The 72,089-nt window shown below is 36.2% G+C and overlaps 3 protein-coding genes and 2 long non-coding RNA genes across 5 annotated transcripts in view; 2 read left to right on the forward strand and 3 right to left on the reverse strand.

The window, feature by feature from the left end:
- Positions 1-9,895: 9,895 nt before the first annotated feature.
- On the reverse strand, positions 9,896-15,377 carry LOC112012313 (ribosomal lysine N-methyltransferase 3). The gene is made up of 4 exons (XM_024044708.2): positions 14,904-15,377; positions 13,972-14,171; positions 11,420-11,681; positions 9,896-10,862 (listed from the first exon to the last, which is right to left on the reverse strand). Exons 1-4 carry the CDS (start codon positions 15,288-15,290, stop codon positions 10,215-10,217), a joined length of 1,497 nt encoding a protein of 498 aa, XP_023900476.1. The 5' UTR covers positions 15,291-15,377; the 3' UTR covers positions 9,896-10,214.
- A 428-nt stretch (positions 15,378-15,805) lies between these two features.
- LOC112012318 (uncharacterized) lies at positions 15,806-18,073 on the forward strand. The gene is made up of 2 exons (XR_002882957.2): positions 15,806-16,629; positions 16,888-18,073. It is a non-coding gene; the product is annotated as an uncharacterized LOC112012318 (long non-coding RNA).
- Positions 18,074-18,745: 672 nt separating this feature from the next.
- Positions 18,746-21,594, reverse strand: LOC112012403 (uncharacterized). Its single transcript, XR_010629217.1, has 2 exons — positions 20,866-21,594; positions 18,746-18,981 (listed from the first exon to the last, which is right to left on the reverse strand). It is a non-coding gene; the product is annotated as an uncharacterized LOC112012403 (long non-coding RNA).
- A 24,938-nt stretch (positions 21,595-46,532) lies between these two features.
- LOC136067809 (protein ACCELERATED CELL DEATH 6-like) lies at positions 46,533-59,847 on the reverse strand. The gene is made up of 2 exons (XM_065774123.1): positions 59,181-59,847; positions 46,533-47,299 (listed from the first exon to the last, which is right to left on the reverse strand). Exons 1-2 carry the CDS (start codon positions 59,694-59,696, stop codon positions 46,673-46,675), a joined length of 1,143 nt encoding a protein of 380 aa, XP_065630195.1. The 5' UTR covers positions 59,697-59,847; the 3' UTR covers positions 46,533-46,672.
- Positions 59,848-71,682: 11,835 nt separating this feature from the next.
- LOC112008737 (cation/H(+) antiporter 15) overlaps positions 71,683-72,089 on the forward strand; it is a 4,748-nt gene continuing 4,341 nt past the window's right edge. The window contains exon 1 of the mRNA XM_024041066.2: positions 71,683-72,026. Within this exon, the coding sequence (XP_023896834.1) occupies positions 71,784-72,026 (243 nt within the window). The 5' untranslated portion in view covers positions 71,683-71,783. The remainder of the gene's footprint in view (positions 72,027-72,089) is intronic.

Below are 72,089 nucleotides of genomic sequence, written 5' to 3' on the forward strand. Positions count from 1 at the left end.
TTAATTGGGTCCAAATTCACTCTAATTAAAAGATAATTGCACAAATTAGTCATTGAATAATTAATGTTTAACTATCTAATTAATTAGGTGCATGCAACCTCACCATAAAATGTAGTCCTAACCAATCAAATTATGACATGTCATTGATCTCAAATTGATTACACTTATAACCAATTGAAATCAATTGCTCATAATCACATATAGTAGGACTAAATTTGTGATAGTGCATCTCAGCTATTAAAACTTGATTTGATGATAACTTTCAATCTGGTGGTTCGATTAAGGCTTATAACCAATCGATTTGATCATTACAAAATCAAGATCATTTTAGTGAAATGAGATTAAGGATCTAATGGCCAGAATCAAGATGCATATTTTCAATGCAAAATTACCCTTTTACCCTCCATGTGAGTTTAAATACGGGTTGCAAAATGGGGTGTCAACAAGGCTACTCCTTCACCACCTCCTCCAGCAACTTCTGATTCTAAGGATGATGATGATGGTGATGATGATGACGCTTCGGATGATGATGGAGATGCTAGCTCTACTGATAAGATGTCTACTTAACACTCTACCCTTTGTCACTTGTGACAAAAAGGGGAAGTATTTTTGGATATGATAGTAGTCATCTTAAGGGGAGAGTTAGTATAAGACATTTTTGTTAGGGGGAGAGTGTTGATTCTTGAGGGATGTAGTGAGGACATGATGTATTGTTTTTTTTTTTTTCTACTTTTTAGATATATTGTTCTTGTATATGAGGTCCTGTGACCAGTTTTTACATACATTATACTTATTTTCTCTATATGTGGATGTATGTTTCTTTCACTTGCCTCTACATATGTTGTTTCTTTTCTATCTTTATACACATGTTTCTTTTACTTGTATGCAATCTATTATTTCTGTTTCACATAAGATGCCTTGATGAGTTTTGTTTAAAGTATTTCAGAAATACAGGTTGTCAAAATTTACTTGCCATAAACTCTTTTCTTGTAAAGTTTTTCAAGGGTTTGTGATAGGGTAGATTTTATTGTATTTAACAAGTGAATATGAGTTGAGTGATTTATAACTTCTCTCATATGTTCATTTGTTTGTTGTTGTTTTGTCACGAATTGCCAAAGGGGGAGATTGTTAGGACATATGTATTTTCACTTATTAAGAACATATGTCATTTGTTTATGTAAATTGGCTAATCCTTTAACAAAACGCACTTTACTTGTAATTGGGTAGTTCTAGGTGTTTTTAATAATTCAAGAAATAAGATTTCAAGATCAAGTGTTGAAGTCATCAAGTCTATCCAAGAAAAACAAGCTGATTGTGCAAATTCATTAAAGCTCAACAGCTAGCTCGACAGCTGCATCTATCGAGTTTTAGAAAGTTGTTTCAAGCACATAAGCTCGACACCTGCTCGATAGCTTCTTGACAGCTTCTATCTGTTGAGATTTATAAAAATCATATTTCTGATCTGATTTCTTGGGATCCATGAATATGTCTTTGGACCTTCTTTTCTCCTAACCCTAAACATATAAAAGAATTATTTTTAGGGCCTTCAAAGTAGACACAAGTTGCACAAGTATTGAGCAAACTCTGTTCAAGCAATTTGTGATCAAAGATGAAGTTCTTGCCCTAGTTCATTTCTTCTAAAGAAGTTACTGTGTATTTGCACCAAAGGGTTTTGTGACCAAGCATCTTCTTGATCTTCATCGTGTAGGATGAACTGAAGAACTTTGCAACCAACCTCTCTTTCAAGTTGGTGTTGAAGTCGCGTATTGGGATCCGCGCATTGGTTAGTCACGTACTTGGGAGCCGTGCATCAAAGGTGGGAACTGTCACTATAGAACAAGTCCAATTGGGTATTAGGGTTCAACTGTAGGTTGGTAAGGTACTTAGGCTTCCTTTACTTGTAACCGCTTGTTGTGATAATAGTGGAGTTTCAAGAATGGTGAACTGAAAATCACCCAGTGGGGTTTTTGCCTCCAGGTTTTTCCCCATTCGTAAAAAAATCACCGTGTCATTTAATTTCCGCAGCATATTTAGGTATTTGGTGATTTGTTTGTGCTACCACGCGTTTACATGATAAATTGATTAATTAATAACTTGGCTAATTAATTAATTTGTTTAATCACAATGGGTCAATACGTTTATGGCCTATCATTTAACACTTAGAACATTTCATGTAAACTGATTATCTCAGGAAATACATCCACAATAAGACACAATTAATCAAGATGTGACTGGCAAAGGAATTCATAACATTAATAATAATAACATCGTAGATTGTTTACATTCTAAGGATGAGGAATTACATTTTCATCCAAATCTTCTAAGTAATAAGCCCCAATGCCAGCAATGGAAGTGATCCTATATGGTCATTCCCAGTTAGGGCCCAGTTTTCTCCATGCAGGGTTCTTTGTTGTCCCCACCACTTTCCTCAAGACCAGGTCTCCTAGAGTTAATGGCCTTGACTTCACCCCCTTATCATACCCTTGCTTAAGTTTCTATTGGTAATATGTCATCTTTACCATTGCCACCTTTCTCCTTTCCTTGGCCACATCCAGGTTATCTAGGAGTAAACGGTTGTTCTCTTCAACATTGAACTAATCAGTTCTCAAAGTTAGGAATCCAGACTCAAGGGGGATTATTGCCTCTGCCCATTAAGTCATTGAAAAATGAGTCTCCCCGTTGATCTACGGGGTGTGGTACGATAGGTCCATAATACATGGGGCAATTCATCCACCCATTTTTCTTTAGCGTCGTCCAACCTTTTCTTCAACCCAGATACTATAACCTTATTGGTGGCCTTGGCTTGTCCATTCCCTTAAGGATAGGCAGGCATAGAATACCTATTCCTAATCCCTAACTCCCCATAATATCTTCATAAGGCTTTACTATCAAATTGAAGACCATTATCCAAAATCAATGTGTGAAGAACTCCAAACCTTGTGACAATATTCCTCCAGATGAACCTTTTAACATCCACGTCCCAGATATTAGCAAGTGGCTCAGCTTCCACCCACTTGGTAGTAGTCTGTACCGACGAGGAGCCATCTTCGATTCCCTATAGCTCAGGGAAATGGTCCCACTATATCCAAGCTCCACTAAGCAAAGGGCCAAGGGCTAGATAATGGATTTAGGACTCCCTCTGGCTGATGAATATTTGGGGCATACCTCTGACATTAGTCACACTTCTTCACATAATCCAGGGAGGTTCTTTACATACTAGGCCACTAGTATCCCTGGTTAAGGGCTCTATGCGCCAAAGACCTACCCCCTGTGTGACTCCTACATATGCCTTCATGTAACTCTTCCAACAAAGGCTCCACTACTTCTGGATGTACGCACAATAAATATGGTCTTGAGTAAGAACACTTGTACAACTTCTGCTCTTCAAATAGCCAATAGCGAGGAGTACTTCTATGCACCTTCTTTGCCTCCCACTTGTCCTCGGGCAACAATCCTTGCTTCAGAAAGGTTACTATGGGGTCCATCCAGCTTGTCCCCACATGGAGGCTATACACTCCAACCAAGGATACCCTTGTAAGACTAGAGCTATCCATATCCTCAACAACAACAACCTGAGGAAGACTTGACACCAGAAAAGTGGGTAGCATTGCCAAAATATCTGCATGAGAGTTCTGCCCCCTAGGGATTTACTTCAAAACAAAACTCTTAAACTGAGCCCGAGCATGTTATACTTAACAAGATACCCCTACATCCTCTCATCTCGAGCTTCAAACTTTCCATTAACCTAGCCCACCACCAACCTAGAATTAGAATACAACTCCACCACATCTCCACCTAACTGTTTGACCATAACTACTCCTGCTAACAGAGCCTCATACTCGGCCTCGTTGTTGGTAGCTAAAAAGCCCAATCATAACGATTTCTCCATTATCAGCTTCTCGAGAGTGATTAACACAATCCCTATAAACCTTCCAATGGAAGACAACGATGGCTGACGTGACCATTACCCCCAATGCTTTTTCTTCCTTCTCTATTGTACCCTCGGTGAACTCTGCCACAAAGTCTGCTAGGATTTGCCCTTTTATGGCAATCCGAGGCATGTACTTAACATCATAGGCTCCAAGCATGGTTCCCCATTTAACAATTCTGCCTATATAGTCTGATTTCCTTAGAAGAGCTTGCAAAGGGAGCTGGGTGAGCACTACCATGGTGTGAGCCTAAAAGTAATGGGGAAGCTTCCTCGTGGCATGGACTATAGCCATCACTGCCTTCTCCAAGGGTAAATAGCGTGTCTCAGCCTCCTGTAAGGACTTACTAATATAGTAGACAAGCCTCTGGATCCCATCTCATTTCTGACCAAGACAAGACTAACAGCATAGTCCATGACTGCTAGGTATGCATACAACACTTCCTCCTTCTTGGGCCTGAAGAGAATTGGAGGACTTGATAAATACTACTTGAGATCCTCAAAAGCCATTACACATTCCTCGATCCACCAAAAGTCCTTCCACTTGTGAAGAAGCTGAAAAAAGGGACGAAACCTGTCCGCAGACCAAGAGATGAACCTATTTAAGGCTGTTACCAATCCAGTCAATTTCTGCACATCTTTAGGATTCTGAGAAGGATGAAAACTATTAATAGCCTTAATCTACTCAAGGTTGACCTCAATCCCACGGTGAGTAATCATGTAGCCCAAAAATTGCCCGAGCTCACCCCAAAAGAACACTTAGAAGCGTTCAGGAGTAACTTATGTTCTCTTAGAACCGAGAATATCTCCCCCAAATCGGCCAAATGCTCTCTTACCTGCCTACTCTTTACTACCATGTCATCAATGTATGCCTCCATATTCCTCCCAATCTGTGACTCAAACCTTCATGTCACCATTCTCTGATACGTGGATCCTACATTCTTGAGGCTAAAAGGCATCACCCGATAATGGTAGTTCCCATTAAGAGCACGAAAGGCCGTCTTCTCCTAATCAGGTAATGATAGGGATTCCTGATGGTAACCTTGGAAAGTGTTCAAGAAACTCATCCAAGGGTGTCCTACTGTGGCATCCACCAACTGGTCAATTCTAGGAATGGGGAAGGGGTCTTTTGGGCAAACTCTATTCAAATCGGTGAAGTCCATGCAGACTTGCCACTTCCCATTCTTTTTCTTAACCACCACCGTGTTGGCCAACCACTTGGGATAGAAGATCTCCTTAATGGCTCCAGCTTGTTTCAACTTGTTTACCTCTATCCTTACTACCTCGGTATGATCTTTAGATGATCGTCGAGGAGGCTATTTACGTGGCATAGCCTCGGGATTAACATTCAGTTGGTGACATATAAACCCAGGGTTAATCCCTGGAACATCATAAGTACTCCATGCAAAGAAATCAATGTTGGCCTCCGGAAACTTCACCAACTCTGCCTTTCCAAGGGTGGCAACTAGGATCCCACTTAGAAATATTGCTCTTAATCCTATCTTATTACCACTTTTTCCAGCTTCTCGGACAACTCTCTAAATGCCCCGATCTGCTGTCCCCCTATAGGGCCCTTTAGTTGTTATGGGACTAGATCTTTAATCACCGTAGCAGGATCTGAAGGCTGCTGTGTAATTGCTAACACCAAGCACTACCTAGCCTTGGCCTGGCTACCCACTAACTCTCCCACTCTCCCCTGAGTAGAATGTTTAACCTTTAGATGTAGGGTTGAGGACACGGCACCCATAACGTGAAGTCAAGGTCTGGCCAAGATAGTTGTGTAGGGGGAAAATGCTTCTTCTACAATGAAGTTAACTTGCACCTCCTCATCCCCAACTTGTATGGGTAACCTTATCATTCCTCAGGGGACCACCATCCTACTATCAAAGCCCATCAACGGTGAATCATACCTTTCTAGGTCCTCAAGTTTCAAGTTTAGCCCTTGTACAAATCAAGGTACATGATCTCTACTCCGCTTCCCTGATCAACTAGCAACCTCTTTACATCATAACCTCTAATCCTTATGGTAACCACTAGAGCGTCATCATATGGTTAGAAAGTTCCCTCATTATCCTCCTCAGAGAAACCCAAGGTTGGGGTGACCATCACCCTAGCTTTTTTTGGAGCCTGATCGCTGGCCTCCAAGTCACAACCTCCACCCACGGACATAACCCTAGTACCTAAGCCCCCACTATTCTCTAGCTTAGGAAAGATCACATTAATAGACCCAATGTTGGCCAAGGAGCGCTATCCCTGTGAAATTCAGTTCCCGAGTGACCAAATTGTTTTGTAGGCTGATGTAAAAACCGATTGAGCTTCCCTACCTTCACCAATTGGCTCAGGTGATCTCGCAAGGTTCTACAATCCTCCGTAGTATGTCCTCTATCCTGATGGTAGTGGCAATAGAGGCTTTGGTTTCTCCTGGATGAGTCCCCGCCTATCTTACTGGGCCACTTAAAATAAGGCTCACTCTCAATTTTCTCCAGTATCTGATACACTGACTCTTTAAGCAGTGAGTTAACCAACTGAACTCCCGCAGATGACGTTTGATTAGAAAACTCCCCTCGGGGGCAATTACCCTGATATCCTCCTCCCCGAGGATCCCTCTTCTTTGGGAACATTTATCCTTACATTTTCCCTGTAGCTAGTCCTTCTTTACCCGTTTATACTTATCTATGCAATCCATAAGTTAGTGCATGTTCAAGGCAGACTTCATCGTCAACAACTTCCTCATCTCGTGCTCAGCAGGGAGCCTAACCTTAAAAGTCTTCATGACCACATCCTCAAAGTTTACATCAATCTCAGTATATGTTTCTCAATATTTGTTTGAGTAAGTCTTAAGGGTCTCTCCTTCCCTCATCGCCATAGATAGCAAAGAGTCTACTAGCTTGGGGACCCTACTACATGCTATGAATCTAGCCCCGAATACCCTCGTTAGCTCCTCGAAAGACTCCACTGATCCTTCCTCCAAGGTGTCAAACCAACGCAAAGCCACATGTCCAAGACTAGAGGGGAACACTTTGAACATAAGGGCTTTATTGTTGGCATGGACCAGCATCTTCTGATTAAAGTGGTTGATGTGCTCCACGGGATCAGTCCTCCCATTGTAAATGGCAAACGTTGGCTAAGAAAACCAATGAGGAAGTTTGGCCTTGTTAATCCTCCTGATGAATGATGACTTAGAAATCTACTGTAAGGCCTTACTCATTGCATCATTCCCCATGCCATGGTGGGAAAAAATTTTCTCACACTTATTACTACTTTTCTCCCACTTGTCCTAGCGCAAAGAGGCTGAATAGGGCTCACTAGATGGAGTTCTAGACCTGCGACGATATGAATGGTCCTTACTTCTCTTGGAACCATCACTTGGTGGGGAGGATGGACTTCTTCTATCATGTTCCCTGCGCCTCAGCTTCCTGTGCAAGCGATCTATTTCTTGCTGCAACTTCCGTGTCTCCTGATCATTTGAGACATGACTCTTAGTCCTTGAGTGACTCCGCTCAGTACGCTTAGTGTGGTAAGACTCCTCCATAATTCTTGAGGTATGTTGCCTATCCCTCCTTCGCTCCAAGTTAACGAACTAGTTCTCCCTTTGCTAGCCAATCAATTCCTCCCTATCCTGGCCTATGTTAGCCATAAATACTCGATACGAATCCACAGCACCTTGTTGCTTCCCACAAACAACGCCAATTGTAGGGACCAAATAAACTATAGGCCCAGGCCCACTTAGAATAGTGGCTAGATCAATTCAACCGTGGCCCAAAACAATAAATTTGTAAGAGACGAAAACAAACAACAAGAGGGAGGTTCCACCCGAGGATGAAAATAAGGAAGAAAAAGAAGAAAATAGTTAAATGAATGAGCTCCTTTTTTTATACAAGCTGGCTTGAGGAGGCCACAGTTATACAAGAAATGCTACTATTCCTTCTCTTTTCTCTATGTTCTCCTTGTTTCTTTTCTATCTCTTAATACTTATGTCTGGCCCCTTTTTCTCTATAAACCCTCCTTTTCTTATATACTCCTCCCTCTCTCACATCTCAACCTTCCATCTTTACCTAACCAATCTCCCCTCATGACACCTGTCTCTTTTTACATCTAAAAAAGGTGGTAGAAGGAGTCTGCTTAGTTGTAACTTACACTATTCAGGTCACTTCCTCATCAATGCAGCTAATAAAGCTGTTGCCCATCATTTAATACGAAAGGCAACAGGTTACTCAAAACTGGAAACTTCCCTTGTAATCACTGATTCTCTTTCTTCAGATCCTTCTTCCCACTTAGAGCGTCTCAGAGTCCTTTGACTCACCCTTCCCTCTCCTTAAGCGGCCTTCCTCCTCGGGCCCGTGGCATCCCCACACCAATATTGCAACTCTTCAACTTCATCCTCGGTCCTCAGACACCCACAAGTATCGTTTCAAAATCATTTTTAATGTTGTTAAATTTTAGAAATAAATTGTCGTTTTTCTTACTATAGTTTTGATTAGTCAAAGCAATAAAAATGACATTTTATTTCTAAAGTTTAACAACATTAAAAATTATTTTAAAATAATACTAATGATATGCACAAAAAGAATCAATTAGTGATTAATAGGAAGATTGATGTAAAATATGCTTGTTTAACATATTTCCTCATAAATTCTTAAGGTTTTTTTTTTTTTTTTTTTTGAGATAGAAATCTTACTCTAGTCTAATTTAAGTGTATATGTGTGTGAAACTTACTCCTAGAGCCCCTGCCCACCCCACAAGAAAATTGTGTGAGCAAATTACACAAGTGTGGCATTTTATGGGAAGTGATGATATAAGGGATTTGACTTTATAAAGAAGGAACAACTAGTAATGGATTCTAGTTAACTCAACTAGTAAAGTCTTTTATGGTCGAACAAGAGATCTAGCATTCAATCTCTGCCTACACCAAAAACCAATTAATGTCTTGGTCTAATGACAAAACGCAATCATCAGAAATGGATACAAATGAAATCAAAATTCATGTTATAAATTATAATATGCACATTTAAGAATTTTCTTTTCTAGTTAACTAAACACATTGGCTCCACTCACTTTTTTTTTTTTAAATAATTTTAAAAATTCTAAAATAATATATATATATATATAATAAAAAACACCAACAACAACAAAACAGAAAAACAAACAAAAAACTTGTACAGGTTGGAGTCGGGTAATACCCATATCCATCCAACCAATTTCAGGTATGGGGAAAATTTCGCCCTAATTTTGCATCCCTTAACGGGGCAGGTAAAACTAGTCTCATTTAGGTCAGGTACCCGCCCCCTAATGAGTTCTGACTCACACCTCAATATGGCATCAAAATAACTGTTCTTTTTTTTTTTTTCAAAATATTGTGTTCATCAAAACTAACAGAGAAACAAGTACAACACGAATTCAAAATAATATAATCAACTTTGTTTTTTTCGAAGATAATTTGTTAGAAGTTGTGAAAGTTGCACAGTGTAGGCAGGGAGAAGAGCTTTGGCAGAATTTCAGATTATACTTTCAGGACATTAAATAGCTTTGAGCAAAATTTTGGTATGGACTTTGTTCATGTTCCTGGATTTTATAATTTTGAAAATCACAATTTAGTTTTGTGGGCAGATGTTTCTACTCCCTGAGTCCATCCCATTTCCTCTAAACCGGCTTTGTTGTTGCTTGGGAGAGAGATGGGCTGACGCCGTATTAACTCCTTGTGTGCCTCAGTTTACTTTGGTGCTATACTGAGAGTGGCCTCAAGATGCTGGCGATAATGGTTGACACATGGTGTAAGAGGAAGGTCTTAAAAGACTATCAGCAAGCAGAGGTGTTTCTAGCTTCTTCCCAAACTGGACTACTAAGTACTAACACTATCTTCCTCACTCCAAGCTTGAGACGGTATGACCTCTGGTACACATTTTGGCCATGTCTATATTGTCAGTGCCACTTGAGATATTTTCAATGGAAACATTTTCATCTTAACTCTAAAGCAAAATAAACAGACCAATAATATCAAAAATCCCAAAAAAGTGTTACTTGAAAGTTTCACCATTGGGTTTGAATAAAAAGTCAAGCCATCTACTTCACCAATAGTGAGATTGCCTGCTCACTACAAAAAGTTACATAATGGATTACATTGTCATTAAGTAAAAACCTTGGGGCAAAATGATGGTGGTGTGCCCTCTGTTCTTTGATTTGGCACAGAAATTGGAGCAACCGCAGATATAAGCAGCTAATAAGTAACGCTATGAAGGAGGTATAAAGAGAGTTCAAAGTTTCATGTCTTCTTCAACTTCTTTCTCACTCAGGATTGCTTAGCAGTTCTAAAAGCCTGAGCAACAGAAGCAGCGTAAGTTCTGAGCCTCTCCAGGATCCCCCTCTCACTGATACGCAATATCAGAGAATGGTACAACTTCCTCTCTCTTCTTATGCAACAATTCCCTAGTGCTTCAATATCATCTTTCATTGAATTAGAACCATAAAAACTATCGCGCATATCTGCCAGCAATCGGAGAGCATTACAAACATCCTTTGTCAGCAACAAATCCTTACTCACTTCTGAAGCTTTTTCCAACATGAAATTGCCTTTTTCGGACAAAATCATGCCTATGGATCCATTAGAGTTCCCTTTAGTTGACAATGTAAGATCCAACTTATGATATGTATCCTCTGGTAACAGCATTATGTATAACAATATCAGCAGCTCAATTTGGGGTTCCCCATCAGATGAGATCTCAAAATATTCAGTGTTCTCGCTTACACATCCAGAGTAACCCAATCTTCTCCAGAGAGACAGCTTTGCTCGACTATACCGGCCAGAAAACAAAGATAAACTCCATTGAGATACTAGTTCCAAGTCAATATTTACAATGTCAAATGGATTATCTGGCTCTGTAAATCCATATCTATGAAGCAATGCAGCATTACCTACCAACCCATATGTATTAAAGACCTGAGAGAAGATAGGGAAAAAAATGAAGAAACAGTTTGAGAAAAGCATCTTTTTAAAACTATGGGAAACTGGATTTTTACCACAAGAACTATTAGCAGAGTATTATAAAATAGTTAAGGCAAGCAAAATAAATGGTGCCCTACCTAAGGGAATCAATCTCAAGATTGGGGCTGTGATGGTCCTGTCCAAATTAATCTAGAAGGTCCATGCGTTGGGTCTTTAATGAAAAAGGTAAATCATCTGGATTTAGAGAAAGATTAACCATTGACAAGTCAACCCATTTCAACAGAACCCTTTTTTGCTGAAGATATTAAATTAATGTACCTTAAGATTCAAAGTTAACTCTAGCTCAAATTACATCGCTGCTCCTTTTAAGACCAAGGTAGAGGGTGAGGTCAGGGATTCAAAACTCACTAGGTGTGTGTGCAACTTAATAATAAAAAATGCACCTTAAGATTCAAAACCTACGTCATACCTGATACCACACATAATACTAAAATTGCTAAAAGGAAAAATTGATCGAAAAAGCTACTCTCTGAACAGAAGCAAATTCTAACCTCGTTTCCAACTTTGACATCTTTCACCATAATCATTTCCAATGCTGTGGTATGATCCCCCAAGACCGAAGAGTTGTCCAAGTCACTACCACCACTAGTATCTGATCCTCTACCAACCGAATAGGAATTTTCAGACGATGATTCATTATCACCAGTATTGGCTTGGAGATCATTTTTGCTGCAGTCAGTATCACTGTTGGAATCAGAATGAGAAGATACAGAGGTGAAGTGAACATCCTCAGCTCCTGTCTTGTGATTAAAACTGATTTCATGTAAAAGAGATTAGTAAATAATAAGGTAAAAAGCAAGATGTAGAAAGCATTATGGGATCTATCAATGAAAACTTTACCAACAATAAACGAGGCAAAACTAAATATAATTAATTAAATTAATACACATGATTGCATCTTCCAAACTGTGCATAAGGAAGTAACCATTCTATATGATAAGCATTAAGGTGTAAAATCTCACCTATCATAATGGTATTTGACTCTTTATATCCTTTATTTAAGACATAAACTTCACTAAATAAAGGGAAAAACACATCCAAAAACAGGCAGTGTTATTGATAAATGACTAGTACAGCTGAAATACATGTAAATGTCCACTGTTCAAGTGTTCATATGCACTACATTTTTTTTTCTCTCTTCTTTCTCTCAAAGTACATGTGTCATCAATATTTTATATAGCATGAACTTCCATGGTAGCATACCAATGACTTTATCAGGATTTAAGTTAGCCATTCCTTGACATAAAGATAAATCTTCCTTTAAAAATAATAGGTTTAAAAAATCCAGTCTTCACATCTTAAGTAAGAAAAAGTCAACTCAAAGCCCATGTTGCCAGTGCAACTCCAACAGAAAACTTGGAAAAGGCAAACGCATTTCATTTCGAGAGTCTAGAACTGACATAACGCAGAGACCAATCACAGACAATGGTAGGAGGTTACTCCCTTGTTATATTCCATAGTAATAGATTTGCCCTGGTTACACAGTTTCTACGAAGGGTTTTATAGATTGCAAAAGGCTAGGAGCATATTACGAGTTTATTTATCATATAATGATGTAGTGCCCGTTTGGTATACTTTGTTTTTCAGCTTTTTAAAAATGGGATTGTTTGAAAAAGTTATAACTAAAAACTAAAAATAAAAACAAAACTAGAGAGGTGAAGTGAATTTTTTAAATTTGAACAGTGCAGTTTAAAACTGAGTTACCAAGGGTGTATCAATGACTGGTTTTGAAGAAAATGCTATGAATTTGTTTTCTAGAATTGAGTGATATAATCGAACAAGCATGAAGGGTGCCAAGAAAAGTGTTCACGCAATCTGTCCAAGGGGGTCAGGGAGTTGCAGAATCTGGCTTGTTCCATCAATTATGAAACCAAAAAGATTGAGGGGAGTGATACAACCAAAAGAAGAGCCAGGGGGTTAACATTACCATGATCATGCAGCTAAAAATCGTTTCACGGAAGTTTGTGGGTTGAATGATGGGGAGAAGTGACTTGAAATTCAAAACTTGTTAAGGGGATGGATAGCAGATGTTATATGTCTTCAAGAAACTAAAATGGGGTCAATGCCTAAAAATGTTATAGCAAGCATATGGTGGCATTTTGTTGATATGGGATAAACATAGTAGAAAAGTTGAAGAAGCTGTTAGCATGCCATGTAATAGTAAATTTCGTCGAAGATGGCTTCTAATGGGCTTTTCAAGGGTCTACGGGCCTACCATAGACACCTCTCAAAGGGAGCTATGAGAGGAATTGGCAGGGATAATTAGTTGGTGGGGGAGGTGCCTAGGGGCGATTTCAACATGGTTAGATTTTTGGTTGAAAGGAGGTGGGCAACTAGACTAACTTCAGGAATGCGTGACTTTTCAAAGTTCATCTCAGAGAATGCTATGCTGAATCAAAAGTTACTCCAAAGACCACTGTCTGATCATTTTCCTATTTTGCTTGATTATAAGGGGATAAACAAAGGCAAAAGTTCCTCTAAATTCAAAGGGAACATTATGATCGGTGCTTCAAGGGAAAAGAACTAAGTATGGTGAAGCTGAAATATTTATTTATGAAGTACATATATGACTTGATTTTGCTGTCTCCTTCACTCTCAGTGGCACGACTCCTAGATTTTCTGGATTCCTTGTGCTTTCACTAGTGTTGTATCTTACTGTTTTTTGTATTTTTGCCTGCTTAGTTTTCTTTCTTTTATAATCGGTGTTTCACTCTATGTATATAGCCCTTGTACTTGAGTAGCACCATTACCAAATGGGTGTAGGATATAATCATTCATTTATCAAATGATGATATTGGGAAATATAAGTAGTTCAATGGCATTGTCTAGTCTCCTATATAAGTCAAACCAAGGTTTGAATCTCCCCTCTTTCACTTGTTGTAACAATTGAACCCCAATTATTTGTTATAGCCATAAATAACCAAGAATGCATAAATAAGAAGGGAGACAATGGTTTATGCTAAGTAGCTTCACATTCTAACTTAGAAACAATTAAAAGATGAATCATATTCAAATATACAAGAGAAATGAAGGCCTAACTTACAGATCAGCCAAAGGAACCATTCCAGATCCATGGAACTCGTCTATTGCAAAAGACCGAGAAGCAATGAGACTTCTTGCTGCCAAGTATTGTTCAACGCTAAAAAAATTTGGATTGAGATTAAAAGGCAATGGTGAATCCAATAGGGGCAGAATGTTCTCTTTCCAGTCCTCATAAATAATAGCTTTGTCTTCTTTCACAGTCTGCCTACAATTGTAAAACACAATATAAATAGGTCCAACAATCTTACAGACACACCCAATTTCACAATTTGCTTAAGTGGTTGATTGTTTGTGAATAGTAGGAAAGAGTAGTGAGCATACAGTGTCCATTACTACAGTCGACTACTTCACGGTGTCATGAAATTGGGTGTGTTCATTCAAAGGAAAATGCTAAATCTTAACAACTGGCGTGATTGATGGGTTTCAAACAAACTAATAAAATGAAAGTTTGGATACAACCTAATTGGTAGTAAAATTCATAATATACCTAAAATCACTATTATTCAAATCAATAATATTAGAGAAACCCAATTTCACAACATGTTAATATGGATAATTGTGAGTGATAGGCACTTCTACGCAAGATTACATGGGAAATGTCACTACAAAGTTTTACAATAAAAAGCTTATAAACTGACGTGACAACACGATTAGTGCCAACCCAATAAGATAATAATAAATAAAGTAATTCGACCTCGGAGAATGGTGCTCTCTCCTCTCGCGTTCAAGTGGCTATACTCTAGGTACCTAATTATGTATTTTCCTAATAAATGAGTGCTTGAGTTACTCATTGTGATTGAAGTTTTGGTTCAACCACTCACAGTCAATTAAATCGCGTAAGCAATTAGGTGTGTTAGTAGTAATTGGGTTGTATTCAAATAGAAAAGAGCATGTGATTAGAAGCAAGAATAATGGAGGGTGATGATGACCGACCCTGTGGAGTTCAGTGCCACATAGAAGAGAATCGACCTCGTGGAGAGACCAAAGCAAAGGCAAGGATTCATGAGGAGGCAAGAGATGAAGGTAAGAAGCCCAAGGAGAGCTTTGGCCTAAGCTCCTCTCGTACATGACAGCCACTGAGAGTCCTAAAGAACCACCCAAACCAGCAGATTCTATCAGGTCACGTGCACCACTCGTCTTGACGGTGAGGCACGTGGTTTTGGGTATTCTCGCCACCATGTCACCTACCTTGAGATCGCAAAGCGCTCTCACGGAAATGGCTTCGCCGTCGTCAGTGAATTGGAGGGCGTCGCTGAAGTCAATGCCTTGGGATCTCATCCACCGCTTGAACGCTCTCAGTCGCCTGCTACTGCTGCCCATTGTATTCTGTGGCGGCGGCGTTTGAGCTCTTTGTGATGTGAGTACTGAGTAATTCACTTTGCTCTGTTTTGGACGTTCTGTTGTGTAATGTTGGGGATATTTTAGGAAATAACTACAAAACGCAAACAATATTATTAGTTAGGCAACGTTTCAAACATATTGTATTTTTAACAATTCGACTTCAGAGGAGTCGATTTTACTGTTCATATTACCTATTTTTCAGCCACGTAGATAAAGAAATTAGGAGTCGATTTTACTGTTCATATTACCTATTTTTCAGCCACGTAGATAAAGAAATTGAGTCATTTGGACTCATTTCTTATACACAGAAACCGACTTCACTGGAATCGTTTTCTATACAAAGTGTAGAGACTATTTTTGCTGAGAGGACCAATAGCTTGCTTGTAATCCTTGGCTCAGAGTCCCACATCGATAAAAAACCCCCCCACTTTCCCACTTATAAGCATGAGCTGAAGTGGGGAGTGTACCATTAGCTTGTAAACTATTTATGTTACACATGACAATTAAGTTTTAGAAAGTTAATAGGAGGAAGAGTAAGGTTTTAATTACTTGTTGGCCTTGGAGACTTTTTTAGAAATTGAATATCCGAGCCCACCTTTGCGGATTCGGATCCTCTCCATTTTCCTTGGAAATGGAGAGGGTCCAGTTCACGGCTGAGATTAATTTAAAATCAATCTATGGCCTCAAATCAGCCACGCCATTTAAAATGTACTTAAACTTAACGTTAGTTTTCAACGTTTCTTCTGTCGTTCTCACTTTCTGTCTCTCTTGTCAAAAATCCATGGCTCCTCTCTCTCAGTTTCTCCCTCACTCTCCCTATCGCTCCACTCTCTCGACTCCAACTGCGCCTCCACCGGTCTTTCCACCTCCACGCTCTCCATTTCCAAGGGAAATCCCTCCCTTCTCTCTTTCTCTCAAATGGGTTTCTCTTTCTCTGTCCCCTAACGCTCCACTCTCTCAACATCCACGCTTGCTCGGTGCGTCTCCCTAAACCTCGTCGGTCACCGCTGCTAGCATACCAAACTCAGACCGATTAGCAAAAAAAAAATCTCATCATCTGAAACCAAACCCCCAAACACTCACGCCTACGAGCCCTTTTTAGACCAGATCAAGAGAGGGCAAGGGTTGGGGTTTGGAGAGAATCGGGTGTAGAGAGAAAGGTTGATACTTTTGGGTTTGATCTAGGGAGTGAAGTGAGATTGAGAGACAGAGAAAGAGATTTTGGTCAGAAGAAACCACCATCGGAGGTGGTGTTGGGTGGTGGTTGTGATGAGCCATGGTGAGGCTGACTTGGGCTTGTTTCAGAGACCACCGACAGGTAGTTTTCCCTTTTATCTCTCATTTTTTTCATTAATTTTTTTTTTAATAAACTCTGTTTGGTTGCTGAGTAAATAACGGTGTCACAATTTTGTTGATTGATTTATTGCTGCTGAATTTAATTCTATTTTCTTTTATTTTTAATGTTTTCGGTTTCTAGCTTTGGAATGGAAATCAAGTCTTATATTGCCTGCATTTTTTTCAATTGTTTAAAAATGCCTAAATCCTTGTAATTTGTATTCAATGGGCTTATTATTAGGCTTCTAATGATGAAAGCTTGAACCTTGAGCTATTTGACCAATCGGGTTCAAACAAGATCAAACACAAAACCATACTCCACATAGCACATAGCCCAAACATCAATCGTGCCAGAAAAATGGTGGGCTTCTATATTACTGGCTAGAGGTTGTCTTTGAAGGGGCCAATGTTTATTTATTATGATTGGTATGAAGAGGTGCTAATTAGGAAGCTTGAGTTTGAGATGGTCCAGACTTGTTGAATGGGGTTTGCATGATCTGAAGGGGAAAATTGAGAAGTTGTGTAAACTAGTATGGGGTTTGTTGTATATCATGTTTTGCGTCGAAGTAATGCTAGGATATTTGAGGCCGACTCAAGAATGAGGAAAGTGAAATACAAGCCGTTGAGGTCAAGTCTCAATTGGTAACCAAAGTGCCATGTTGTTATTCGAAGATGCCTCTATTTGTACTTTGCAAGTAAACTAAAATCTTTATTCATTAAGGAAGCGGTTTTTTCCTTTTTTACTTGGCAAGTAAACTGCAATCTTGACTGTTTCTGCGGAAGTTTTTACTGTGGCATGCCACTTTGTACTTACCACACATAGGATATGTACTCTCACTTTTGCTAATTGGTATAGCTTTGAGTGTTTTTTTTTTTGATAAGCTGCAATTGTATCAAATTAAGAAGGAAAAGCAGGACAATCTGCATTAGAAGCTAACTTTAGGGGAGGGGGCAGATTGTCATAACTGAAACAAAAAGAACCAGAAGAAGATAAAGCTAGCTTAGCAGCATTATGTGCTGGAACATTACAAAGTCTCTTAACCCAAACAAAGGAACAACTAGCAAAGGATGGTGCGAGATTCCGGATATCTCATGAAGCTGGTACAACACAGGAGCTGTGATCCAAGCTGATGCAACAATAGGAGCAGAGATGCTAGCTGCTGCAATTTAACAGGAGCATAGCTAATGTATGATCTGTTAGTGTAGGTCTGTTAGAGCAAGGTTGTTACTGGCAGTCACTGTTGAGTTTTGTTTAGCTCTTTAAGTAGTAGTTACTAAAGCAGGTTGTTCTTGGGGGAATGATACATTGTTGGAGTCACAATGTTATGTTGTATTGTAAATTAAATTCTGATTTTTTGTTTGTTATAAATTAGTGTGACACTTTGATAACTATAGATATGCATCTGATTTATTATCCATTACATTCACTTTTTCTTTGGTTAATTGTGGTTCTTATATTCATCATAAATTTGTAATTGAACTTTTGTTGTGCTGCTGTATAATTATAGAGAAATTGTGTTGAATCTACTTTAAAAAAAAATGCTCATCGCAATGAACCTGCCAAGATATTTCCCAATGGTTTAATCTGCATTAAGCACTTCATTCCTTCTACACATGGCTTGAGCCTCAAAGACAAGTTAATAATGTATGTATTTTTGAGAATGAGGGGAAAAGAAGCTTTTTTCCTTTGTAAATAAGATTTACATTGAGCATGTGGATGCTACTAGGCCTAATGGCTAATGGAAAGAGGTGATTATTAGGTGTATAGAGATCACTTCTATGAGTTAAGAGGTTGCGATTATTATGTTTATTGAGATCGCCTCTATGAGTTTTGGCCTTTGATGTGTACATAACAAGTCAAAATGATGCTTTCTTCTTGTATATCAATCTCAATCTCTTGACATTGCGTGGGAAATAATCTATTCATGCTAAATTCTAGCACATGCACAATGACATTAGAATATGTACTTTTTCTTGTGAGAATTTTTTGTTCTCATTGTGTATTAATCTCCTCGTAATAGTAGGGCCACCAGATTCCCTTATCACTTGTTGTAAACAACATAATTTCATTGTAATTGTTATCCACAACCAAATGAACAAAACCTAAAATAAAAAGGCTATATAACCAAGCTAAATTAGCTTCACAATATGAATATGCAATTTCAGTGTTTCAAGAAAGCCAAAATAACCACATCTTGATTATGATCCCAACCAAAATGCATATAGAGTCATGTTCTTTATATTTAAAATTACATGAACAGTTTTTCAAAAAAAAAAAAAAATCATGAACAAATCTAGCTTTACGGTAGTTTGAGTAGGCTTGGCTTCTATCATCCTGCAGTGTGGAAAAACAAATTAAAATTAGTACGCTAACCATAGAATTTTTATTTTTTTATTTTGGTTACAATCATTAAAGTCAATAATTTGAACTTTAATGATATCACATATCTACCACAGGTCCACAATAGTAAAGAACATTATTTTTTTAATTATATGAATCATTGATAAATTCATTACCATAGAAAAAAGAACATAAGTTGTCAACGATTCATTACCATAGTCAAAAGAAAACAAGTTCTACAACTCGTTGCAATTTGGCACCACATAAACACCAAACCATTTTTCTCTTTCAATTTAATTTAATTTACTCTTTCAGTTCTGCAACTTAAAGTTTTATTAAAAGAAAAATAAAATCACCAAATTTTGGAAGATGATTTTGAACCCAGAATATTTTGGGCATGCACTAACAAACATATAAAAATATGTAATTTATTACCTAAAATTTGGGCTGAACTTATAAAGTATGATTAGTAACAATTCAAGACAGCAAAAAAATTCCTCACAAGTTCATCTGTCAAGAGCCATAGTTTGTATGTATAAAATGAACTACAACAGGCCAAACATATTGTCCTACCAGAATAATACATCGCTGCATAGTGTATGGTAAATCCAAATTTAGGAAATAACACGTACTTAAGAAAAATTAGGACAAAAGAGAAAATTGTCATAAGGATTTTTAGAATACCTCATGACCAAGCAACAAAATTTCTAGTTAATGTCAAAGAAAAAAAAAATCCTAAAATTGCTAAAGAGGTACTAGTAAGGCGGTAACAAAAGACTCAAAGGCGACAACAACAACAAAGAAGCAAGGCAATAACAAAAATCAAAGCGAAGGGGAAAAAACAACGAGAAGATTAATACACATTACTTTAACCTTTATAGATCCAGATTTTTAGATTTGCACTCACCTACTGCATTTTTTTTACACTAATATAAGCACACTCATGAAACACAAATTTCACTCACACTCAACACCATGACATGTTTTTACACAATAAAGCACATAAATAGAAACCCATTTTGAAATCAATTTAAATCTAAAAACACCCACCCAACCACCATTCATTGGTTTCAAATCCAAATAAAAGCTATAACCACACAAGCTCACCATCAAACAAAAATTTAATCACAGCATATTCAATCATACCCAAAGCACAGTATTGAGCTGTGATGGTTTTCAGTTGAGTTGTGGAAGTGCTACAAGTTATTTAAAAAAAAAAAAAAATGTAACCAAAGTGACTACAAATTAAATCCAAAAGACTAAGATTAAAGAACCAATTTCATTATAGAAATTATAAATAACAAACTTCATGGCTATTGATATGCATCTGTTGCAGTTTCTAGGGATGCCAGGACAATCGAAAATCTGAAAAAGTAAATTTTGCATAATTACGAAATTTGATCACTTGTGCTACTCATTTAGTTTCTTCTATATCTAAGGAGTGACACTCAATATGGATCATTCAACACAATAAAAAGCATGCCTTTTTAACAACACGTCTACAAATGGGAATATATGCTGCCAAAATTTTTCTGTGAAAACCTTTCAGTGTATTGAACATTCATGCATTGGTCAGCTTTGGTCAAATAGCTCAAGGTTCAAGCTTTCATCATTAGAAGCCTAATAATAAGCCCATTGAATACAAATTACAAGGATTTAGGCATTTTTAAACAATTGAAAAAAATGCAAGCAATATAAGACTTGATTTCCATTCCAAAGCTAGAAACCGAAAACATTAAAAATAAAAGAAAATAGAATTAAATTCAGCAGCAATAAATCAATCAACAAAATTGTGACACCGTTATTTACTCAGCAACCAAACAGAGTTTATTAAAAAAAAAATTAATGAAAAAAATGAGAGATAAAAGGGAAAACTACCTGTCGGTGGTCTCTGACACAAGCCCAAGTCAGCCTCACCATGGCTCATCACAACCACCACCCAACACCACCTCCGATGGTGGTTTCTTCTGACCAAAATCTCTTTCTCTGTCTCTCAATCTCACTTCACTCCCTAGATCAAACCCAAAAGTATCAACCTTTCTCTCTACACCCGATTCTCTCCAAACCCCAACCCTTGCCCTCTATTGATCTGGTCTAAAAAGGGCTCGTAGGCGTGAGTGTTTGGGGGTTTGGTTTCAGATGGTGAGATTTTTTTTTTGCTAATCGGTCTGAGTTGGGTATGCTAGCAGCGGTGACCGACGAGGTTGAGGGAGACGCACCGAGCAAGCGTGGATGTTGAGAGAGTGGAGTGTTAGGGGACAGAGAAAGAGAAGCCCATTTGAGAGAAAGAGAGAAGGGAGGGGTTTCCCTTGGAAATGGAGAGCGTGGAGGTGGAAAGACCGGTGGAGGCGCAGTCGGAGTCGAGAGAGTGGAGCGCTAGGGAGAGTGAGGGAGAAACTGAGAGAGAGGAGCCATGGATTTTTGACAAGAGAGATAGAGAAAGTGAGAACGACAGAAGAAACGTTGAAAACTAACGTTAAGTTTGTCACATTGCTCTGTTAAGTACATTTTAAATGGCGTGGCTGATTTTAAGCCATAGATTGATTTTAAATTAATCTCAGCCGTGAACTGGACCCTCTCCATTTCCAAGGGAAATGGAGAGGATCCGGATCCCACCTTTGCAAGGACGTTAGAACATTCATGCTTAGCTCAGAACCACTTTGCGCACATGACAAGTGGCTTGGATGTGTGTATGGGACTTTTGGTATCCTTTTAAGTTGATTCCCTTTCAACGAGCTCTTATTTGTTGGGTTGATATTGGCTTCAAAGCTACTAGGGCTTGATTCGCCATTTGTGATGTCAAAGAAATTTTCACAATATTTGGTTGTATTCCCCTCTTCCACTTAAGACTTTTTGATCTCTTTCTTGACTGTTTCTTTTTGACAAGTTCTCATTCTAAAGCTTATGAACTTAAGAATATAGGTACAGTAAATAATCTAGTACTTTTACTATGCAAAGTGTTAGACTTGGAGCAGCATTTTCAAGTAAGAAATTCACAAATATTATTAACCACAAATGTATAAAATTCGTTGTGGCTTATGGGCGGTATATGTTGATGTGTCCATGATAGTATATAGCATAGTATCCCCTAGAATGCTTACGTCGTGCAATTATTTATATGTGTATAATATAAAGGAAATGTAATTTACAATCCGTGTGTATAATTCATGCTGAGCATTGAAATAATGGCTCAGTTTATGAAAGCATGATACTCAAACATATAGAGACCACTAAGTTTTCACGAAACCGTATGTGTAGGATTTATGCATCAATTGTAAAAGCGTGTTGGACAAGTATACAGGAGGAAAACTCAAAACCCCAAACGCATACGTAGCCAAAGATTCGGTATAACATTTAAAGAATTCATATGGATAAAATCTTATACTATTTTGAGAGTAAATTATATGATGCAATTCGAAACGTGTTCACTCTTAAAGCCAAAGCAGCATGTATATGCGTGAATTTAATAATCATTTATGCGCTTATAAGATTTCTCCTAAAAACAATTCTGTTGAGAATTGTTCCTTCCATAGTTCCACTACTTGCATTCACTAGTGTATAACATATGTGATATCGCTGATCAAAAAGAAAATAACTTCTCACACATGTAACTAATTTAGCTGTGCATGTGCATTTGCTAAAATTCAGAGAAATATTTTAGGCATGTCACGTACCAAATTTAAAGGGGGCAAGAATCTCTTGTTAAATGGATTTCAATGCTAATAAAATCTGGTTCCATGCTATTAAATGTCCAGATTGAGATTTTGATATTTGGCAAAGAAATTAAATTGACTTTACCATCTTTAATGCTCAAAATTATATTTTTGGTAAGGTAATAAATATTTTACGCCAATCTTAACAATGGGGATCCGAGGGAACTAAAGAAGGAAGGTTTATAAATGCCTATGAATTTACTATAATGTAATTTCATCATAATGTTACATTTAGGCGGCTAGAGCTTATATGGTCATATACAATCACCTTCACCAATCAAAGGGGGACTTAACAAAGTAACTTCTTTGTTTGTTTCCAACGATTAGCTTTATTTAAGCTCTCGACGAGACTATCACGTTCTAGACTCTTAGTCTTCTAGACCCCTTTATTTATTTTTTTTTTTTTGAAATAACAAAAATAAATATCTCATGCTGAAATGAACGGACACTAGAGCACTTTTGCAGATATATGAAGGGTAAAAGTGGATAAACCATTCAACGAGATGAGAGGCAAATCATCTTACCTTAAGACATAGGAGCTGGGCCATACCGTTAAGGTCTGTCGTGGTCTTTCAAAGGCTATGACTGTCTTATGTTCAATCTGTGCCATATAGCGAACCACCTTTGGGTGATTTTGTGTGGAAATTCTGAGGTGCTGGTCTTCGAAAACCAAATTGACAAATGGATCTTCTTTATTGGATCTTGAACTAAAAAAGGCTAAGACTTTTGATTACCCCTTCACCGCAAATCCAATTACATGATTTGTTTCTTTGTGTCAATACGTGGTGTAGACCCTCAAATGCTCCTATGTCTCATACCTTGAAGGTAATGGATTGGATCATGAGGCTCTTACACATTGACTGACCCAGGTAGGTCTTGCAGCCACAAGTTGCACTTAGCTTTGATTTCGTCGTCAACAACATCTTGGTGATCTCTCTGTTAAGGTGGAGATCAGAGGTATTTAGACCTTGGATATGGGCCCTTGCACCGGTGTCTATGAGTTAGAACTGAATGACCCTTTGTCATAGAAAGAGCTTAATGGCTAATAGAATTCCCACAGACGGCACCAAACTGATGATGTCAAAATCGTCAGTTGGATCACTCGTTCAATCCAGAGCTTTAGACGATCTTATAGGACCTGCAAGATAAAGAGAGTTGATCGAAGAGACCACCAGGTTGTGCCTGGTGGAGGAGCCTCCGATGCTTAAGTTAGTATCAACCCATATTTTTCATATCTAGATGGTGGTTTGTAGTAGCTTTTGACGTACCTCCACAAGTGAGACGGACTATCCCTTTTATAGGTGATTTGGATAGCTGTTGTACATAATTGGAGGTGACTATTACCCATGTGTAACAGTCATTGTATTGATGGGCGTTTAAGACCGATGAGTAACGGTCGCCATTAATGTGTTGAATGTGCTTGAACGGTTACATCTTTTGGTCTACTAATGATGCAAGGTTGTCCATATTAATGGACGACCTTAGTGATTTTTAGGACTCATCAGTGTTCTTTCCAAATTGCAGGAACACAAGATCAGAGTCCTGCCTTTTTTGTCGTGGCAGCTTAAAGAGAGTCAATTCAGAAGACTCATGGGTGCTCACTTGTAATGATGATGTTGTTGATCCTGAAACGGTTTCTAAGGAGGATGTATTGCAATTCTACCTGTACATCAACAGCCTGCCAAAAGATTACCCAGATTCCCTATTTTTAGTGTATTACAAATACCTAATGATGATGCCGAAAATCGTCAGTAAGCCACACATCACTCACGTGCTCAAATCAAAGTCTACAAAACAACAACAAAGAAAACCCTAGGAGAGTACCGGTGTGGTACCAGTCAAAGACCCTCCGAAAGTCAAGTTAGAGAACTCTTTTACAACTTTAGAGTGTCAGAGTTAGGGAAAATTATGCGTACCTTGTTTTCTAAGGGCCTTGGGTTTTTATAGTAGTGTAGAACTGACCTTTGTTTCTTGTGTGAGAAGTTTTTTCCTTATGGAGAAAATCATCATTATTGGGCTTATATTACGGAATCATTCTCACACTAGGATTCTTCCCATATTGGTATTCTATCGACTAGGGTTAGCCGTGGGATGCAAGTTGTTTACTTTTAGGATTCGTTGGAAGTCACTTAAATCATGCAGAAGCCACGTGGCCCTTGAGACCCGTCCTCTTTGTGCCCACGTACCTTGGATCCATCCACTATCAGTCCACTGATCTTAATACAATTAGGTTCATTTGAATGGATCTGTCATCAAAATTTTACCCTCTTCAGTTGCCCCCGCACTCCATGGATACATCACCTCTTATGGACGGATCCGTGGAGTGACGATATTAGATTCGTATGCTAGGAAGTGTGCATAGATTGACAGGTTGGCCTAGGGTCATTTAATGCTTGTAGGGACACATGTCACTTTTTTAGTGGTTGATCTCCCAGAACAAAGCATCCCTTCATCTTCCGTGCCGTTCTCTCTATATAAACCATCTTTCTTCCTTTTTATTCTTTACTTTCTTCAGCGAATTTGTGATCAGAGCACAATCGTCTCCCTTGATAAAAGAGCAAACCGTCTACCTAGCACGTCCGTCATCTACATATTTTCACTGCTCCTTTTTCAACTGGTAAGTACCGTTCTCCTTCTATTAAATATCTTTAGACTTTGTACTCCCGCCATCTATTAGATCCGTCAGTGTCTTAGGATTTACCGTCATGTGTAGGTGACAAAGATGTCTAGTGCATCAAGTAATCAATCGTGTGTTCGCGATGGAGCGGGCTATGATGAACTATTTCTATCAGGTCAGAAAGACCCAGACATATCAAGTGAAAAGAGGAATCCATCAGCCACCTTTCCATCAAGGGATAAGGGTTTGGAGATGGATGGGTCAAAGGGTGACTCTAGTGAGGGTATAGATGGCGTTGAACCCCCAATCCAATCCGTCATAAGTCCTGATGGATTTAGGGAGTTCATAATGTTACCAGTATGGACAGCTAATGATACTTCAACAGTTAAAGAACCCCACTTCAAGACACTTAGGGAGAAGTATCAGATACCCGTCAACATACCCATCCATCTCCCTTATAAGTTAAAGAAATGTTACTACGAGGGTGTTGAGAGTGTCGGGATCTATGAGCAAATGTTGAAGGCAAGGCTCAGGTTCCCCTTGAGTTCACTTCACCGTCGCCTCTTCCAGTACTTAGGTGTGGTCGTCACCCAAATCTCCCTAAACGCCTGGAGGATCTTCCTTGGTGTAGAGGTTTTATATGGGGCTATGTCTGATAGGGCACGAAGATTGACAGCGGAAGAGTTTTTTAATTGCTACGGTGGAAGAGTCAGTATTTTTTCTTGGAAGGTGATGAATGGATGTGTCGTCCTGGCGACCATGAATACATGCCCGTCGACACAACATAGGGCATAATCCCACCGTCTGGTATGCATCCGTCTACGTTTAAGATCTTTATTGTTGGTTAGATGTCATTCTAACCGTCTACTTTCTTTCTTTCACAGTTCAAGACTGTCAAGAAGTTTTGCTTGAACATGGAGTTTCTTGGAAAGAATTTTCAATAAAACCAAGTTAGAGGAGAGGACGTGGGCTAAACTAGTCACATTAGATACCCTCTACTGGTATTGTGATGGACTTGAACCAACTACAGTCGCTAGTCGATATGATGCTTAAGTTCTCCAACGTAAGTCCGTCACCCTGTATTTTGGTTTTTTTTTTTTTTTAAATAATTTTCTTCATTCTAAACATCCATCTACCTTTGTGCAGAGATGGATGCTGCCAAGAGAAGGGCTTATATCAAGCAGCAAGCTGCTTTAAAGAAGCAACAGGAGGGTTAAACCCTTAAGAGGACGAGTTCAGCCAACTTGTCTGCTAAAAGGAAACAGCCAGAGAAAATTGGCCGTCTTCCTAAGAAACCCAAAATCGTCCCTGAACTCGTCATGGGTTTACAAGTTGAAGCCAAGAGACGATTACTCTACCTGGCCCAGGGAGGGGTAAAGGACTTAAGACGGGTCCAGTCCTTTCTGCTGAAAAACCACCACCTGTCCTCTTTCATGAGGACTCTAAGTATGCACTGGAACAACTCTCGTCTATCATCACAGCTGATGACTATTAGGAATTGAGCAACCACACAACTAAGGCCATAGGGGAGACGGGGCTTTTCCGTATTGCCCAGGTAACTTCGTCCGTCCTCTTTTCTATCACTTTCTTTCCTTCCACTTGCCTTGTTACTAAACTTTCTGCCGACAGGCCATGTTAATGATGAAGGGGCTAATGGGGCGATGCCTAAATCATGAGATGGCGTTGGACTGTATACAAGCAAAGGCAAGGTTGACAGAGGACGAGCTGAACAAGCTGAGGGCATGGAAGACGGTCTAGAAGAAGAAGCTTAAATTATCAAAGGAAGCTAGGGACGAGCTGGAGAAGTAGACGGAGCTGTTGAAATATGTCTTGGAGGACAAAGAGAAGGGAATCCGTGATGTCAAGGACTAGCTTCGTTACGCGAAGGAAGAAGTGATATGTGAGTATCGTGACTTTGACGCCCTCCATCAAGTGAAGACTTCTTATCCTGACCTAGACGTTTCTAATGTCACTATCAATGCTCAGGACCAAACCTCAGTTTAGCCCGTCCACTCCGAGAGTACGGATGAACCTTTTGCTGATGACTCCCCAGTCAACGACCCTTGTGATGATGAAGGAAATGCTGTTGAAAGCCAAATCAAACCCATCATGGATAGCGCCCGTCACTCTGATGTTCAAGTGGTGGAGAAGGAGAAAGAAGAAAACACCCCTATTCAGCAATAGCTTTTTTTTCTTTTCTTTTTTTAAATGTGAAGATTTTGAAGAACAGTTTTAATTGAACCATTGCCTTCTGTAGATAAACTTTTCCCTTTATGGGTTTTAGCAATATTTCATTACTTATTTTATTTCATGCCTATTTTATGCCTATGGATGAATCTGTTAGGTTCATAGCTATGTGTGAATATAACTGTCATAATCATTATCCTCTCGAATAAACCCATCCTCTTATGGACTGATTTTTGATCCATCGTGTTGTTGAACCCGTTCACTTTGTGGACTTGTAATTATAATTCAACGTATTATTGAACTCATCCACTTTGTGAACTATAATTATCTTCCTTAAGATGAACCCATCTATTTATAAACGAAATGTTAATTCAACTTGATGTTGAACCCGTCAACTTTGTGGACTTTGTAGTTTGAATCAATCTAATAGGTGGACTTTATAGTTTGAATCCGACCACTTTGTGGATCATAAACCCGTCCACTTGTGGATTAGACTCGTCCACTTATGGACTTGGTAATGAACTCGTCCACTTGTGGACTTAGTTTTGAATCCGTCCACTTGTGGATTATAAACCCATCCACTTGTGGACTTTATAACATCAACTCATCCTTATGGGATGAGCTCATCCATTTTATGGACTTAATCATGAATCCGTTCACTTAAACTCATCCACTTGTGGACTTAATAACATTAACTCATCCTTATAGGATTAACCCGTCCACTTATGGACTTAATCATGAACCTGCCTACTTGATTGTTGACCCGTCCACCTATAGACTTGTAGAGTAAGTATCTAGAAACAGATAAATACGATAGTCATATCTGAATAAACTCCTCTCATTATGTGATAAATGCATGTAGAAAAATTGTTCTTTAAAGAAAGATCTACCCTTTGGGCTTAAAAAAGTATTGTAGCAAAAAAAAAAAAAAAAAAAAAAAAACTAGAAAGAAATAAATTGGAAATGAGGAGTGTCGTTGTTCATCTACTGCTAATAGGCTACTAATAATACTTCTTCAGGTGCTTTGTGTTCCATGGGTGATGCAACTTCTGCCTGTCTAGCATCTCCAGGTGGTAGGTTCCCTTCTTATGCCAAGATGTAACTCTATATGGTCCTTCCCAGCCAGGTCCTAGCTTTCCCTGGAAGGCGTCTCTTATGGCTCCCATTACCCTTCTTAAGACAAGGTCTCCTACCTGGAAGTCCCTGTGTCTAACTTTGGAGTTATAGTGTTTGGCTATAAGATTCTGGTACCGTGCTAATCTTTGCTTAGCTATTGCTCTTACTTTGTCCTCCTGGTCAAGCTGCAGGTGCATAACTTCATCGTGCTTGCTTTCGTTGTGGTTCCCTACCTTATAGCTTATAAGTCCTATTTCCACTGGGATGACTGCCTCGCTTCTGTATGCTAATCAAAAAATGGGGTTTCTCTTGTAGGCATCCTCGCCATTGTCTTGTATGCCTATAAAACACTTAGTAGCTCCTCCGACCATATACTTTTTGCCCCTTCGAGTCGAGTCTTAATGATTTTGAGTAAGGATCGGTTTGTGACCTCAACTTGCCCATTGGCCTATGGGTGGGTAGGTGAAGAGTAATGGTTCTTGATCCTTAGTTGTGAGCAGAAGTCTCAGAATGTGTTGTTGTTGAATTGCTTCCCGTTATCAAAGACCAACACCCTAGGTATATCGTACCTGCAGATGATGTTCTTCCATACAAAACTTCGCACATTCTTTTCAATTATAGTGGCCAGGGCCTCTGCTTCTACCCATTTCGTGAAATAGTCTATACCGACTATTAGGAACTTTAATTATCTAGCCGTTGTTGGGACTAGACCCATTATATCCAATCCTTATTAAGCGAACGACCATGGGGCCGTCATTGGGGTGAGTTCCTCCGTTGGTTTCCTGATGAGGTTGCCAAATCTTTGACACTTGTCGTAAGCTTTGATGTATGCATGGGCATCCCTTTACATGGTTGGCCAGTAGTATCCAGCCCAGATCAATTTATGTACCAACGAACGTGACCTAGAGTGATTTCCACAGACTCCTTTGTGGACTTCTCTCATAACATAGTCCACTTCCTCGAGGACGAGACATCTTAGGTACGGTCGGGAGAAGCCCCTATTGTAAAGAACGTCTTTAATTAGGATGAAACGGGCAACTTGAACCTTCAATTTTCTGGCAGTCTCATTGCCATTTGGCCACACGCCATCCTTTAGGTAGAAGGTTATTGGTGTTTTCTAGTAATCTTCGGATTCTACCTCCTGCACATTGATGCTATCTATTAGTGGTGAAATTTGGACGAAGGACAGTACCTGATTGGGTATGAACATGTGCTCTGCTAATGTGGCCTTAGCAAGTCGGTTGGCATGCTTGTTCTCCTCCCTCAGGATTTGAAGGAATTTTACTAAGAGGTTGTTAATCTGATCCTTCACCTACTATAGGTACTTCCTCATCCGTTCGTTCTTGCAGTTGTATTCTCCATTCACTTGACTTGTTACTATTTAGGAATCATAGGGGACGACCAAATTTTCAACTCCCGCAGATTTGGCAAAGTCCAACCCTACTATCAAGGATTCGTACTCTACTTCGTTATTGGTCGCAGGAAAATCCAAACGGACCATGCATTCGATCTTGTCTCCTTCCGGGTTATGGAGAATCATACCAGCTCTGCCTACTTGCTTATTGGAGAACCCGTTTATGTGGATGCTCCACTGTGGGACCTTTTCAACCCCCTGGCCTTCTTCATTAGTGAACTCCTTAATGAAGTCGGTGACCACTTGTCCCTTAATGGCAGTGCGCGAGTGGTATTGTATGTCGAACTCACTCAACTTTGTCGCTTATAATGTTATTCGTCCGGTAGCTTCAGGCTTATTCATTGCTCGCTATCAGGGTTTTTCAATCAGGACAATCACTGTGTGAGCCTGGAAGTATAGCTTGAACTTACGGGCTACAATAACTAAAGCGAAGCGAGCTTCTCCAATGGTGGGTATCTTTCCTCTATGCCTCAGAGTGCCCGACTCGTGTAGTATATGGGCTTCTGTACCTTGTCTTCTTCCCTAACTAAGGTTACGCTGACGGCCACCGAGGATATTACTAAGTAGAGGAATAGCTTTTCCCCAGGCTGGGAAGGACTCAGCAACAGAGGGGATGAATGGTAAGTCTTCAGGTCCTTGAATGCTTGCTGACACTTAGTCGTCCATTCAAAAGATTTCTTCGACGTGTGGAAGAAAGGTAAACACTTATCTGTTGCCCTCGACACGAACTTATTCAATGCTATTATCTTGCGGTTGAGGCTTTGTATTTTTTTCATGTTCCTTAGGGGTTCCATCTCTATTATGGCCCGGATCTTGTCTGAATTGGCCTCAATACCCCTCTGAGACACCATGAATCCCAGGAACTTTCCCCCCGTTACTTCGAAGGCACACTTGCTCGGATTGAGCTTCATTTTGTAGGAACGAAGGGTGTCAAATGTTTCCTGGAGGTCATCCAAGTGATCTTCCTCCCTTCAGCTTTGCACCAACATGTCGTCAATGTAGACCTGGACATTTCTCCCAATCTACTGTGCGAACATCTTGTTCATGAACTCTGATATGTCGCACCTGCATTTTTGAGGCCAAATGGCATGACTTTATAGCAGAAGAGACCCTAGCTGGTAACGAACGAAGTCTTCTCCTGATCTACTTCTTCCATTCTGATCTGGTTATAGCCCAAAAAAGCGTCCATGAAGCTTAGTAACTGGTGTTAAGCCATAGAGTTAACCAGGACATCTACCTACAGGAGGGGGTAACTATCTTTGGAGCACGCTTTGTTCAGGTTGGTGAAGTCTATGCACATCCTCCATTTCTCGCTAGCTTTCTTAATCATCACTACATTTACCAGCTAATCTGGGTACCAAACCTCCCTAATGAAGTTCGCCTGTTGTAGCTTGTAGACCTCTTCCGCTATAATTCGGTCTCGTTTTAGGGCGAGTACCCGCTTCTTCTAACATATGGGTGTAAAGGAAGGCGACACGTTTAGTCTGTGCACCATGATCGAAGGATCTATTCCTAGCATGTCTTCATGGCTCCAAGCAAACACATCTCGGTTATCTTTGAGAAACGTTGTTAGTGCTTGGCGGACCGTAGGGCTGGTGAAGGTATCGATCCTTGTCATTTGATCATTCTTCGAGTCGTCGAGAAGTATCTCTTCAAGCCTTTCAACGGGATTTGTCATCATCCGATGTTCTTCAATGTTCATGGCCTAGAGGTGGTCGTCCATCTCCATCATCGCTATGTAGCATTTGCGTGCAGCCACTTGATTTCTGTGCAGCTCCCTTACCCCATAATCTATTAGGAACTTGGTCATTAGGTGGTATGTCGACGTTACAACCTTCCATGAAAGGTCGTCCCAGGATGGCATTGTAAGCAGACGAGCAGTTGATTTGTTGGGGATATTCGTCCTTAGTGATTTGCTGGGGATATTCGCCCACCATTAGGGTTAATGTGACCGCACCAAGAGGGAACACCCTTGTTCCTCCAAAACCAACGAGCAGAGCGTTCGTCGGAACTAGTCCCTCTTTATCAATCCTCATCTGTTGGAATGCGGGGTAGTAAAGGACGTTAGCCGAGCTGCCATTGTCAACCAAAACCCGGTGCGTGTTGTAATCTCTTACTCGCATGCTGATGACCAGCGCATCGTCATGTGGATGGTGGAGACGTCGGCATCTTCCTCTGAGAACTCAATGATGAGGTTATCTATCCGCGCCATCTTCGGTACAGAACCCGTCAGCTGGACATTCTGAACCATCTTGAGGTAAGTCTTATGGCCCTTTTTGGACGACCTAGTAACTATCGTGCCCCATACAATCATTCTTATATCTCCTATGGGTAGCCTGGGATGCTCATACTCCCGTCGGGGAGCCTACTCTTGAGGTGGGTCCATCCTCTCGTTGTTGATGAACCTTGCAGCTTTCCTTGTTGGATAATGGCTTCAATTTGTTGCTTCAAGTCATAGCATTCAACTGTGTCATGGCTGTGATCACGGTGGAAGCGGCAGTACTTGTCTCTAAACCTCTTATTAGGATCTCCCTTCAGCTTACCGGGAAAGGTCAAGGCTCCTTTGTCTTTAATCTGCATTAACAATTGGTTGATCGGGGCAGTCAACGAGGTGAAGCTTATGAATTTTCCTGTGGGGGGCTTTGGGCGCCTGTCCTCCTGCCGTTCTCTGGTCCTAGCCATCTTTGGCCCCTTATCCTGCCGTACGTCTTCCTGTCTTTCCCTCTTCTTAGGCCTCTCTTCTCGAGCCAGCAATTCATCTTCTGCATTCATGTACTTGGTTGCCCTATACAGCACATCTGACATAGTTTTTAGGACATTTTTGTATAGGGAAAACAAGAACTTACCCTTTCATAGTCTATTTGTGAAGGCAGCCACGAGTATCTTATCTCAACTTCTTCGATTAAGAGAGCCTCTTTGTTAAAACGGGTGATGTAGGACCTTAACATCTTATCCTCTCGCTGCTCAATGTTCATCAAGCATGTAGTGGACTTCTTATACTTATGTCCCCTGATGAAGTGTGAGGCGAACTGGGCACTTAACTCTTTGAAGGTACCAATGAAGTTGGGCATCAGTCTACTGAACTAGATCCTTACGGATCCCTTCAGTGCGGTGGGGAAGGCCCTGCATATGATTTCGTCTAAAGCCCCTTGTAGATGCATTAGGGTCTTGAAAGATTCCAGGTGATCTAAGGGGTCCTTGGATTTTTCGTAATTCTCCACCTACGGCATACGAAAATTTGGTGGGAGGGGGAATGAAGTGACGGACGCTGTGAATGGTGAGTCAGTTCGATGGACCAAGTCATCAAGGTTGCTAGACATTATGAGGGCATTCATTATAAGGTCCATCCGTTCATTCATCATTTGCATCTCAGTGACTATGTGGGATAGGACCATATCAGTGATGGAGGGCCAGCTCGCGTCTTGTCGTTCTAGCCTGCTTGGGACGTTGCTTCCTTCCAGCCTTTCTTGGTTCCTTCACTTAGTGCTGGTGCCTTCTTAGTCTTCCTTCTGAGTATTAAGGTCTACATTCTTTTGGCGTAACTATTCTTCCAGGTCGTGGTTTTGTTTGGTAAGGCGTTCCATGGTGGCAGCGAGAGTTTGAACCTATCTCTCGAGGGCAGTTGTGCATGGTTCGTCTCCTTGAACGTCGTTGGTGGTTGCTATCAAGCGAGTGAGCACCATGCAACCTTTTGTCTAGGAGACGATAGTGTGGCTTACAAATCACAAGTTCCCACAGACAGCGCCAACTGATGATGCCGAAAATCGTTAGTAAGTCACACAACACTCACGTGCTCGAAACAAAGTCTGCAAAACAACAACAAAGAAAACCCTAGGAGAGTACCGGTGTGGTACCAGCCAAAGACCCTCCGAAGGTTAAGTTAGAGAACTCTTTCACAACTCTAGAGTGCCAGAGCTGGGGGAAATTATGCGTACCTTGTTTTCTAAGGGCCTTTGGTTTTTATAGTAGTGTAGAACCGACCTTCGTTTCTTGTGTGGGAAGTCTTTTCCTTATGGAGAAAATCATCATTAATGGGCGTATATTACGAAATCCCTCTCACGCTAGGATTCTTCCCATATTGGGATTCTATCAACTAGGGTTAGCCTTGGGATGCAAGTTTTTTCCTTTTAGGATTCCTTGGAAGTCACTTAAATCATGCAGAAGCCACATAGCCCTTGAGACCCACCTCCTTGTGCCCATGCGCCTTGGATTCGCCCACAACTGGGATCCGTCCACTGTCAGTCCGCTGATCTTAATACAATTAGGTTCATTTGAATGGATTCATCATCATAATTTTACCCTCTTCACCTAATTTGATTTGAAGTAAATGAGAAGATATGTGTACAGGTTGCAAATAGAAAAGGCCGACCTTCAACTGTGAAAAGAGTGTGGTAGGGAAAATTCTCTAGGATTTTTACACAGTCACAAGTTCTGCATTGTACTTGTTTTACAACTATAAACATCAATGTATCACACTCATCATGATTAATGGTAAATTTGCTTTACCTGAAATTTGTTGTCTATCTTCATAATCTACTAAAATTTCAGTATAATGCACATTGAAATACACATATTTCCAGCAAAAATTTGTGTGACACTAAAGAGAAATCTATGCAAAACCTGTTCAGAATTTGGCTTCCTGATCTTGTCAAACCGCATGATCTACCTTTAATCTGTGCATATGTTGGCTCGCTTGTTTGCCAAATTTGAAAGCTACTTGTAATGTTTGTTAGAATTTGGTATCAATGTCACAATAAGTAATTTGAATGGGGAGAGTATGGGGGAACTTAAAATTTAGCATCACAAGTTTTTCAATGTTTAGGTTTAGCTCTGTTTTCATGCTGGTTCTTCTTGCTATTTTGATGTGTGGCACTTGAAGTCCAATGGCTTAGTCACAACCTATGAGCATTACAACATCATACTGGTTTTTTATGATTAGTTTATGATGCAGTTTATCATTGTATAAACTGTTAGACTTTGGAATTGTTTGTCTGTAGTTGTAACATTTAAAAGTTTGTACTTTTGGTAACAAGACAAGCAAAAAATTTTCTTGGCTGATTAGTTAGGGATTAGCTGTCAAGAAACTTTGTTAGAACAATATGTCAGTTGCTAAGCCACCCTTACCCGAGCCCGCTATCATAAACTGCAGCTCCTATGCACTTGTAAAGGTCTTTGATTGAATTTTCCAGACCTTTCAGTTTTACACAGAGTTTCCATTAGTAATCTAGAAGAGTTGTTTCTATTTGTTTTTCCACTTATAAGCAATTCAACCAAGCCCCTTTCCTCTCATAGTTTATCTAGCTATTTTCCCACCATGTCAGGTTCTTCCAACAGAAAATTGAAAAAGAGAAAAGAAAAAAGTGGTTTGGGCCAATTTTTCCACTGCCTTTCTTAGTAATATTTAATATACTTGCTCAGAATTTAGGACAAATTTGGCACATGCCCTTTTCGGGCAAAAAAAAGTAACATTTTGCCTCATTCTTCAAACTAATTAGGGAAATGCCTCTTTTTTGAAACTCAATTTTCTTAAAATCGAGTTTTAAAAATTTTAAAAAAAAAATCTGGAGCCCTATAGTAGCGTTTTAAGGAGCTTATAGTGACGTTTTAAGGACTTATAGTGGCGTTTTGAAACTCGAGCTCCATGAAATCGAGTTATAGGTAATTTTTTAAATTTTTTTTACCTATAACTCGAGTTCATGGAGCTCAAATTCCAAAACGCCATTATAGTTCCTTAAAATGTCACTATAAACTCCTTAAAAATACCACTATAGGGTTTAACTCGATTTTGAGGAGCATTTCCTTAATTAAATTGGAAAAGGGGACAAAATGCTGCTTATTTTGCTCGAAAATGGCATGTGCCAAAATTTTCCTAAATTCTGAGCAAGTATATTAAATATTACTAAGAAAGGCAGTGGAAAAATTGGCCCAAACCACTTTTTTCTTTTTTCTTTTTCAATTTTCTGTTGGAAGAACCTGATATGGTGGGAAAATAGCTAGATAAACTATGAGAGGAAAGGGGCTTGGTTGAATTGCTTATAAGTGGAAAAACAAATAGAAACAACTCTTCTAGATTACTAATGGAAACTCTGTGTAAAACTGAAAGGTCTAGAAAAATCAATCAAAGACCTTTACAAATGCATGGGAGCTGCAGTTTATGATAGCGGGCTCAGGTAAGGGTGGCTTAGCAACTGACATATTGTTCTAACAAAGTTTCTTGACAGCTAATCCCTAACTAATCAGCCAAGAAAATTTCTTGCTTGTCCTGTTACTAAAAGTACAAACTTTTAAATGTTACAACTACAAACAAACAATTCCAAAGTCTAACAATTCAAAAGATGGGCATTTTCTTAATTATTTTGGAAAATGGGACAAAATGCTGCTTATTTTGCCCGAAAATGGCATTTGCCAATTTTGTCCCAGAATTTATTGTCTTTCTTTTTATATTAAATAAGCCATTTTGACTCCACGAAAAATTGAGCTACTTTTTGAGTCTTGACTACGTAGATGATAATAAATGAGCAATGGTCACAAACAGAAATTGAACTAGTAGGACATGACAAACCAAATTGATCTATGAATGGAATTTATTGGAGTTGATTGGCTTCTTTTATATTCTGACCTTTGTTGTTGAACCAAGCTGTTTGATATTGTATTACTTTTAGTTAATGGGAAATGCTAACAAATGCCCTTAGGACACTGGTTAATAATCTATTTTAAAAATGTTTTGATACCACTTTTATGGAAAATGAAAAAAGATGTTAAAATATTAATTACTTTTTTTTCATTTTCCATAAAAAGTTTCTTTAAATGGATTATTAACCAGTGCCCTAAGGGCACTTGTTAGCATTTCCCTTAGTTAATTGAGCTACTAATTGTGACTCCTAAATTATTGTGCCATAGCTAGCTAACTTCTGTGAGCTTATTTCTGTCTGAAGGGCAAATGCAACAATTATTCCAGTAGCAACAATAGTTTATTTTCTCTCTTTATGCTGAAACAACCTACTACCAAACTGTTTTCACATTTGAATACCGGAAGATTTGACATATTCTGATAGTTAGAGCACTAGTAATAGTGGTGCTAAATAGCTATATAGCTATTTTTAGCACTACTAAATATCAAAATGTACCTTGTAACAGTGGAGCCAAAACTATAATTTTTTTGGCTCCACAGCTATTGTGTACAGCTACTTTTAGCTGTGCATTGTAGCTGAAAGGCAGGGGCGGCGGTACGTTATAGTCAGGGGGTTCAAATGAACCCCCTGACCCGAAATTTATATATATATATATAATATTTTTTTAAAAAAATTGTTTTGAACCCCCTCAATACAAATTTGCACACCCTCACCATGTCCATTGTCCATGAACCTGATCCTTTTTTTTTTTTTTTTTTTAAGCCCAGCTTAAACTCCGGAAAAATAAGAAGTCCAACAGAAAATTTTGGTCTTTAATCTCAAAAATAAAAAGCCCATAAATCAAATTTTGAAAATTCATAAATTAAAAAAAGGGCCAAATAAAACCTAAGAATTTGCACTGTCTAGCATCTAAAATCTCTCACTATTTTCTTCATTCTCCAAACCCAAAGGAAAAAGGCTGCCTCTGCTTCACAAAATCTGCCGCTGTATAGCCTCCACGATCTGCCGCCGCTTGATCTACCGCGCTTGATCTGGTTTTTCAGCTCTCTATTTCTCTCTTACTTTCACTGTGAGAGTGTGTTTATAGTGTTTTGATATACTCTTTCACTAAATCTGTGTGAGTGAATCACCATGTGTGTGTGGAGTTATACTGTTATGGTCTTTTGATTTTTTTTTGTTTGAGTTTTGAATCTTTGAGACCGAGTGTGTGTGTTTGGGGGGGGGGGGGGGCTATGTGGTTATACTGTTCTTCTGATTTTTGTGGTTGACTGGTTGAGTTTTGACTCTCTGAGTGGGTCTGACCGTGTGTGTGGGCCTGTGGGGTTAATGGGTTATAGTGTTTTTTTTTTTAAGCCACAGTGTTTTGAGTTTCTTTACTGGTACTGTGAGTGTTTGGATTGATTTGATATAAAGTTATGAGCTTGTCTTTTGCACATTGACTATTTGACTAAGTTTCTGGCTTGTGAGTAGGTTTTTTTTTTTTTTTTGAGAAACGTGAGTGGTTTTTTAATTGGCTGAATGTGACTTTTTTTTTTTTTTGGAGAAAGAAGCTGAACGTGATATTGATGGAGTTAGCTATGTGAGTGGGTCAATACATTAATACTAAAGGAAAATAAAAATATAAAATATTTAAAGAATTGTAAACTTATTAATTAAAGAATTGTAAAAAAATTCTTAACAACAATAATTAATATGTTATAGTGTATTAGAAAAATTATAGTTTGTTTTTTATTCTTTTGCTAGTACTATAAGAGATCAGTGGATGAATGATTGTTTGACTGTGTACATTGAAAAAGATATAGCTCGAGGATTGATAATGAATCTATTATGCAAGGTTTCAAAATATGAAACATTGTAGAAGACAATTGTAGAATTTCATGTTTTTTTTTTTTATTGATATATTCAAGTCTCTTTTGTTTTAGATTTTATATAATTTATTTTCTTATTAACCCCCGGACAAAAATCCTGGAGCCTCTGATTTTTTTTTGCATTTGCTTCGTTTCACACTACTTTTGGTTGTTGTTGTGTTTTGTGATGGAATAAAATATTATTTTATTAGTGTTTATATTATTTTATTGTGTTAAAAGCTAAAATAAGACTACTGCTGTTAGATGTGAAAATGTAAAATAGATAAAAACGACTTTAGTAGTTCTCATTGTTATTTGTAAGTTATTTATGAAGCCATAAATTGATTATTCTATGTTCATATCACAAAGGATCATATTTTATTTACTATATGCAGATATTAGGTATGTTCGTATACTCTATCCTTGACTTTTGATATCCTCCCTATCCCATTATTGCATGTTGATTTTTGTCCTTTAAACAATGGTTACCAAAAAAGAAAGTTTCAGTTACCTAGAGGAGAAATATGGTTCTGTTGCAAGTCAAAAGGCCCAATTTCTTCAACAACGCAGCAACAGGACTTATTTATATTATATATAAGAGGATTCCTCTATTTCAACTAGACTTTATGTGGTTCAAAAATAAAATACTCTCATTAATGATGGTAACTTCATTTAGAAATAGGGTCATAAATGTCAAATAACAAATTTCATTTTAAATTCAAAAAAAGAATTTCTAAAATTTATGATTTTTTTCTTTACGTTCAAAAAAGAAATTACATTTACTATTTGTCTCTAAAGTTTATCATTTTTATTTTTTTGAAAATTTTTCCCTAAATTATAATAAATACAAATTATTAACCTTTACAAAAAAAAAAAAAAAAAAAAAAAAAAAAAAAAAAAAAAAAAAAAAAAAAGCCTTTAAGCATGCACATGCTTAGAGACTAGTATGTAGATAAAAAGATTTGTAGTATCAAGATTCGAGAGAATAACAGCATACACAAAAGAAGAAGAAGAAGTGGATAATTGTATTTTCTTCTTGCCATTGAACAGAATAATTAACCCATTCGTTAAGTAAGAAAAAGAAAACGGAAGGAAATGGTTAATAACTTCATGGGATCAATCTCATACAATAGAAACAATTGACACCACCTCTCCTTACAAGTGTAAAGTAAAAAATGGGGCCATGGTTCAAGACCCTAGGTANGAAGAGTTTTGCGACGAGGACACTACTGTTATTTTCAACTGTGGGTGGAAGGTCAATGGTGTTATTTTCTTTTGCTTTAAGTGACAGTCGGGCCCATTGGTTTGCAAGGTCATCCATGGCGGCTAAAGATTTGAGTGGTGGGAAAGACTTTTGGAATGAGTGGTGGGAAAGGGAAAGACTTTTGGAATGAGTAAATGGGAGGGAGCGGCTTTTGATACAGAGAATAAAAGAGGTTTCCACCTATGGGGAAAAAGACTCTATTCGGCGAATAGAGAAGAGTTTCATCAGCCTAGGTTCCCCTAGGGAGAAAAAATAGATCACCAACGTGAGTGGTTTTTTAATTGGCCTGAATGTGACTTTTTTTTTTTTTTCGGAGAAAGAAGCTGAACGTGATATATGATGGACGTTAGCTATGTGAGTGGGTCAATACATTAATACTAAAGGAAAATAAAAATATAAAATATTTAAAGAATTGTAAACTTATTAATTAAAGAATTGTAAAAAAATTACTTAACAACAATAATTAATATGTTATAGTGTATTAGAAAAATTATAGTTTGTTTTTTATTCTTTTGCTAGTACTATAAGAGATCAGTGGATGAATGATTGTTTGACTGTGTACATTGAAAAAGATATAGCTCGAAGGATTGATAATGAATCTATTATGCAACGGTTTCAAAATATGAAACATTGTAGAAGACAATTGTAGAATTTCATGTTTTTTTTTTTTTTTTAATGATATATTCAAGTCTCTTTTGTTTTAGATTTTATATAATTTATATTTCTTATTGACCCCCCTGGACAAAAATCCTGGAGCCGCCCCTGATCGCAAGTTTAGGCAATTAAAGTGGGGCATCAAACATTTGATGGGGTTGGGAACAAATGAATCATGAAGTATTGCTAGGCCCCCTACTACTTTTACTTTATAAAGAAAAGTACCGCCAGCAGCTAGGCCCTCTATGAACATCTTGTTACATTTTTATAAGAGTATTTTTGTCTTTTGGTTTGTTTTGTTTTTGCTGAATTAACAGTATTTATTTATTTGGTTCCCCATTTTCTGTGTGTGTTGTCTATTTGTGTTCCTTCTCCCAGAAAAAAAAAAAAGAAAAAAAAAGGCAAACAAAATAAAAGAACAAGAGCTCTTACTTAAATAAGATATAATTTACCCCCGTTGGTGTCCCCACTAGGAAAGATGACCTCATACCTTATCGGTTGGTATAGCTAGTATATACCGTATCGATCAGTGCACTAATACAAATACAACCTCTGTTTTATACTGAAAAAAATATCGACCATACCGAATGTTTCGGCAGTTTTGGCCGGTAAAGAAATACCAGGCCGAAACACATCCAGCTTTTTATTTTATTTTATTTGGTAAATTTGACTAGTTTTCAAGGGCAATATGGTAATTGTGCTAAATCCTAATTCTAAACCTAAGGCCCCAGCCGCACAGCCCTCTTTCTTTCTCTCACGCTCTCTCTCAGCTGCTCTGTGTCTCTCACTCTCTCAGCTTCTCTGTCTCAGTGTCTCTAGCTGCTATGTCTCTCACTCACTCTCTCGGCTTCTCATTCTATGCTCTCTGTCTCTCAGCCATTCTGTCCTTCGGGTCTCGGCTGCTGTCTCTCACTCAGGTAAAATTTTGCCTTAATTTTTGCTGTGTGGAATTATATTTCATGTGAAATTAGAACCTGAAGATATTTGTAACTATGAGCACTTGTCTGTGTGTGTTGTGTAATTAGTAATTAATATTAGTGAGTGAGTGAGTATTGAGGTAGTGGTGGTGGGTGCAGTAGAGGAGGTCGGAAGGTCAGGACGCGTGTACTGTGTAGGTTTGAACGAAAGAGTCAAAAGAGAAGAAAGTTGCTTGAATTAGGCTTTGGCTTTGGGTTGTGATTGGTGCAAAGTTAAAACTTAAAAGTAGTTAACTCAATATTGGGCCTTGCAATTCATTTCTATTACTGCGTTATATGATATTTTAGGCTAAAACTGTAATTTAGTCTAAAGTATAGTAAAAAGTCAGAATTTTTCTTTTTCACTCTCACTCTCAGATGATGTGATAAATAACAAATTGATTACTGTTGTTTCAGCCATATTATTTTGTTGTTGGGTTACTGTGTTTCATTTTAAACTTTAGTTGATGCTAAAGTTTAAAACTATGAACAATTTGTTCTTAATTGAAGAAATGTTTTATTGTAAACAGTGATTTTTGAGATAATGTTTTATGGTAAATAGAGATTTTGTGTGTGTATATATATAAAATAGCAGTAAACCCGAAACGGTATATTGGTATTGACCGGTACCTGAAATATATCGTACTGTTGGTCAAACCAGTATAGCCTCCGTTACGGTATTGACTTCCTTGGTCCCCACACTTTCAGTATTATTTGTAAATTATCTAAGGAAAACATTCAATTTTATAGGGAAAATTATTGAATACTCTGAGAGTACTACTCCCTCATTTCCTATGAATTGTGGGTCTCATCATAAATTTAATTAATGAGACTCACAGTTATGTGAGAGAGAAGAGTATGCATTGATGGTACTCTGAGAATACTCAATAATTACTTATTTTATAAACAACAATTTTTTTCTTTTTGAAGGAATTACATATAAACAACAGTTTAGTAATAAAGAAGTACATGAAAGAACTAAGTAAGGTATATAATAAAGGAATTAATGGTATAAAAAAGGAAAGGAAAAATTCTTCTTAGGATCATGATCAAGTGATTTAAAAAAGTATGAAAGAAGTACAAGGAGGAACATATCTGTAATTATAAAATATTAACTTTTGATAGATATTATAATATTTTTTGCTACATAAATTTTTAAGATCTCACAATTTTACATGTTCTTATTGTGTGTGTGTGTGTGTGTGATTTAAAAAAGTATGAAAGAAGTACAAGGAGGAACATATCTTTAATTATAAAATATTAACTTTTGATAGATATTATAATATTTTTTGCTACATAAATTTTTAAAATCTCACAATTTTACATGTTCTTATTGTGTGTGTGTGTGTGTGTTACATGTTCTTATTGTGTGTGTGCGTGCATGCGTGCGTGCGTGTACTTCAAAAATAAGAAAACACGGCCAAAACAAGCATTTGCCCCTTTCGCCCAAAACAAGTAGCAAAATGCTCATGTTCTAAAACTATTTAACAAAATACTACTATTTTGAAACTCAGTTTTTAAAAAATCGAGTTTCAATGAAAAACTTGATTTAATGAAAATCGAGTTACTTGCAAAATATTAAATGGAACTTGAGATCCATGTAATTTTCTTATAAAAAGTTTTTTTCCTATAACTCAATTTTCTAAAAATCGAGTTTTTCATTGAAACTCAATTTTTAGAAAATCGAGTTTAAAACAAGAGCATATTGCTAAATAGTTTCAGAATATGGGTATTTTACTACTTGTTTTGTATGAAATGGGCAAATGCCCATTTTGGCCAAGAAAACACATAAAAAAAACATACTAATCTTGTTCATTGATCAAACTTGAAAATAAAATAAAAATCCCCACTAAATTGATCAAATTCCAATTGCAAAAATTTGAAAGAGAGAGAGAGAGGTACGAGAACAAGGAATTCAAAATGGGTGGTCGCCAGCTCCGTGGTCTAGTTTATGGGGGCAAGGATAGGGTTGAGAACAAAGGTTTGAGTTTAAAATGGGGTTGAGGAAGAGGTGGAGAAAGAAGAGAAAGGTGGTAAAGGTAAAGAAGAAGTGTATTTCTTGGTTTGGGTTACCGATGTTTCTTCATCACGTTGATTTGGAAAACCAAATATGTTGTTTTTCTTTTTGAAAAAAAATTATTTTTTAAAATTTTTATTAAAGAAAATCAAAATTGGACACTTAAATGGCAAGTGCTTAACAGAAGTGGACAAAAGTCTTAATTGAACAAATTTAAAACATATTAGCTGACTTAATTGAATGGCAATAAAGTTGAAGGACTGAAATGAATTCAAGTGAAAGTTAGAGGGTGAGTTTTGCATTTTTGCCAACTTTCTTTCTTGAATTTCTCTTGAACTAAAAATAATTTTGCTCTAGTGATTGCTCTGAAGTTTGATTAATGAAATTCTGCACCTTTGATTCACTTGAATACAAACCAAACTAATTTAAACAACACAGCATTTTATTTTAACACAAAAATGTAGCGAACAATCTAAAACTGAACTGTATACATTGTACAAAAAGAAATCGGAAATAAGGGGGATTAGAATGGAAATCACTAGATAAAGCGTAACCCAGGTTTGAAGGGTCATCCTCTTCCAAGACTGCTTGCACGCCACCATAAAAGGCTACAATCATCCAAAATATGGTGAATTCAACTAACGGCACTGCATTTCTGCATACCGGCGAGGCGAGGATATTTTATTTCTGGAAAAATTGTAAATGCAAAGTGGATGCACATTACCGCAGCTGAGGTACGTAAGGCCAAACAATCATATATCAAGAAGGTTCGAAACTGTTTGTTTTTGCGTAAAACTGCAAAGCCCATTTCGTCCTCGTATTCACCAGGAACTTGAAAGGCTGCTGTGAAGGTGATAGTTGTATATATTGTCATTGCAGTTATATTGAATTTGGCTATAGGTGTGTCTCTTCCAGCATTGTCTTACGCATTATTGGCACCACGCATTTCTGCCCTGACCTCTGCACGCACCATCCCGTGTTTCATGAAATTCTTCAAGCCCTTCTGTCTCTCGAGTATGCACTTTTATAGTTTGTCTAACCACTCGTTCCAAACTCAAAATGTAGTCTCTATTACACTTTGACATTAATACATCCTACAAGTTTTTGTTTGAGCATATATTTAGTACTTTGAGAGTTCAACAATGTGGTATTCTTTCCTCCATGGCAGAACCACAATGGGGCAATGGCTCCTAAAAATATTTAACCAAAAATTGAAAATATATGTATGAACTGTCGTAAATTTTTTTTTTTTTTTTAAATTGAAATATAAATGCATATGGCCCCTGCATTTACAAATTAAATTTTTTTATAAATTTATAAATAATATTCTCTTATTCAAATATATGATGTTGAGAAAAAGTCTAGTGTATTTCATACTGAGTTAAATAATGTTACAATCCTGTTAGTGATAAATTATATATATTGGTAACTTAAATTAATTGGACATTCATAAAATTATAATGAACATATAAGCTTCTTTTGACAACTAACTCAAAAATAAAAGGAGAAAAAAAAAGGGTTTTTATTTTTTGATCCTTCCTCTTAAGTAAAAAATTAAAAATTAAAAAATTTTCTTCCTTACATTGGGATTGAGGTTGTGGTAGAAGGAGGGTTGTGTTTGATAGAGAAAGCAATTACCTTAGTGTTTCATTTTCCTTCTTAAAAAATTACAATTGGTATTTGCTGCATGTAGCCCATCCGACTCTCTCTCTCTCTCTCTCAAACTAGATTGGTGTATGTTGAAGCACGTCCATGACACAGGTCCTAGCAACATCATAAGCTGAGGATTTTTGTGGGTTTTTCTCTTTAGTCTTCTTGGATTCTTGAGGGATTTTTTTTTCACTTGTTATCGATTTCTAAAGTGTTTTCCTAATTAGGAGTGAGTTTCTCAATCACTATTTGATTTCTTTGTGAGATTTGTGGATATTCTTGGATTTGGTGGGTCGGTTTTGCATACTCTATTATTGTTGGTGGTCTTGTTTTGTGTGTGGTGTTATGTTAACTTGTTCTATGATTCAAGTTAGTTTTGTTAGGTTCAAAAAGTTTTGTTAGTTAAAGCTACATCTAGTATAACTGTAAGTAATAATACACCACCTAATAACATTTTATTAGATTAATATTTTATAATCTCAGATCATCATTTTGAAATTTCATGAGTATGTAGAGCATAAAAAGATCATCTAATTCAATAGTAAATTTGTCAAAATTCACATGTAATTAAAACGTATTGAATGGTATAATATTATTTAGAGTTATATGAGAGTTAACTAAACTAAAATTAGAGGGAATTCTTAATTCAATTTTTCTCTTAAGATTTTCTAATAGCATAATTTTTGTTTAGGTATTATTTTTCATATTTAATTCAATAAATCATATATTATTGAATTAAATACCCACAAGATTGAGTAATTGAATTATCTATAAGTTTTATTATGTTTTTTTTTTTTTTAAAAAATAACTAAACTAAACTTAAATCAAGTATTTATACGGTATCTGGACTATATTTTTACCATGTTATGAGATTTTTTTTTTTTTTTTTTATTAGAAACTTGAATTTTATTTTGGGAAATAAAAAACTCTATTTATTACCACTCACGACCTTGACAAATATGTGGATGGCAAGATTGTTGGAGCTGAAATCCGACATTGACACATAGGCTGGTCGATGCACCGATCACGTAATCTCACTCATATTAGTGTTGAGTGAATATCACACGAACTTAAGGTACGTTTGGTACACTGAATGTAGATTACATTAGGAATAGTAATCTTTATTACTAGGAATAAAAGACATTGTAATGGAATAACTATTACTATTCATAAGTTTGGTTGTTACATATGAAAAACTTGTAAAAGATGATGTATAAGAAAACTTTATATTTTTGGAAATATATTAATTTTAAAACTTATTATATACACTAAGGAATAGTTATTACATCCATTTTAAAGAAGAATAGCTATTCTTTAATTTAAAGAATAATTATTCCAATGTAATAACTAATCCATGTAATAAAGATGCAATCAAATGACCGAATTGATATTACACATGAATAACTATTTCATTACAGGAGCTATTACAACGTACCAAACGTACCCTTAATTTTTGTCTTTAGATACTCTCTTTTGAAATGAAAATTATTTTGCTTTAGTGATTGTTACCAAGCTTGATTAATGAAATTCTGCATCTTGATTCGTTTTAATACAAACCAAACTAATTTAAAACAACCCTTACAACAGCTTGATTTGACCCAAAAATTTAGCCAGATATCTAAAACTTAACTGTATACATTGTACAACAAAAAATAAAAAATAAGGGGACCAAAATGGAAATCACTAAATAAAACGTAGCCCAAGAAGCAAGGTTTGAAGGGTCATTCTCATCCAAGACTGCTTGTACGCCCCCATAAAAGGCTACTATCATCCAAAATATGGAGAATTCAACTAACGGCACTTGCAGCATTTCTGCGTACCGGGAGAGGCGAGGATATTTAACTTCTGGAAAAATTGTAATCGCAAAGTGGATGCACATTACCGCAGCTGAGGTACCAAAGGCCAAACAATCAAATATCAGAAAGGTTCGAAAGTGTTTGTTTTTGCGTAAAATTGCCAAGCCCGAGTCCTCGTATCCACCAGGAACTTGAAAAGCTGCCGCGAAGGTGACAGTTGTAAATATTGTCATTGCCGTTATATTGAATTTGGCTATAGGTGTGTCTCTTCCAGGATTGTCTTTTGGAGATGTGTTGTCTTTTGGAGTTGTGTTGCGCACCATCCCCTGTGTTTCATGAAATTCTTCAAGCCCTTCTGTCTCATGAGTCTGCACTTTTGTAGTTTGTCTAACCACTCGTTCCAAACTCAGTAGAATGTTGTCTCTATTCCACTTTGACATTAATACATCCTACAAGTTTTTTTTTTTTTTTTTTTTTGAGCATTTATTCAATACTTTGAGAGTTCAAACACAAACATCTAATTTATTAGCTTATACAAACTTCTATAAACATGCACAAACACAAACATCTATACAATCCTCCATAGTGAATTCTTAAAGCTTTCATTTTAAATATAAGTTACCAATTACCAACCAAAGTGAGTAAAATATTTTTAATTGAATTAATGAAGTATTAAAGACATGAATGATTTAAAACTTATATATATATATAATGTTTGTATATTTGAATATATAAAATAGCTACTAATAAAATAAATACAATTTTATTTGAAGCAAATGAAAAAAAAAATGAAATTTTTATCCATTAAATTCTCAATTTTAATTTGTCTAACCACTATTTAATTTGTATAATAATAATAATAATAATTAATCAATGTTGGTTATTTTTTTTAAGGTTTATTAATTTAAATTCTATGGTTTTCTCATTTGATAACTCATTTAGCACAAAAAAAATTAAGAAAATTAAGTTGGAATCGATTTTTGTAGTGTTTTAAATAGTTGCACCAAAATTAAGAAAATTGAATGGAACACATAACATAAAATTAGACTCCTATTTGAGATCTAATTAGATTTCTCGTAGTTTTGATAAGTACAAACCAATATTGGTAAACAATTAAATGCAAAAAGTAAATAAAATAAGCAATATGGTTACGAAAAGAAAAGTTCTAAATGGAAAAAATTCTATACCACTAACCTCCAAGAAAACAGATCCATTGAATAGAATCAAAGTTCTATAATACAATCATCTTTAATTCTACAGTTCCCCCTAATAGTACTTACAATTTTACCACATGAAACTCAAAATCCTTAGACTATTTTCTAGCAAACTTTGTCCAAATGAATGTGCTATCAGAATTTGAAGATTCACCTTGAAGGTTTTCACTACAGCCCTTGATCATCAATCTAATATCTTCTTTGGTTGTTGTTGAGTGAGAACTCGGCTACAAAAACCCTGCATGTGCAAATCATATCTAAAAAAATCTTTATTTGGTTGTCATTTTTAGTCCTCATATATTCTAGCAAGTAGGGCATAAAATGTTAGAGATTGGATGAATCAATAGACCAAAATTGGATTTTCTATCCATGATTCTTGACCAAACAATAGGTATCAAGGTATGCATTGAACTTATCACAATCAATTGATATGTATATTGAGATTTCAAAAACTTCTTTCTTCTTGAGCTATGTACTGAGATTCCAAAAACCTCTTTCTTCTTGAGTTGTTCTAGGCATAAGTCTTGGACTTCAAAAACTCTCTCAAAAGTAAAACACACTTAAGACCAACTTTATCTCATGGTTTGCTAGCCAACAATCTACTGACCTACACATGTTTCTACTCATGCAACGACAATCACCAAAACCTTTTTTTGGGGTGACAAAATATGAGATCTATTTTTTATTTTTCAATCAAATTATCATCAAGATATGTTTCTTTCCCCCTTTTTTTCCACATCTATATATATATATATATATATGTATGTATGTATGTATGTATGTATAAATAGATTATTGACTTTACACATTCATCTTGGGTAGTTTTAACATTACATATAATTTTGCTTTACATATTTATCTACCATAATTTGAAATGTATTTTTTATTCCTACACATTTCCTATTGCACTACATGGACTACTATAAAAGATGTTTGCGCCTTAAAATCAATTGATTAAACATAGACACAACATTCAGACTCCTAGGAAGTTACAAATTTTGCATCCTTTATATTCCTTCCTAGAAAAAACTACAATGAAAAAAACTTTTTTTTTTAATCTCTACACTCTTCTCTCTTTGTAATTTATTTCCTGCACAACTTTGAAACCGACACCACTTAATTTTCAAGGAGTAGGAGAGGTAGAAGAATAAGGAAGATGAGAGGACTATTTGCTATCTTCACCCTTATAGGGCACCTCTTCTTTCTCCCACTACTTTTTCCCCTATTTTAAATGTGATAGGCCAAAAACATATTGACTCCTTGTGATGAATTAATTGATTAATTAGCCAAGTTTATTGATTAATCAAATTAACATGCAATATGCGTGGTAACACAAACATATCACCAATTAAACTAAGCACGTAGCGGAAAATAAATTGACATGGTGATTTGTTTATGAATGGACAAAACATACACAGCAAAAACCCCGCCGGGTGATTTTAAGGTCACCACTCTCAAGAATCCACTATTATCATAACAAGCGGTTACAAGTAAAGGAAGCTCAGTACCTTATACCAACCTACAGTTAGGAGGAGGATAAGGATTCAAATAAGAAAACCAAATGAGGCTCTCCAAGGTTAGCTTTTTAGGATTAGGGTTTTCTTTCTCCATACCTCCTTATTCATAAAGGAGCTTAATGGGCCTTTTGATGAGCTCTCCCATTCTTGTTAGGTTTACACAAACCTTGGGCTCTCTTAATCTTAATGTTCTATCTTCTCAAATTCGTCAACTCGATAGATCGAGATGTATCAAGCTAGGTATCGAGCTTCATTACATCTCGATAAATTAACAGGTATCAATGAGGTATCAAAACCTGTAGATTCAGGTTTTTCTTGAACAATTCTTGAGTAATCTTCATATCTTCAATGAATTCACTTGTCATGATAATTTTTAACTCACTTAGATCTGCCCAATTACAAGTAAACTGCGTTTTGTCATAGGATATGCCAATACATAAAAAATATTACCCTAACAAATTTAGTCTCAAACCATTGATATTGAACCAAACTTTTATATTGTTATTTTGTTATGAAATCTTAATATGTAGAACAAGCTGCATTTTTTGGAGGGGGGGGGATTTCCAGTGTCTGTGTCTGAATCACCAAAAGCATAAACCTTGTTGAAGCAACCTTTGAAATCAACATTTGCTTGGAAACCACAGGAGGTGGGGTGCTTTCGTGGCTCTTGTTGTGGGCGTATGAAGGAGACAAGGATAAAAAGAGGATGAAGCATGCAATTTGAAGAAAAAAGTACTTGGAGTTTGCCATTTTGTGAGTCAACAAAGGATCTATTTGTTTGTTTGATTGTAGGAACTAAATGGTGGAGCAAATGAGGTATTTATACTTGGCACCTCTCCCTTGTGGGATGGTAGCTCATTGAGGCATTGTATGAATCTCCTACCTTCAGGAGAGGAAAGATGATCTTTGTTTTACTTGGTCATTATCCAATGTCACAAAACTTGCAATTTTGAGTCTTGTGGTGTAAATTTGACTCTCTATGAGCCTAAAAATGCTTGGGAACTCAGCTTCATTTGCGTTTGTGGAACTGATCACTCCTAGACACGTTGTTGGAGATTTAGACCCCGATTGTTAGAAATTACCAATTTTAATCTAGAAAATTAATTAACCAAATATTTTGGGACGTTCAATTTTTGGTTAACTTGTTTGTAACCTCATACATATGCATGAGATATATTTACAAATAAGCATAATTAAATGAGTTTTAAAATTTTACCAAATTTATATATTATATATAATGTTTGTATATTTGAAAATATACAATTGCTACTAATAAATAATATAATTTTATTTGAACAAATGAAGAAAAAAAACTGAAATTGTTATCCATAAAATTCTCAATTTTAATTTGGCTAACCTCTATTTAATTTGCATAATAATAATAATAATAAATTAATGATGGTGACTTTTTAAGGTTTATTAATTTTCATTCTATGATTTTCTCGTTTGATAAATCATTTAATGCAAAAATCTAAGAAAATTAAATTGGACTCAATTAATGTGGTGTAGTAAATAGTTACCAAAATTAAGAAAATTAGTTGAAACACGTGACATAAAATTAAACTTTTATTTGAGATCTAATTAGATTTCTCTTAGCTTTGATAAGTACAAACCAATATTGGAAAACAAATAAATGCAAAAAGTAAATAACATAAGCAATATGGTTACAAAAAGAAAAATTCTACGTGGAAAACTCTTTAGAGGTTTACCACCAACTCCCAAAGAAACAAGTCCACTAAATAGAATCAAAGCATTATAATAGAATCATCCTTAATTCTACTACTCCCCCCAATTCCCTCCTATAGCACTTACAATTTTACCACATGCAACTCAAAATCCTTAGATTCTTTTCTAGAAAACTTTGTACAAATGAATGCTCCATCTAAATTTCAACATGTTATAATGTGTGGTAGAATGTATTGAGTTTTGAGTAAAAAACTGATATAGCAATCTCTTATTGAATAATATAAACATGAGTTTTCCAAATTCGAACTCTTTATAAATTGCCACGTATTGAGTTGAGAAGATAGACTTTGTCCAAGCCTTAATAGCTCTCTATATATTATATATTTACCCTTTATTTTATTGAGTATGATTATAATCTTAAGCGACAAACAATTTTGTATGTAGCTAAACTTTATCCTTTATTAATATAACTATTAAATTTTTTTTAAATTACTTAATTATATTTAGAATCAATTTTTTTAAAATGAAATTTATTTATATTCAAATAGGTCATTTCCAGTTGATTACCTATTTATTAATCATGTTCAGAATGTCGACCCATTTTTGGCACTAACCCATTTAAACTAAACACTAACCCACAAAACAACTATATCATGTTTGCAAGTCATGTCGAATATTGTCACCTCTATTTTATAGTCTTATTACAATAAGAATTACTCTATTAGAATTCCATGGACTATATGTCCATATCATTCCTATAAACTTGTTATATGAATGTAGAGGATGAGTCTCAAAAAAAGAAGAAGTAAATTGAGGGTGTTGTTAATAGACTGTGAAGGGCCTTTCAATTGTATTGAGTAAGGGTATTTGCATTAGTAGGTGTATAATAAAAGAAAAGTGTCAAATTTACACATTCAAGCTCTAAATCACCCACATCAGTTAAGTTATTGATGGTAAATTTGCAAAGTTGCTACATTAATTGTGTAAATATACATAGTTATTGTGGTAGTTTTGTACATCATTATTTTAATTTTTTTTTTCTCTCATTTTTTGCCTCATCAAATTCCTCTCTCTCTCTCTCTNTAGGTTTACACAAACCTTGGGCTCTCTTAATCTTAATGTTCTATCTTCTCAAATTCGTCAACTCGATAGATCGAGATGTATCAAGCTAGGTATCGAGCTTCATTACATCTCGATAAATTAACAGGTATCAATGAGGTATCAAAACCTGTAGATTCAGGTTTTTCTTGAACAATTCTTGAGTAATCTTCATATCTTCAATGAATTCACTTGTCATGATAATTTTTAACTCACTTAGATCTGCCCAATTACAAGTAAACTGCGTTTTGTCATAGGATATGCCAATACATAAAAAATATTACCCTAACAAATTTAGTCTCAAACCATTGATATTGAACCAAACTTTTATATTGTTATTTTGTTATGAAATCTTAATATGTAGAACAAGCTGCATTTTTTGGAGGGGGGGGGGGGGTGGGCATGTAATCCCATTTGCTAATAAAATCTACTAAAAGTTGAAACTATCTGTTTTTGGTGTGGGTTTTGGAGCCTAGACATGTCATCTCCAGCGATCGGTTCAGTCCCCTACCCTTATTTTGTCTTCTTCTCCCTTCAATTGTAACCTTCTCTAGATGCCTATTTATTTATTTATTTATTTTAATAAAGTATTGGTAAGCTATCTCAGCAAGTGCAAAAGAAATTACAGATTACAGTCTCCTGTCCAGGGCCAACTCTACCCTATAAGAAACAAATGCAATTGCCTAAGCCCCATGTGGAACAAGTCCCCAAATTTGAACCAATAAGATATTTTCTTCTCTATAAGAATATTAATTAAGGCCAAAAAATAAACTAGTGCATCAAAAATATATATTTTCTCAAAGAAAAAAACATAAATAGAATCATTTTGCGGGAGTAGAATTGATTATCTCTCATATATATCAAAGAAAAAACAGGGGAAAAAGAAAAAACTCATGGTGATCAGTGCTCTTGACTCTTCCATCTTTGTGTGGGAGTATAAGAGTGTACCACTTAAGTCTCTCGTACTACACAAACATAAAAATCTCTATTTCTCTCTCAATAACTGAACAAATAAAACTAAAGACTAAAATCAAATGGCCCAAATAAATCAAACTCAAACCTCAGAATTTTATACTCATTGCTAGAAACTGTGTCATTCCCCATTTAAATTCTCTGCAGTGGCTTGAAATTTGTTGTGCTCCAAATCTTTTCTCCCTTCAGGTTTGGCTTTAAGCCCACGCTCCATTTATTTTTTCTCATTATGCTATTAAAATTTTGTTTTGTCATGGTAGTGAAAGAGACATAGAAGTGACAAGACATAACACTGTCACCCACTCACCCTTTATTTCTAGTCTTTTATTACTATTTCTTTTCTCTTTCTAAACATATCACATAGCAACTGAGAGAGTGAGCAACATGATGTATTTGCTTCATAACTTATAAGTTATCACATGTATTGCTAATTTGATGTATATCACATCAATCCATTTGTGTTAAGATATTAATTTATTAAATCATTTAATAAATTGATTTTTATTCGTGCAAGTTTAGATTATAAATTGCTCACAACATTATTAAAGTTGCAACTTTGCTATTGGTAAACTAGGTTTTATTAATCTATACATTTGATTTTTTTTTAGTTAGAATATAATTTTCAATTATGAGTCATGTTTTATTTATGTATAAATGTTTGTTCATTATAAATGTCAACATATAAAAAACTAAAAAAAAAAAGTTGAAAAATAAATTGAATCTAAAAAAGTATGTATGGATAAATTTGTTACTAATATTTAAAATAAAAAAGTTGAAACACGTGACATAAAATTAAACTTTTATTTGAGATCTAATTAGATTTCTCTTAGCTTTGATAAGTACAAACCAATATTGGAAAACAAATAAATGCAAAAAGTAAATAACATAAGCAATATGGTTACAAAAAGAAAAATTCTACGTGGAAAACTCTTTAGAGGTTTACCACCAACTCCCAAAGAAACAAGTCCACTAAATAGAATCAAAGCATTATAATAGAATCATCCTTAATTCTACTACTCCCCCCAATTCCCTCCTATAGCACTTACAATTTTACCACATGCAACTCAAAATCCTTAGATTCTTTTCTAGAAAACTTTGTACAAATGAATGCTCCATCTAAATTTCAACATGTTATAATGTGTGGTAGAATGTATTGAGTTTTGAGTAAAAAACTGATATAGCAATCTCTTATTGAATAATATAAACATGAGTTTTCCAAATTCGAACTCTTTATAAATTGCCACGTATTGAGTTGAGAAGATAGACTTTGTCCAAGCCTTAATAGCTCTCTATATATTATATATTTACCCTTTATTTTATTGAGTATGATTATAATCTTAAGCGACAAACAATTTTGTATGTAGCTAAACTTTATCCTTTATTAATATAACTATTAAATTTTTTTTAAATTACTTAATTATATTTAGAATCAATTTTTTTAAAATGAAATTTATTTATATTCAAATAGGTCATTTCCAGTTGATTACCTATTTATTAATCATGTTCAGAATGTCGACCCATTTTTGGCACTAACCCATTTAAACTAAACACTAACCCACAAAACAACTATATCATGTTTGCAAGTCATGTCGAATATTGTCACCTCTATTTTATAGTCTTATTACAATAAGAATTACTCTATTAGAATTCCATGGACTATATGTCCATATCATTCCTATAAACTTGTTATATGAATGTAGAGGATGAGTCTCAAAAAAAGAAGAAGTAAATTGAGGGTGTTGTTAATAGACTGTGAAGGGCCTTTCAATTGTATTGAGTAAGGGTATTTGCATTAGTAGGTGTATAATAAAAGAAAAGTGTCAAATTTACACATTCAAGCTCTAAATCACCCACATCAGTTAAGTTATTGATGGTAAATTTGCAAAGTTGCTACATTAATTGTGTAAATATACATAGTTACTGTGGTAGTTTTGTACATCATTATTTTAATTTTTTTTTTCTCTCATTTTTTGCCTCATCAAATTCCTCTCTCTCTCTCTCTCTCTCTGAAGATACTATAAACAAAGAATGAAAAATGATTATTTAAATAAAATAGAATAGATAATCTAATGTAGGTGTTTTTGAAAAGCTATTGTGTAAAAAAAAAAAAAAAAAAATGTTCTTATCCTAAAATAGATAGAAATTTTTGCACAAGCTAATACAAATGCTCTAAGAATTCCTTGCTCACCATTTAATACCTTAACAATCTTCGTAGCATCTTTGTGAGTTCGTGAACAGCTTGACTAGAAAAGCTTCTATTTGCGATTGGTTGGAGGTCTTCTTAAGCATTCACATCAACTCTTGCAAAAAAATTCCTTCCATTTTAGTATAAGAACTTACTTTTATTTTATTTTACATATTCACATTTTTTTAAAACACTATACATCAGATTAACTATTTTACACTACATTACATTAAATATCAATTTTTTTTTATTTTTTAAATTTTTTCTCTTTCTCCACATACAATAACCATTAACCATTCAATCACACCATCATCATTCTCTTTCTTAAACCTTGGGATACGTAAAAAAGAATTAAAAACTATATGCATAGTAAATAATGCTAGTGTGAATTTACATAATTACTATAGCAACTTTGCAAATTTATGCATTTTTAACTTAACTGATGTGACCGATTTTGGAAGTTAAATGTGTGAAAGTGATACCTTTTTCTATCTTGCATTTTTTGATGAAAATGATCTTGGTGCGAGCCATTGAAGTCTTACTTCATATTGAACAAGTTGGTTATGGTAGATAAAGTAGATAACAAAGGGTTCTTTTGAAGAAATGAATGATCAGTTGAGGTGAACTTACATAAGAACATCCTCCAATTAAGAACCCTCAAAAAATGGGACATCGATCTCATTATAAGGCACCTTGGCAATAGACCACCACCACAAATGCAACAAAATGGCTACGAAAACAAAATTATAAGACAATATGTTAGGACATATATGTTTTAACTTGATTAAAAACATATGTCACTTATTTATGTAAATTGGCTAATCCTTTGACAAAACGCACTCTACTTGTAATTGGGTAGTTCTATGTGTTTTTAATACTTCAAGAAACAATGTTTCAAGGTCAAGTGTTGAAGTCATCAAGTCTGTCCAAGAAAAAGCAAGCTGAAGTGCAAAGTTTTTAAAGCTCGACACCTTCTCGATAGCNCTCCATCCTTCTAAGAATGAATTTCCCTGCACAAAACCATGTCCAATCAACATGCACACATTCAACGCTAGCATTGGTCATAGCAAGAAGGGAATCAAAACAGAAGCTTCCGCATCCCACAGTGGTTTGTGCTCCAGTTAATTCCCCGCCGACGAGAAGGTAGACTCTATTGTAGCATCTGTTTATGAATTGAGTTCAAAGATGTCCAGCCTATCTTCCATCTTGCACCATCTCAACATTCGATGGGACACGAAGTTCACTTCTATTCAAGCTCAATTGGATCAAATTGAAAGAAAGCTAGAAGATGATGAAGACTAGCTATTCTATGACAAAAAGGGGGAGATGCTGTTGGTAGGGGGAGCTCAACGAAAGGGGGAGATTTCAGCTAACAGGCTTTTGTTTATTGCTTTTGTCTATCTTTAGCTTTTATCATATTTCAGTATCCGTTTTATATTATTTAGCACATGTACTGTTATGCTTTTGGTTTGTACTTGCTACCTTTGTAGGTTTTTAAGGTTTATGTTTTTGTTTTGTACCCATGTTGCTTCTGTAAGCTTTAAGGGTTTGTCTCTATGCACTTGTAGTCCTTTGTAGTTTGTACCATGCTTTATGTACCCTTTGTGCTTTGTTAAATCTGTACTTCTAACTAAATGTTATGTATTTCCTTCTAAGTACTGTCACTCTTGTACTCTTGTAGGATTTTTCCTAGATGTACATACTTCATGTACTGTGCATTGGTTGAGTGTTGGTCATTCAAGTGATTTGCTTTGTGTTTATTAGTTTGAATGTCCGGATGTTTATTCCAAGTGTGAATGAGCATTGTGATCACTTGGTTATAGTGATTGCTTATTTTGGTCTTGCCATGGTTTATTGCTTTACTCCATTATGCTTGATCGCATTGTGTTTGCTCCATATGCATTACAAGTTTCTGTATACAATGAACTTTTTGTGTTGTTGTATTTCAGAAGATACTTGTTCTTATGGTTCAAAAACTTCACAGATTCTAGAGTTAGGTGTGAGTGAGTTTTCCAACTGTTTCCAACTCACGTGTTAAGTCTAGAGTTTGTTTTAGAGTTTTGTCATGGAATAGCCAAAGGGGGAGATTATAAGGTTGAAATTTATTATCCATCTTGTTGGCTTTATTTCATGTCAATTTGCTTTTAATTTAGCGCTTAGTAACCCTGTATTTAGGTGGGATTCATGTAAGGGTAGTGTGTGAAGAGAGTGTGAAGAAAAGCTCAAGTTTGTGCAAAGAAGCAGAGTTTCACGGCTAGGATTCGCGGCTGACTCGCGACTAGCAAGCCACCAACTGTAGGAACATGAGAAGCACACAAGGAAGGTGAAGGGTTGTGCCAGCTGTTGCACTATAGGACAAAAGTCCTAGGCTGGCTAAGCCGTTACGTCGCGACTTGAACTCACGACTTGGACAAGCTGCGAGGCCAAGCTGCCATCCAGTCCTGTTTGGCAAAAACTGTCTCTTCGTATTCCAAACACACACCACTATATATAGACCCTTATACCTACTAAATTGAGAGAGTTTCCAGAGAGAATTTTGTGAGAGAAATCCTAGAGAAATACAAGATTGATTCATCCACAATCTTTACCTTAGAGACTCAACAAATTCCTCTACTCTCTTTCTCTCCATTGTCATACCCTTGAGAGATTATTGACCAAATCCTTTTCTCACCACACCCACGTCTGTGAGAAGGTTTATTTGGTGCTAAGGGAAGCAGTTTGGGAAGGAACCAATGGTGATTGGTTGATGCTATGGGCTATAGCGAAATCCGGTCAGCTAGAAAAGAAAAAAGGTTCGGCGTAACCTTGTTGGAGCAGGAAGCTTGGAGGGCTTAGGTACCTGGGTAGATTAGGCTTAGAGGATCTATTGCTGTCATGTATCTTAACTACATTTTCTAGTGGATTATTGACCGTTTGGAGGGCGGCGGAGAGATTTTATGCCGAGAGCTTCGGTTTCCTCTTCGATAACACATCGTGTGTTGTCTTTGTGTTTGCACCTCTCTTCCCTTTATCTTTACCATTTAATTACTACTGTGATTGTGACTATTTATGGTTTAGATTGTTTATCAATTCTGTTATAAGCTTGTTATCATTTTTCGCACATAGATTGTTTGATATAAAGCTTGAATTGGTAATTTTGTAATTGGGGGTCTAAACGTTCAAGGGTGTTTCATACCCATATTGAACTTTCAGTGAGATTTGTGGATATTCTTGGATTTGGTGGGTTTGTTTTGCATCCTCTATCATTGATCATTGGTGGTTTTGATTTGTGTGTGGTGCTACTGTTAAATAGTTCTGTGATTCTAGTTAGTTTGTGTTCTGGTGTTGTGTCAATGGCACCCACTACATGTAAATCTTCATGGGGGAGAAGGATTGGTGGCTATCATAAGAAGCAAATGATTTGGAAGAAAAAACATTTTAATGAAACAGGGTATAGTATACAGAATCAGATGAGTTTTCAAAAAAATGGTTAACTAAATACAAAAAAAAGAAGGTTCTTAATGCTCTAAACTAGTTACTTTTCATATAAAAACTAAGAACAGAATCCGTAATCTTTTCTAAAAATTCTAGAAGACTGGGGTTTTCCTGCAGAAGTTTTTCTTTGGTAAAACTAAAACAATTTTTCATCAATATATACAAAAAGTTTCACGAGACTTACCTTTTCACAGCTTAAAAGCCGATTATCTAACTGAATAATGTCAGCAGCGTTCATCCCCTCCTCGTTCATAGCCCACTTGTCAACTCTCCTGTCATCTGCTAGCATCAACAGTATTGTATAACTTCCATTGATTGCAGCTAGATGCAAAGGCGTGTTTCCTTCTTCATCTTGCTCATTTATGAGATCCTGAAAAGCTAATTCCTTGAGCAATATTTCCACTGCATTTTTCTTTCCAGTTTCCACGGCAACATGAAGAGCTGTCCTACCTTTGTTGTCCAACAATTCACAAGTTTCTGGACAATTTCTAATGAGTGTTCTCATTACACCTACATGTCCTTTCTTAGCTGAAATGTGAAGAGCAGACATGCCCTCTTTGTCCATTATGTAAGCAAGGGAACTATTTTTTTTCAAAAATAGTTCTACAACTTTTACATTGCCTAAATATGCAGCATAATGAAGAGGAATCCAGCCATAGTCATCGGCTTCTACAATTGCCGTTGGAAATTTGTCCAACATCTTGTGCAAAAAATCTGAAAAGAGTAGAGACAGGGAGAATCATGTTGTTACGAGTGAACTAAAATTAGAAAGTGTCATTGATGAATAGGTCAAAATATTTTAAGGTTCTTTAATTTTACATTTCATTCCATCAAGACTCGAGATTTGATAGGAGTGTTTTTTTGTGTATTATTATAATTTACTACATTCTCCATTAAAAGTTATCATGACTTTTGAGTGAATTTGTGATATATTTTTTGTGTTAAAATTTCATTCCTTTCTTTTATAGGTGTGTGTTTTTATGTTTTGATTTTTTTAAATATTATTAATTAAAAATAAAAAGTTATAATTTTAAATTGAAAGAATAATATTATTATATTGGTTTTTGTTGAAATCACCCAAAAAAAAAAAATTCCTTATACATTAGTGGATAAGAAATATAGCATTAAACTATTTTTTTTTTTTTTTAAAATAGTTAATTTGACATCTACCATCAAATTTAAAAGAAAAGGCTATGACAAGCATCAAGATCTAATTGGGGTTATTTCCCTCCATTCACAAAGAGATGTACATATTCTTTAAGATCTAATTAGGGTTATTTCCATCCTTCTACATTGTCACCTTCTCCATCAAAGCTGCAATGTCCTCCTCCAACTACGTCTCCTCCTTAAAGCAACCATATCTTTCTTCAACTTTGTCACCTCCTACTTCAAAAGCTGCCATCTCTTCATAGATCTAGTGATATCTCACTAGATCTGAAGATAGAGCAGCTAGATTTGGGTAGATCACGACAAGATATCACATGCTTTCACCTTATTTGGAGCTCTACCACTAAGTGCCAATGCCACAAGGCTTAGGTGGTCTCGTCTGATCCGACTAGAGGAAACTCTGTCCTAGCTGGATTTGAGTCAGATCAAGTTCAAGTCAAAATTTATAGCGAAAATGGGTAACTAGCCATAACTTTCCAAATATATAGTTAGTAGGCAATGTTTGCAAACTATATTTTTTACTAGCATCTCGAGTATAAGAAACTCGATTTAGGGTTTATAAATAGAGTCTTTGAGGGTTGATTTTCATGTTTTAATCGGGTCTGAGTTGACACTTTTCCCACATGGTGTCTACCTGGAAATCAAGTCTCTAAGACTCGATTTATAAGACCAGATAAAAAAGAACAACAACACCAACAAAGAAATCAAAACAACAACGCCAACAAAGAAATCAAAGCCCAAAAAAAAAAAAAAAAAAAAAGCTGAAGAAGAAAAGAAACAAAAACACCACCGCAACCACCAAATGCCCAGGCCGCCACCGCCGCAACCACTAGCTACCCAGGCCCCGCGAGCCCCAAGCCGCGCGACCTTGGCCTAGGTTTTTGAGATTTGGGGTTTGGGTTGAAGATGGGTATTTGAGCTTGAGAGCTGCCTCTACTTTGTCCATGGAAGATGGAGTTTTGGGTTTGCTTGAGACTTAAAATTTTTTTAAATTTTTTTGGTTTATAAATCGAGTCTTAAAGACTTAATTTCCAGGTGGTCGCCACGTGGAAAAAGATGCCACATCAGACGTGATCAAACCATAGAAATCGAGTCTTTGAGGCTCGATTTATAGGCCAAAATCGAGTTTCTTAGACTTGAGATGCTAGTAAAAAATATAGTTTCTAAACATTGCCTACTAACTATATAGTTGGAAAGTTATAGCTAGTTACCCATTTTCGCCAAAATTTATTGATCTAAAACAAGTTTTTATTTTTCCAACACTTACCTATACTTTAATGAGTCACATCAACTTGGGATGGCCTGTATTTTTTTCACATATAAAAAACTAAAAGGACTTCAACATGTTTTCTAACCTCTTTTAATTTTTCATATTTCTTTCAATACAAATAAAAGAAGAAAAAAAACACTCAAAAATAAAAGTTGAATATTACATAAATCTTAAATTTCTAATCTTATAATTAATGCCAATAGTCTATTAGTCTACTAATTAATTCAACAAAAAAAGAAATGAAAACGAATATACAAGTTATACACAAAACATGAAATAACATTAAAATCAACTATAAAGTAAGTGCTTTTGGATTATTATTATTATTTTTGCATAAATCTTGTTTTTTTATTTTATTTTATTTTATTTTATAATTTGCTTAAAGTTGGCAAGATTATAGTTGTAAAACAAAAATGGAGCCATGGAGGCTTATTAAAAAGCACAAAGTTTTGCTAAGCCTTTTCCGTGCCTCCTCCATCTTGTGTCGTGGCACCACTCTCACCGTACACCCATGATTGTCTTCAAATTAAAGTTCTCTCAGCTCATGCCCACGCTCAGACATTACTTCAACTTTCTGCTCTTGTTCGTACCATCATCTCCATACTTCCCCTTGATTTGAAATCTCTTTGGGTTTCCAGTCTCATTCCTTTAGCGAACTCAGTGTCGAATTTGGCTCAATTTTTGGGAGTGTCCAGATGTAAAATAATAATTTCGCTAATGCTCTAAGACCACTCACAATAAAGTTACTAAAATGACTAAATAGTCATTTTAGCAACCAAAACATCAAAAATACACACCACAGCAAAGAAGGTAAAATTAAACTTTTTTGACTAATTGCTACAGTAGGCTGCTATCTCTGCTATCTCTAGCAGCCCACTATCAAAGAAGGTAAAATTAAACTTTTTTTACTAATTGCTACAGTGGGCTGCTAAAGATAGCAGCCCACTCTAGCTAGATGGTATAACAAAAAATTATTTTTTATTCCTACACGTTTCCACTTTATCCCTGTCTCACTCTCACACACAAACATCCCCCACTCTCTGCCCTTTCTCTCTTCAATCACTCTCTGCATCTCTCTCTACCCTCCTTACCAATCCCACCACACCAATCCGTGCTTCCATCCCAATCTGTGGGTAGGTCGATCAGATTTAATCAAGAACCTAATCTCGCCGGGTGCTTCCACGAATCCCACCACACTGATCGGATAGTGCTCTTGTGGTTTCGTGGTTGTGAGATCGGATTCGTGGGCATTGGCGTGGTTGTGCTTTGGTGGGTTTTGGTTGGTTGTGCTTTGGTGGGTTTTGGTTGGTTGTGGTGGTCAGATTCATAGGTTTGGCCGTTGTGGATTTGTGGTGGTTAGATTCATTGGTTGGCTAGATTTTTTTTTTTTTTATTATTTTTTTTCTTGTTGTTGTGGTTTGTGGTTGTGGCCGGTGGAGCGACAGTGGAGGTGGTGGACGTGGCTATTGCTGTTGTGTTTGTAGGTTGCGGTTGATGGTGGTAGTGGGTTGTTGAGGTTGATGGTGGCTGTGAGATATGATTTATTATATTTATTTTATTAGTTTGTTTATCTGTATATATTAAGAGGATTCAAAAAGTTAGTTATTGCTTTTTTTTTTTTGGGTCAAAAATACCCCTAAATTAATTAACCAACAACTTAAAAATGGGTTAAAATAGTAAATTGGAAAAAGAAAGTTAGTTATTACTTTTTTTATTATAAAAAATACTCCTACCTAAAACTTAAAAATGGGGTTAAAATAGTAAATTGACAAAAATAATAAATTTCTACTTCTACGTTGAAATGCCTTCTTTCTTCTAATAAAGTCATACTTTTACATTGATTTAAATTCCTACTTATACTCACTAACTTCCTAAAAAATAGGATTACTCTTTTGTTAGTTTTAAAACTCCAATATACAAAACTCACCCAACGTATTCCTTTTTTTTTATTTTTTATTTTTTATTTTACTTCATCACGATATATTTGTTTCTTTACCCAAAAAATGAAAATTATTAATTTTTATCCAAAAAATAAAAGAGCCTGCCCAGAGGCTAGTAGTATTTTAACGTGATGGATGTTAAAATAGAAGTTTTGATGTTAGGCGCAATATAAAGTGTGTTGTTAAAATGGATAAAAAAGTTTTTAAATTGATAAAAGCTAAATTTTTTAACTCTGTTATTGTGAATGCTCTAAATAAAACTTTTAACTTTTAAGCCTCTGATGCTTAAAATAGCCTCAAGTCACTACTTTTATTTATTATTTTTTTAAAAAAAAATTCTTGCTAATATGCGTTACCAATCAAATTATGCCACCTGTCTGGCTTTTAAAAGTATAATATATTGTCTGATAAACTATGCTTTTTTTATCTAGTGGTCCATGTGAAATTAGCTATGTTGTCACTTATACATTCTATTACATGTATAGGATAGAAAGTTAAAGAAATTAGATGGAATGACATATAACATTAATAATAGTTTAAGAAATAAAAACAAATTTTAATAGTTTAAAAAAGAAAACAGTAAAGATTCTAAACTCTAGGGAAGAAAATTTTACTTTTGCTTATTATATATTATCGTGTGTGTTAATTATCTAGTAATGCTAGAATCATAATTTTTATTAGGAATGGCAACAGGTTGGGTTCGAGCTGAGTTTTTTCATACCCAGACTTGACCCATTTATTAAACGGATTTCTTTTTCCAGGGCACAGACCTGCCCTGCCAGGCCCTGCCCAGCCATGCCACTTCAGGGCCCAATCTTTAACCCCTAACAATGGCCTAATAAATAAATAAATTATGTTTTCCTGAGAAAAAAATCACAGCAGCACAAACAACAAATCCAAGTAAATCTCAAATCAAATCCACCATACCCATACAAATTTCCTATTCACAAAAACCAAATATATTTGAAATCAAACTTTTTTTTTTTTTTTTTGGGTTAAAAACGATGATATCATTAAACTAAACAACTACATCCAAATTAGTACAAAGTTTGTTGAAATAAACTCCATTACAGTCATCCTCTAAGGTCTTAAGCAAGTCCACAGGCGGATTGGAAAACAAAAGGAAATTTGCCTCTTGATCAGCACCTATTCTAGCTAAAATCAAACTATTCACACAAACCAAATACATTTGAAATTAAAATCTAAAACAAGAACATGCAAGGAACATCAAATCTTAACAACTAAATCTAAATCCCCAAACCCACAGGTTAAACAAAGAGAATCTAAATCCTCAAACCCACTAATTAAATAAAGAAAAAATGGAAGAAGAACATCAAAAATCATTGTCGTAATCACCGTGGTTGTGTTCGTCGGCTTCAGCTATCATTAAACTTAATGCAAAGCAAATATAGGGAGCAATATTGAACGAAACTAGGTGAGATCGGAGAGGCTTTGCGGTGAGAATCTTAGATTTTCTTCTTCGTCTTCGTCTTCTTTGGCAAAGAGAGTGAGACTGAGAGGCTAAGAGCATGAGAGAGGGGTGGTTGACATTCAGTGGCCGACAACGTGAGACATGAGAGGAGAGTGAGTGAGAGTGGGAGGGGCAGCTAGGGTAGGGCAAAGTGAAATGAGAGAATGAATAAGTTAGGGTTTATAAGTTTATATATATATACTAGGGTTTTTTTGGTATTTTATTTTTAAGCAGGTCAAGCCGGGTCCGAGTTTGGGCCAGGTTTTTGTAAAATCCCGAACCCGACCCAGACCCGCTTCGGTTTTTTTTTTTTTTTTTTTTTAAAAACCCATACCCGACCCTATTTTTAATTGGGCCAAGTAAAATCTGGCCCATTAGGGTCGGGCCAGACTGAGTATCCGCATTTCGGGCAGAAATTGCCATCCCTGATTTTTATCACAATTTGTTCACGTGGTAAGTTATGAATGGTAGAGTTGTAAATCTACNAATGCCTGCACACAGCAGGAACTTGAGCCCGAAGGGTGGCTTCAGTCTTAGCCACCCCTTCGGTGAAAGCCTCTTCTTTTGCCTCGTCCACAGAGCGCTCAGCGTCTGTTTTTGCAAAAATTGCCTCGTCTCTGGCTCTCACAGCCTCGTCCCTGGCATACTCGGCAACACCTTTGTCGTGGATTGCTTTGGTCAAACTTCCCTTCATGTAGGAAATGTCCTCTTTGGCCTTCTGTAATTGACTTTCAACCTCTTGCAAAGTGAACAGTTTGATCCTCAGCTTACTTCCTGACCACGGCTAGGTCAGAAACAGCAGTATCCCTGGCCTTCGCCATTTCTGCCAGATCCTCGGTCGCCTTTTTCAGGTCGGCCTCAGATCTCTTAAGAGTTTTAGCCGCTTCTAGGAACTTATCGCGCTCTTGCGCCAAGGCGTGACTATGGTCGCCAACCTCTTCGCCCAACCTAAAAAGGGCCTGGATAGCCTGCCAGCAAAAACAAGCAGCTTTATAAAGAGAAAGAAAAGTACTAAGTAACAAAAATTTCTAGTAAAAAGAATGGTTGCCAAAGGACCTACCATGCCTAGATATTTCTTAAGGTTGAAGACAACCTCTACCCCACTCATTTTCTCCAACTCAGCCATGTCAATGGGAAGAAGAAGAGATTTCTCTAGGCCTCGGCTACGAGAGCCCCCTCGTCTCCTTGAGACTCTCGTATTGACGCGTTATCCATTAGGGGCTGGTCATGGAGCAGGGCAGCAGGCAGCCATGCTTGGGCCTGGGGCTGCTGGATGACCTTCTTGCCTTTCTTTTGATCACCAAGCTTCAACTGCTTTGGGGGTCTACGAGTCTTACCCTCCTCGGGCGAAGAATGAGATTTGCTCCCATCCATTGGATCCTTACCCTTAGAAAGTCTTTTCCTTTTCGGATCAGGAGACTCAGTAGAAGGGGCAGCTATTATAGGGGTGGATGATGACCTGGTTTGCATGATTGGAACCTGGGACTGAGGTGCTGGGGCTGGGATTGTACTCCCCTGGTACATCTTTCTTGGAACACCTTCGAGTAGGTCAAGAAGATTGGTCCGGGGCTGCCTCTTTAAACCCATCTCGGCTTGGGTACCAACTCTTAAAGACTGAAGATCGGCTTCGGATAAGTGAGGATCCCCTAGGTCACCGGGAGGATCCTCGGGCTGATCAGCTAAGTCAAATACACTATACTCGTCCTCGGAGGAGCCAATTCAACCACCTCCCTTGCTTTCTTAGGCGGTCCTTTCTCGGCCACCGTTACTTGCTGGATGAGGAGGGACCTGATAGCGGAATACCTTCAGGTATGTAAGACCCCCCAGTAAAAGAGAAACCGCTCTCCACCACGGTAATCTGTGTAAGCCGAGGATCACGAGTTCTAATTACGTGCTGCGGAACAGGGAATGACGTTTGAGCTGGGTCACACCCAAGGATTTTATGAGCAGCTCTGACTTGGTTGTCAGATTCGTTCAAGAAAAGTTCCGACCTGAGAACGGTCTCCAAATCCGCTTTGTTGACCAGGTGGAAGTGACGTGCAAAGGCGTGTGGATCTGTGAAAAGAAAAGTGAAATTATTATGATTAGTCAACCAAGTTGAGTATATAGGTATAAAACACTGAAACCTAAATCATCTTGTACTTCGGACGCCCTACCTGGCTTCCCCTCTACGGTTGGGCAATGAAAGTCGTCGTGCCATTCTCCCGACACTATGAGGAAATCTTGGTTCAACCCTTATTGGAGTCAGGAAGACACTGGATAAAACGAACCCTATCGTCCCTTGTCTTCATATAATACGTCTTACCCCTCAAGTGATGAAGATTATAACACCAATTCACATCATGGTGAGTCAGTCTCAGCCCCATTTTCTCATTCAGGGTATCTACACACCTAGTATCCTAAACACATTCACAGCACACTGAGTGGGGACAGGCGGAAATGCCTGAGGTAATTGAGGGTCACCGGCCTCATAGGGATTCTCATCCCTCCTTCTACAAAAGCAACTATTGGAATTACGACCTCACCCTCTCTCCTCTTAAGGTACCACTCTCCTTCTTCGCAGTATTTCAAGTCACATTACCGGGTATTCCATAGTCAACAATGAATTTGTTCATCATTTCCTCGGACTCAACCAACTCCTTAAACTTACCCATTCCCCAAAGATAGCTAAAAGCTCTAAAAAGAAAAAGAAGAGTGAAATCAAGGAAATTTGGGGTCACTAGAAAAGAAAACTTACAGAGATATGACGATACTCTTCAGCTAATGTGCCAGTCGAACCAAGTTCAAACTATATGCATCAATAATAATAATCGCGAAAATGATGAAACCAGGCAAGTCAAACAAGTATTTATACTCTCCCTTAATTTTCCCAAATGAAACCGCTTTCTCATAAAGGCAGGAGATCATGCTGTTTAAAGTGGAAACGTGGTGCCGTCAAAAATTTAATGTGGGCACCCATTAATTCTCGAAACGCTAAAAACGCGCATCGGGCAGTCAAGAAGCCGCCAGCATCAGTATAAACTAAAGTGAAGCCATTCGTCCAGTGGATCCGCATGTATCAAAACCCTCCTCCCCGTTCGAGGGAACGTGCAGCAGAGTTTTGAGGGGCTATTGTGGGGTCCGTAGGCCTGATAGCCTCGGTCCATCATATAGCAGGCCCAAGGCCCATGCCGAGGAGCGCAAGCTATTTCTGAGGAGAAGGGGGGGAGAGGGGAAAGAAAGGCCTCCTCGGCCACAGGCCGAGGAGCATTCCTCATTTGTAAGAAAACACTTAGCCATTTTTAAAAATAAGTTTGGGCATGGTGATCAACGGCCAGCACCTAAGCCTGTCAGCCCACTCTCTATAAATGTATTGTTTGGGCTTGTTGGGCTGAAAACCCAACACTCAATTCAAATTGAGTCCTTACAGTTATTTATAACATTTTGTAAATCATTAAAAGAATATAAAATTTGGAAATTATTTTTTTAGTTTTAAACAAACTTTCTCAAACCTTATTTTTTCTACCTACAATTCAAAATGCCGAAAAATGCAACTAAGAAAATTAATAAACTTAACAATGATTAATTTGACCAATTAGGAAAAACAATTTGTTGTTGATAATCTATTAAAGTTATTTTCTTTACAAAAATTGTAATTTCATCTACCCAAAACATATTATCAAATAAACAATTATTAGCAAAATCTAAGAATTAAATTTCTATATATGCATTGATATAAAATAATAATAACAATTAAAGTAAAATTGCAAAAGCTAATATTTGTCACTCATTTGATTATTTTCGTTTAGCTAACCTTTGTTTTTCTCCAAATAAATGTTATTATAGAGTACTTCTAATACAACTATTAGAAGTACTTTGTCCACCACAAAGAATTAAAATATAAACAAAAATTAGTAAATTTTCATAGTTTAACTTCTAAATTAAGCACTATAAAAAATCATGATGTGTAATAGAATAAACACCAAATTATCCAAATCATGCTATGTAATAGAATAATATTATATTTTTATATATTATATTTAATTCTTTATAACACAATAGGATAAATTATAACAGTCAAAGAGAACAAAAAAAAAATAACAATTTAAAAAGTCAAACTAAATCACATTAACCTAAAGTTGAGTTTTAAAGAATATAAAAAATTATCAACCTAAAGCAGAGATACAAGAAAAATAAATAAAAAATCCACCAAAAAATTAGAGAGAGAGAGAGAGAGAGAGAGAGAGAGAGAGAGAGAGAGAGAGAGAGAGAGAGAGAGAGAGAGAAAACCTTTCTGTGAGGGAAAATTTTGCATAGAATGGAAGAGATAGTGATGAATTTATAGTAAGAGAGTGTGAATAAGAAGAGACAAAAATAAAGAAAGATGAAGGGAAAGAGGAAGAATGATATTAATGTAGAGGGTAGTAGAAAGATGAAAAGGTAAGGGAGGAAAAAATGTTAGAGAAGTAGTGGGGAAGATAATGACGTGAACGCTGATATGGCTTAACTGGAGCATAGCAACAATAAATGCTACTCTTCAGCTTTTAGATATGTATATATATATATATATGCGTTTTTTTAAATAGAAATTTTAAAATATGCCTTTTGAAAATAAAATTTAAAACATCACAATTAAACATTTTATTTGAGCTTTTAGACTAATTTGTTTGTTTGGACAATTTTTGAAAAATACTACATCCACAACATTTTCCCAACAAATCCTAGTTGGCAATTGTTACTAGTTCTAATTTACATATTACTAAAATTATTTTTTGTCCACCAGTAACAACCTGTCATTTAGAATTTGTTGTGAAAGTGTGGAAGAAATATTGTGAACATAGCATTTTTTACAATTTTTTAGTTCAATCTTCAATAAACCAAAATTTTGGAGAGGTCAAATTTTATTTTTAATGGAAAAATTTTTATTTGGGATGTTCAAGGTTTTTTTTAGGGTGGTCAACAACCCATATTAATTTAGAATTCATTTTTTTAAGTATAATTTTTTTTTCCAAGTATAGGGTGGTCCTATGACCACCCTCAATTATACATAGCACTGCCTATGCAACTTATTACCTAGAATTTGTTGTAATAATGTTGTGAATGTTGTACTTCTCATTTGTATATATTAAGAGGATTAAGAAAGTTAGTTTTTTTTTTTTTTTTGGTTAAAAATACCCTTAAATTAATTAACCAATAACTTAAAAATTGGGTTAAAAATTAAAATAGTAAATTGGTAAAAGAAAGTTAGTTATTACTTTTTTTACTGTAAAAAATATCTCTACCTAAAACTTAAAAATGGGTTAAAATAGTAAATTGACAAAAATAATAAATTTCTACTTCTACGTTGAAATATCTTCTCTTCTAATAAAGTTCTATTTCTACATTGATTAAATTCCTACTTTACTCAATAGCTAAAAAAAACTCCTCATTCCTACTTCTACGTTAATATAAATTCCTACTTCTACTCAATAGTTTTAAAAACTCGTCACGTATTTACCTTTCCCACATTTTCTGAATAGAATTTCTCATAAAAAGAAACGTGTAAAGAAAAGTGATAATTGATTATCCTAACCAATTTTTATCAAACCTTAAACGTGTAGGTGTAAGGAATTTTTAAGTTTTTACTTATCTAAAATTTTAAAATTAAGTTAAGCAGTAAATGAGTAAGAGAGATTTCTAAACAATTTTAAAATTTTTATTCTATTAAAAAAAGAAAAGAAAAAATAAGGATTAGAAGTTGAGTATTTTAAATTTTAAATAGTTAATGGATGTCTTTCCTATGCGCAAATAAAAAAACTAACTAACTTTTATATTTATCTTAATCTATAAAAATTAGTGTTTGCTATTTATTCATAGAATATTTAAAGTCCATCTATTGCTTCTTTTTTTCTTTCAAATTGCTGCAAATCCGTATAATATTCTATTATGTACCATCAGATTTTTATGAAGTACTACAAAATACTTATCAGATTTTCATCACACCCTAGTTTTTTTTTTTTTTTTTTTTTTTGTGATTCGGAAATATAGTAATCCCAAATTATAATTGATGTAATTTACTAAAATTGACCCAAAAATTAGAAGAGCCTCTAAGCACGCACATGCTCAAAGGCTAGTCTCTATATACTAAGAGGATTCAGAAGTTACTTTAAAAAATGTCAAAAATACCCCTAATATAATTAGATAATCCTTATTCTTAAAAAAAAAATTAGGGTTAAAATTGTAATTCAACTAAATTCAAGAAAAAAAAAAAAAAAAACCTACCTGAGAAACTTTTTCCTAAAAATTAGCAGACTTTTTATTTAAATATATTTTACGCACGTTTTAATATATTTTTTCCTAAAAACTAGCACATACTAAACCCAACAGTTTACTTCATTTAAAATCCTAAATTTTAGTTTCTTAAAAATCTCATCCATAATAACCTCACTAATAATAGATAAATTCAAATTGAAAAATTATATTAAACTCAAAATAAATAATAAAGTCTCATTGCATGTGCGGAGCGCGTGTAATGAGGCTAGTATATATTACTAGAATACAACGTAATAACAAGCTATATATATATATATATATATATTTTTTTTTTTTTAATGAACAACATGAAGAATTTTATTAAAAAAAACAGTGTCAAGTACAAAAGAAAAGAAAAGAAAAAACAAGCGATATATACATCTCACATGACATGATCAAATATCTTACTGATTCACAAAAGAAAAGAAAAGAAAAAACTAACTGCCTTAGATGAAGTTCAACCGTACAGAATTTAGGAAACAAAAAACAAGTGGTCGACCTCTCCTTAATTTCCTAAAACAAGGGGATAAAAACGTCCCATTCACTCTCTCTCTCTTGCTGTCTCTCTGTGTGTAACATTGCAACCCCATCTTTCTCTTGTACTTTCTTCTTCTTCTTCATCTTCTTCAATCCATATTCTTCTTTGATCCTCCTTGGAAGCAAATCACAATGAATTCAACATTACAATCTAATCACTCTGTCGCTGACATGGTCCTGAGTATTGGGGGCAAAACTCTGGTCTGCCATGATCACCTCGTCGTGCCAGAAACAATTGTCTGGCTTGGTGGAAACCCTATAATGTCCCCAACATCACTTCTATTGGTGCAACTTTCTTTAATTTCCTTAGCCTCGATCCTAATAAACACCTGTCTCAGGCCTCTTGGACAGACAAGCGTTGTATCACAGATTTTTGTAAGGTTTCTCTTCCATGCATATTCCCTCCCAGTTTATGTCGCATGATTTCATGATCTGTTC

This window comes from Quercus suber, unplaced genomic scaffold (assembly GCF_002906115.3).
Source record: "Quercus suber isolate HL8 unplaced genomic scaffold, Cork oak 2.0 scaffold_86, whole genome shotgun sequence".
Taxonomy (NCBI): domain Eukaryota; kingdom Viridiplantae; phylum Streptophyta; class Magnoliopsida; order Fagales; family Fagaceae; genus Quercus; species Quercus suber.

Excerpts from the sequence above, each read along its gene's own strand:
- LOC112012313 (XM_024044708.2), bottom strand. The coding sequence starts at position 15,290 with ATGGGCAGCAGTAGCAGGCGACTGAGAGCGTTCAAGCGGTGGATGAGA. Across the intron at positions 14,172-14,903 it reads GTGGCACTGAACTCCACAGG|ACTGTGAAAGAAGACAAAGC; the intron begins GTCGGTCATCAT and ends AATTGTAGGCAG. Across the intron at positions 10,863-11,419 it reads ATGTCAAAGTTGGAAACGAG|GTCTTTAATACATATGGGTT; the intron begins GTTAGAATTTGC and ends ATCTTCTCTCAG.
- LOC136067809 (XM_065774123.1), bottom strand. The coding sequence starts at position 59,696 with ATGTTGGACAAATTTCCAACGGCAATTGTAGAAGCCGATGACTATGGC. Across the intron at positions 47,300-59,180 it reads GGCTTTTAAGCTGTGAAAAG|GATGTATTAATGTCAAAGTG; the intron begins GTAAGTCTCGTG and ends AAAAACTTGTAG.